The 53901-nt window shown below is 49.7% G+C and overlaps 3 protein-coding genes across 12 annotated transcripts; 1 reads left to right on the top strand and 2 right to left on the bottom strand.

Moving 5' to 3' along the window:
- Positions 1-1308: 1308 nt before the first annotated feature.
- On the bottom strand, positions 1309-10531 carry LOC105072551 (band 3 anion transport protein). 2 transcript variants are annotated; one of them, XM_045520014.2, is made up of 10 exons: positions 10343-10531; positions 6937-7019; positions 6733-6811; positions 5683-5744; positions 4651-4831; positions 4408-4543; positions 3839-3962; positions 3107-3191; positions 2759-2955; positions 1309-2313 (listed from the first exon to the last, which is right to left on the bottom strand). In XM_045520014.2, exons 2-10 carry the CDS (start codon positions 6949-6951, stop codon positions 2203-2205), a joined length of 990 nt encoding a protein of 329 aa, XP_045375970.2. In that variant the 5' UTR covers positions 6952-7019; positions 10343-10531; the 3' UTR covers positions 1309-2202. The 2 variants fall into 2 exon arrangements, with proteins under 2 accessions (XP_045375970.2, XP_010957834.2); XM_010959532.3 differs by lacking the exons at positions 6733-6811; positions 6937-7019; positions 10343-10531 and adding an exon at positions 6102-6194.
- Positions 10532-34121: 23590 nt separating this feature from the next.
- Positions 34122-43740, top strand: RUNDC3A (RUN domain containing 3A). Of its 6 annotated transcripts, none has more exons than XM_010959531.2 (11): positions 34122-34624; positions 38333-38448; positions 38720-38868; positions 39055-39140; positions 40110-40199; positions 40293-40373; positions 40552-40717; positions 40823-40980; positions 41765-41902; positions 42014-42120; positions 43156-43740. In XM_010959531.2, exons 1-11 carry the CDS (start codon positions 34518-34520, stop codon positions 43296-43298), a joined length of 1341 nt encoding a protein of 446 aa, XP_010957833.2. In that variant the 5' UTR covers positions 34122-34517; the 3' UTR covers positions 43299-43740. The 6 variants fall into 6 exon arrangements, with proteins under 6 accessions (XP_010957833.2, XP_045375966.2, XP_045375965.2 ...); XM_045520010.2 differs by having other exon boundaries at positions 34378-34624; positions 38735-38868; XM_045520009.2 differs by having other exon boundaries at positions 34378-34624; positions 38732-38868.
- A 632-nt stretch (positions 43741-44372) lies between these two features.
- On the bottom strand, positions 44373-49226 carry SLC25A39 (solute carrier family 25 member 39). Of its 4 annotated transcripts, XM_010959529.3 has the most exons (13): positions 48541-48680; positions 47835-47917; positions 47578-47677; positions 47386-47445; positions 47113-47157; positions 46804-46937; positions 46402-46469; positions 46133-46257; positions 45784-45957; positions 45418-45527; positions 45130-45211; positions 44970-45050; positions 44373-44882 (listed from the first exon to the last, which is right to left on the bottom strand). In XM_010959529.3, the coding sequence occupies exons 3-13, from the start codon at positions 47660-47662 to the stop codon at positions 44767-44769; spliced, it is 1080 nt and encodes a 359-aa protein (XP_010957831.1). In that variant the 5' UTR covers positions 47663-47677; positions 47835-47917; positions 48541-48680; the 3' UTR covers positions 44373-44766. The 4 variants fall into 4 exon arrangements, with proteins under 4 accessions (XP_010957831.1, XP_010957829.1, XP_010957828.1 ...); XM_010959527.3 differs by lacking the exons at positions 47835-47917; positions 48541-48680 and adding an exon at positions 49017-49226; XM_010959526.2 differs by lacking the exon at positions 47835-47917 and having other exon boundaries at positions 48541-48697.
- Positions 49227-53901: the final 4675 nt, after the last annotated feature.

Raw genomic sequence — 53901 nt, 5'->3', positions numbered from 1 at the left:
ACAGACAGATCCTATATGATTAGCACAGGGCATGGCACACAGTAGGTGCTCAATAAATGTTTGTTAACTGTGCATGCTCAGAGGTAAAGGTAAAAATATAGGAAAATAGATACTATGTAGTTCTCAGTGGCCAAACTGGTACAATTTGAACAACAAAATAAAGTAGTATTGGATGATAGTCCAAAGTAGAAAACAAATATCCATGAGTCCACATTGATATATTAGTGATTGAATAAATTAATAAATGAAGGTGAAGGGACAAATCTCCCATGCAGAAGAATTCTCAATAATGTATATCGATACTCCATCCTCAAGGAGGGGGAGCAAAACTTCTCCCTCTTTAAGTGTGGGCTGCACTTAGTGACTCCCTTCAAAAAAGGACAAGTTCCAGTGGAGTTGACATCATCAGCCATCACTTATGTTGACAGAAGCACACATGATACAATGGGATGGAAATGGACTCTGAAAATTGACTTCCTCCCCCAAACTCAGAACCTGAGTCTAATCATGAGAGAAGCGTCAGACAGACAGCGCAGGGATGGTCGGTTCTATGTGTCAACATGGCTGGTCTTCAGGACCCAGTTACTCACTCAAACACTAATCCAGGTGTCGCTGTGAAGGTATTTTGTACCTGTGATTGATATCTACAGTCTGTTGACTTGAAGTCAAGGGTATTTGAATGGTCCTTGTCCAATCAGTGGAAAGGCCTGAAGAGCAAAACTAAGGGTTCCCTGAGGAAGAAGAAATTCTACCTGCGAACCACAGTGTCAGCGCCTGCCCTGCAGATTTCAGACTTGTCTAACTGGCCCCCACAATTGGGTAAGCCAGTTCCTGGACAGTAAAGCAGTAAACCAATCAATCAGTCTCTCTATATACGTAAACACTTATCTATAAACCTATCTAGAAATATACAAATATCTATATATTTACTTATAAGTATCTATATGTATATATGTACGTCTACAAGTATACACGGAGAGAGACGCTTATACAACTATAACTATATGTCTACCTATTTGTCCTACTGGTTCTTATGAATAAAAAACAACATAATGGAAATCATAAAGTGTTTTGAATTGAATGAAAAAATATTTTGGGGATTTGGCTAAAGCTATAATAATAGAAAAATTTATAGCCTTAAATGTATATATTGGAAAACAAGTTTATAATGAACAATCTAAGTTACCCATTTCTATTATTTAGTAGAACAAAATGAGTCTCTTAAAAGTACAAAGAAGAAAATTAATAATAAAAATACATAAAATACAAACTAACACATCAATAAAGGCAATCAGTAAAGAAAAGATAGTCCTTTAAGAAGATTAATAAAATTTAATCATCTCTAACATGATTTGTCATGAAAAGAAAAGATCGCATACTGCAAATGTCGGAAATGAAAAGGTTAACTTCACTACTAAATTTCAGGACATTTACAAAATAAGAGGATATTATGGATAAATTTATTTTATGTGAAATAATTAAAAATTTTCAATAAAAAAGACAAAGTCCTAGAAAATTATGACGGAACAATCCAACCTAAGAAAAAATAAGAGATTTTCTCTTACCATGATGGAGTTTGCTATGTGATGTAAAGTGAAAAACGAGATAAAATATATGAAACAATTGTCTTAGACACTGACGGAGAGGCAGTGCAGGGCTGTGATCTCTAGGACAAGGGGAACAAACAAAGTGAGCCCTATGATGGTCTCAGCCCCTCCTGGAGGCCCTTTCTAGACCACAGTGCCAGGAAGGTATCCTGAAGCAGTGGGTTTGCTGGGTTGAGATGAGAGAGGAGGGGGGAGGCTGGAACACCTGAAATCTGCGAAGTGGAATGCTAAAGAAAAGGGGGCTTTGTAGAGAGAGCTGCAGAAATATGCACCAGAGTGTCCTTGAGAAGCGTCATTAAACACTAAGCCACTCCCATGAGGGTGAAACGCCACACGTCTATCTGAGAGAGTCAGCTGTGCGATAAGGCACAGAATTCCCAGAGCTGACAGAAGGCTAGGATGTAGCCCAGGTCTGACCACCCGGACTGGAGAATCCTTGTTAAACCCAGGACATTCAAGAGCGACTCCAGAAAAGTAACTATTTAGTAGTTAATGAGGACTATTTTAGCTTTGGCAAATTTAAACCTTCCCTAACACCTCAAAAATAAACTTCAAATGAATTAAGTTGATCATGAATAGGTTAGCAAATTGCTTGTTAGAGGGAGGCCTCCGAGGGAGGCAGCACCAGACTGCAGTTTAGGAAGCTTTCCAGAGAATGTACCAGCTTCTTCTTGCTCTGGGCCAGGTATGCTTCAGTGCGGAACACCTGAGGGCAGGAGAGAAGGTCAGGGCCACTCGGGTCTGTTCCACAAAAGGATCCAGGAGTCCCTAGCCAGGGCCTCTGGGAACCAAAACCCTCTCACCAGCTCCTTCCTTCTAGGAACTGCATTACCAGCCCCCCACCGGTCTACCCTCCCCTAGGAAGAGGCTTTGGGGAGGCAGACGGGGCCCTGAGTGGGGAAGCAGAAAGAACTGAAACAAACCAGGGGGCTTGTAGCAGGTCAGATGGGACTAGAGCAGACCAGGCCGGACTAGACCAGGCCAGGTCAGGCAGGGCTGGGCCAGACTACAGGGGCCTGGACTACCCTGGCCACACAGCATAGCAGCAGCTAGAGCAGACTGAACGCGCCAAACTAGCAAAGTTAAAGTGACCCAGGCCAGAGACAGGGCCCAGCGTCCGGGCTCCCCAGCCCTCACCCGCCCCTGCTCACCCTCTCCGACATGAGGGTGGCAGCGGCCCGACCCAGCTGGGTGTAGTCCATGTTGGGGGCCTCAGGTCCCAGCAACACGAAGAGGAAGCGCACGGGCACTGCCGGCTGGCCCAGCTTCTCCTGCTTTGGCTCCAGCTGCATAGGGTCCTTGAGCCTCACGAAGCCCAGCACAGGCCGCTCCAGGAAGTCTACGCGGCCTGTTGGGGGCAGACGAGGTGCGGTGGTCAGGCCAGGCTGAGGGGGGCGCTGCTGCTGGGGTCTGGGTTTAGGGAGAAGCAGGCAGGGCCAGGGTGTGAGGTAGAAGCAGGGGAGGAGCAGGGGTGAGGGATGGAGGCACTGGCCACTTACCCACTAGCACCAGGGTGGTCTCTGAATTCTGCAGAATCTTTTCCAGAATTCCAGGTGGCGGGTACCCTTCTGTGATCCCCTCTCCCTGTTGGAAGGAGGGTGGTAAGGGGAGTCCTCCAGCCACTCTGGACCTGAGCGGCCTGAGTATCCTGCTCCCTCCCCTTCCCACTCTCATTTCTTTTTTTTTTTAATTGAAATATAGTCAATTTACAATTTGTCAGTTTCTGTTACACAGCATAATGTTTCAGTCATACACATATGTACATATATTCCTTTCATATTCCTTTTCATTATAGGTTACTACAAGATACTGACTATAGTTCCCTGTGCTGTACAGCAGAAACCTGTTGTTTATCTATTCTATATATAGTAGTTAGTACCTGCAAATCTTATCCTTCCCCACCTTCTTTCTCCCTGGGTAGCCATAAGTTTGTTTTCTATGTCTATGAGTCTGATTCTGTTTTGTAAATAATTTCATTTGTGTCCTTTTCTTTCTTTCTTTCTTCCTTGCTTGCTTGCTTTTTTAGATTGCACATATAAGTGATATCCTATGGTATTTTTCTTTCTCTTTCTAGCTTATTTCACTTAGAATGATGATCTCCAGGTCCACCCATATTGCTGCAAATGGCATTATTTTATTCTTTTTTATGGGTCAGTACCCACTGTCATTTCTAACCACGTTCAATTTGAGGGCTTTCCCATTCTCCCCACACACCCCTGGTACAGCCTCACCTGTTCACAGAAGAGCTGTGCCTCTAGCGAGGGACGTTGCGGGAGCAGAGGCTGCGAAGGGTCTCCAGAGCTAGTCAGGATCGCGGGTTTCACGCCCCCCAGGGCCTCGATGTCTCTGGCGTGGCTGCAGGACACACAGCGGGCATGGGCTGAGCAGGCTGTTGAGGCCGGGCTCTCAGCAAAGTGGACATGGTGGTGGGAGGGATCAAACGGACTTCCCAGTGACCAGACTAGAGAGGCACGGGGTCAGAAGGAGGATCAGCCTCCTCTGAAGGATGTAGTGGATGAGAGCAGGTGGCCTCAGTCTGGAGTAACTAGTGGAGCCAGGAGAAAGGATGAAGAGAAGGGCCTGGAGTGTCTGCCCTCCTGGGGACCAGTGTCCCCCAAATCAGAGCCTGGAGACATGGCCACCGCTCAAGAGGTGTCAGAGGCAGGATCCATCATGGGAGAAAAGTGGGTCCCAGGCTGGTGGGGGAGGGGCCATCTGGACCTCAGGGAGAGCTTGGGGCAGGTGGGTGGGGAGCTGGGCCCTGTGGGTGTGAAGTCCAGGCCCTGGCAGGCAGGGGCACCTGTGTTTGAGGAGCAAGGTCCGCAGCAGCTTTTCTCGGTCCTGACGACGGATCTGCCCGTCAATGATAAACCTGTCCAGCAGCTGGTTGACCACCCCAGCCAGGGATTTCTCTGGCAGGTCCAGGAGGACAGTACCTGCAAGCAGTGGAAGGTGAGCTGGACGACTGGGCCTGGCCCTCCTCCTCCCCCCAGGCTTCACACATGGAGGTTGCACGCAGAGGGGCCCAGTGGGGCTCACTCACCCTTGGCGAAGGCTTTCTGCAGCTCAAAGAGGCTCCAGAAGGTGAGGTAAGACACGTGTGGGTGGCCCCAGGTTCCATCCTTCCCCCGGTTCTCCTCCATCTGCAGCCAGCGCGCTTCCTCCATCCACTGCAGCTCCTGGTTCTTTTCATCCATCACCAGTTCCCGCAGCTCCACATACACCTGCAGCCCCACAGGCCAGAATTAGTCCATCAGGCCCAGGGCAGGGCTGTGGGGAGACTGGGAGCCCACGGCAGTGGACCCTCAGTAGACTCTGAGAGATGTCTGTCAGAGGCCCAGGGTCCTGGAGCACTTGGGACAGACCCTGAGCTTCGAAGGGACTGTCAGGAGCTGCAGCCTGGGGGTGTGGAGTGAGGTGTGACATGCGGGAGATGCTTGAAGGTCTTGTCAGTATGGCCCCAACCTCTGGCTGTTCCCCAACTTCCTGACCAGGCCCTTCACCCCATTTTAGAAGCATTTGAAGAAACTCTGGACCAAAAGAGAGGCTAGAGTGGGCACAAAAGGGAAAGGAGAGGCAAGCCTTTGGGGTGACGGGTCAGTCTCTTCCCTCCAAGACTATTGCCTGGGCTCACATGCCCTTGGTCTCCTTGGGAACAGGGGACCAGTCCCATGGGCCTAGCTGAGGGCAGACCCAGTATCTACCCAGCTAGGCAGTCTGTTCCTCAGTGGGGACAGGGGGGGTCTGTGTGGCCTGGGCCCAGGAGAGCTTGTATTTAATTCTGTGCTCCCCAGGGAGCATCTCACAGCCCAGCCAGGGCCAGAGACCTCCAGCAGCCAGTTTCTCTCTGTCCATGGAGGTCCGCCATCAGTGGAAGGGGGGCCCAGGGCTCGCCCCTCAATGGGAGCTGTCCTCCTCTACCTACTTCCCAGGATGCCCGCTCCTTCTCTGCCTGTTTGAGGGGTCTCCCTGGTCCTGAAGCTGTCGGAACCCTCTGCTTCTCCCTTCCTCTGGTAGAATGCTGGGTCCCAAGGGCAGCACAGGAAAGGGAATCGGGGGAGCCTGGGGTGCTCACCTCATGAGTGTCTCCATTCCTTGCACTGTGGTAGTCTGTGGATGATCGCCTGGTGGGCAGAGCTGAAAACCCCGAGGCTGGTTAGTGCTGTGCCCAGACGATGTCCCTCCCTAAGACCCTCCTGCACCACCCACCAGGAGCCTGGGAGACTTAAGGGAATGACGCCTCTCTCCTGCCCACCACTCTGGCTGGGACCCTGGCGCCCCACCCCACCCCTGCCGGTCAGTGCGCTGTGTCTCCTGCCTGTTCTTGGCCCAGCCTGGCTCCGTGGAGGGCCCCTGGGGCTCATCCTCAGGAGTGACGAGGGGCGTCATCTCCAGGGTGACTGGGGAGTCCTGAATGGTAATTCTCAGGATTTTCCCAGGATCTCCTCCCTCTCCTGCTACCTTCTGGGACCAGATTCCCTTGCTTCTTCCCACCTGCCTCAACAGTCCACCCAGCCCAGTAGCGCTCACTGCCCCCAAGCTGAGCTCCGGGTACCAGGGTGGGATCTGGCCTTTTATGGCCCCCACTCCCCCAGCCCTCATTTCCCAGAGGGGCCTCTTATCTCCAATCCCACTTGCCAGCACTTAAGTCCTGTTGACAGTAAACAGGTGCCCTCCTGGGGTGCCATTTGAGACCTTGGGCAGGCCCAGGAAGGTTTCCTGATGCCTCTCTGCCCTGAGGGTCCCCATGGGCCCCCATTTCTCAGGACTCCAAACAGATCGAAGTTCCCAGAACAGCCCCAGTGCCTGGCCTAGAAACTGGCATTGGATGGGGGTGGGTGGCATGTGGACTCATGCCCTTGTCCCAGACAGGCCTGGCTGCCCTCTTGCAAATAAATCTAAGGGGCACAGAGAAGGGTGACTGATCGCCCCCCCGCCCCCGCCCTAGTCACCTCTTGTGATCATTTCAAACAAAACTGTTTATCCTTCAATCAGCCAGGATTGTGGGAGAACTGGCCCTGAGGCTGGGTGGGTGGGGAGTGCGGAGAAGGGGAGGACAAGTTCCCCGCTAGTATCTGTTGGGGGTTCAGGAGCTTATCCCTGGAGAGAGGGAGGTGGGGCTCACCTGGCTTCTTCACCTGAAGGATGGGAACACGTCGGTCTTCATAGTCCTTCAGCCCTAGAACCTCCTCCAGATCGGATTCCTGTGTGATGTGGCCATCATGGCTGGGGTGTCAGGGGCTTCCCAAGCCCTCATGGAGGTAGGGGTTCAGGGTTGGGTTCCCAGAGCCCCCAGGTAGGAGCCCTGCAGATGCCACCGAAGACTCACCCGCAAATCCCCCATGGCACTGTCCTGATTGCTCAGTTGTCTGCAGTGGTCTGAGCCCCCAGCATAACCCGCACTGCGGGTCCCTGCGGGGGAAGAGCACAGGCTGGGTGATGCACAGGGCACCCTGGGGTGTCCTGGTCCTCCCCCAGAGGGGGCTGCATTTGAGTAGGGGGATCCCAGATGCTGGGAGACAATAGGGTCATAGGAAGGCAGCATGGGTGGGGTTGGGCGAAGGAGCTGGATTTGTATGTAGGTGTGAGGGCAGGTGTGCAGGGGCCGGGAGAGATGGGGCAATGCAAGTAAGAGGACACTTGGCTATTCAGCCCATCTTGAACTCCATCTCTTGCTTTCTCACCACCTATTCCACTAGCCTCCTTCCAATCCCTTTCCTGCCCCAGGGCCTTTGCATGTGCAGTTGTCCACATCCTGGATGCCCCTCCCCACACTTTAGCCCTTCCACATCTCAGCTCATATGTCATCTTTTCCTGACCACCCTCGCAGTCACTGACCCAATGTGTCATTTTCTGATTTCTTGATTCATTTGTGTACATACGGTTTGACGATGCCTCTAGAAGAGAAGCCACAGGAGCAGTAAGAGCCTGCACATCTCAGTCCTCACTGGACCCCCCACCGCTAGTAGAATGGTTGCCACATAGTAGGTGCTCAATAGATATGTGTTGAAAGATGGTATGAATGGCCCCCCCATGCAGGCTTGGGGCTCTGGGCCTGGGAGCCAGGATGACTAGGACCCAGCCAGGAGACCTTGGCGCCCTGGGCCTCTGTTTTCTCAGCTGTGCCTCTACAGGAAGTTACGCCCACCCCAGGAACGTGAGGACCCGCCCAAGGGGAGCACAGACTGGTGTGGAGGGACTTTCTTCTCCCCCTCACCCAAGGCAGCACAGGGCATTGTAGCGACAGGGATTTGGGTCAGGCTGACCAACGTGCCCACTGCGAGCCTGGCGTGGTGCTGAGCCTGGGAGGCTGAGATGAACAAGACACTGTTCCTTCTCTCCAGAAGCTCGCAGCCCTGACTGGGGACACGAGCCGGGACCACGTGACAGGCTCAGAGGTTCACGAGGTCACACGTGCCCCAGACAAACACAGCAGTGAGCAGACTGCGCTGGGTGCCCAGGATGTGTCTGGCAGGAGGAAGAGCAGGACTCGGGGGTGGGGTTGGGGACGGAGTGTCTCTGGAGGACAAGATGCTGGGATTTGAAGGGCTGAGAGGTGGGGGAGGGTAGCTGGGATGTGAGAAATGACGGGCAAAGGTGCAGAAAAGACAGGGCTGGGCGTTGTGGGAGAAAAAGGGCAGGGAGTTTGTATGGAAGGAACTGCACAGAGAACTTTCTTTCTGAGGACTGGATGGCCCTGCAGTCTTTAGAGACAGAGAGAGGGGCATGAGCGAGCCCCACCAAACTGAGAAGGGCAGGAGTCCCTGCCTTAGGGTGGTTGTAAGGCAAGTGGTGGCCATGGGGGGTCCCCAGAGCCTGAGGATGGGGTGTACCTGAGGATGGGGACTTGCCCTGTGAGGACTTGGGTCATGCACCGTTTTTCTCCCGGTCTTCTGTCCCTCTCCCGGTCTTCTGTCCCTTCCTCCAGGTTCTTCTGCCTCCCTTTCTCCCATCTTTATTCCCCTTTCTCCTTCTCTGGGCCTCAGATCCCTAGCCGCCTTCCCAGTTTGGAGCCTGAGGTGGGAAACACGGCTCCCCATGGACTGGCACTGTAGTCTTAGTTTCCCATCTGAGAGGGGAGAGGGGCAGAGGGGCCCTCCAGAGCCAGAGAGCCAGAGAGCCAGAGATCCAGGCTGCCTCTCCGCCACTGAGTGGCCAAACGGCCGTGGGCAGCTGCCAGCCTCTCTCTAGGGCCTGGTCACCCTGTCTGTACAACGGGAGTTCTTCCCACTGGGGTTCCTAGACATCAGTGAGAGAGAAGAGGGGAGATCGGAGGTGCCTGGAGCTCCACTGGGGCCATAGAGGGTGCACGCATGACCCAGATTGCTGCCCCCACCAGGCCCATCCTCCCCTCAGCTTCAGGCCGTGCTCTGCTGGCACTGATAAGAGGCTGGACCCTGATGGCTGCCCTGCTTCTGGAAGCGCACCAAACACCTGGCTAGTCCGCCAAGCAGGGCCAGGCAGATAAGGGGGAGCAGGGCATCTGGAGCCCAGGAGGTGGAGCACAGCTGGAAGAGGCTGGGGGAGGGGTGACCAGATGATGGGGAGGGCTCCCTGGTGGCATAGCATCACCTTTGTGTAATCGCCCCCACACTGCTGGGAGCTGCACTGTCTTATCTCATAATCCCCAAACCACTCCGTGCAGTGAGTAATGTCATTAGCCTCGCTTACAGAGGAGACAGCTGAGGTTCAGAGAGTTTTACCTGCTTTGCTTCCCTAGCTGGTAGGTCTCAGAGGCAGGATTAAACCCTGATCTATCTGAATCCAGCCACACCTCTAACCATTGCACTGAGTTACCTCCAGGAAGAGAAAATCGCTAGGGGCTGGTTTAGTGTTCATGTCTAAGTGCATGAACTCTGCAGCCAGACTGCCTGGGCTCAAGTCCCAGCCCTGCCACTTCCTGTGTGACCTCGAGTAAGTGACTCAACCTCTCTGTGCCTCAGTTTTCTCATCTGTAAAGTGGAGTAATCATAATGACACCTTCCTCATAGACCTGCTGTTGTATTAGGTAAGGTCACATACATGAAGCACTTAGAAGAGTGGCCGGCGCATAAGGAAGTCTATGTACGTGTTTGCCAGCATTATTACCGCTACTGGGGATCAAGGTCACACTTATATCTTCATCCCCTCTGATTTTCCTTCAGTTCCCTTGGAATTAGCATAAGTGCTTTGAGATCCATGGGTGGTGGGAGACTCCCCTTTTTCCTCCAAACACGCCCTAGGACAGGGACAGTGCCAGGTTTCCCTGGTAGCCTCCCTGGAAGTGTCTCAAATGAGAAGCAGCGTCAGCTGAAAACTTCCCTCCAAGAGGAACATAGGGTGGCGTGGCTACTCCATACATGGAGGAAAGAGAGGGCTGGGTGGAGGGTGAAGACCTGAGCCTGTGGAATCCGAGGGTCTGGTAAGTAGGCGCCTGACAGGGACCCGCACTTGGAGAGGATCAGATTTAGCCCACATGTACACACACTCACACAGCAGCCACACACACCTTGCTGCCTCGTGCCAGCCTCCTTTCCCTAAGACCTGCCGCCCCACTCTCCCCAGCTGCAGGTGCTGCTGGGCCTGTGCCCTTAGGGATAACAACATCCATTGTAACAATCTCACCCCACCCACCCGCACCCCTCCTCAATGTCTGGCCCCCATGCCCACTTGGGCACAGATTCAGGTTGGGCACCTGCTGAAACTCTCCAGACAGGCACCTGAGGACCACCCCAGCCCCTCCCTGCCCTGCTTACCTGCTCACAAGCCTTGGAGTCCTCGGCAAACTCCTGCAGCCACCGGTGGCCTCTGTGACCAGCTGAGCGCACACCCGCTCTAACAGCACTAGGTCCTTGCTCCCACGCCCTGGGGGCAGCTCCCAAACCCCTGACTCATGCCCCCGCCTCCTAATCTGCCTGCCCCATGGGCCCTGGGAGCCCCTTCCCACCACCCCGCCCTGCTCCTGCTGGGTGCCCTATAAACAGTTATCTCTCACCCACATCTGGATAACTGTTAATCTGGCTCACCGCACCCAACCCCAGCTGGCCAGCCCCTAAGGCCCTCCTGGCCCCTACAATTCTCCTGGTTCTTTCTTCGGGACCTGACATTGATGTCTGGGCTTTTGGAGCTCCCAGCCTCCCGGCAAGTGTGCTCCAGCCCTGGATGCCTCTGTCCTGCTTCTGCCCATCCTCACTCTGGCCAGCCCCCTCTGCTCAGGCCCTAGATGCACAGGCATCTTCTCCTCCCTCCTGTCCTGGTGTCCTCCATGAGGACTCGCTCCCTCTTCCTCTGTAGCCTTGCCCACAGGGACCAGCTCAGCGCTCCCGGGCCCAGGCAGCCCCCTCTCCTTCTTGCCCCAGAGACTAGGGCGCCCTGAACCACCCTCTCCGCAAGACCCCAGCTGGCTCCATAGAACTGGCTCCTGAGCGCTGAGACACTGCCACTCAGTCAACCTGAAACAATCCCAGGTCAACCAAAACAACATCCCCACACGGAGCTACAAGCTCACAAAGCCCCAATGTCTGGGCACACTGGCTCCTCTGTTGGCAGCCAGGCCCAGGCCCCCGGGCCAGAGCAGCCAGCATTCTCGGCCTCGCTGTGCCCCTCCCCGCACCCCCAGCAGGGCAGTCTCTGTTGTTGGTGGGGTGCTGGGGCCGGTCACCTATTCCTGGGCTCTGGTTGCTAAAAGGACATGGACTGAAAGATGAGTGCAGATTGGTAAGAATAAAGAGAGGTTTGGAAGCAGTCAGAAGGGGCTTTTGTGAACACTGCTCCAGGCATGGAGGGAGGAAAGCATCCTAACCCAGCTCCGACACTGCCTGGCTGTGGGATGCAGGGCAAGTGGCTGCCCCTCTCTGGGCTTCTGTGACCTCATGCATAAAGGCAGAGTACCGGTTCTGTGGCTGCCAGCTTGGGGATTCCCTGCTTCAGACTCAAACATTAGAGGGGAGGTCTTGTCAAGAAGGAAAATTAGAAGGACCTTGAGCTCACCTCCTCTCATGAACTGAAGAAAACTCCAGACTGCTTGTCAGCCATCAATAAAAAACACTGGAACCTACCAACTGGAGACATAAAGAGGGAACCATAGAGGATGGTAGGTGTTTTGCACTTAGGATATAATCAGGTCCCATAACCCCGGCGTGTGCAACCCACAAGCTGGAGAATAGTAATTTTGCGGAGATTCTTCCCCAGGAGTGAGGGTTCTGAGACCCCATGTTGAGCACCCCAGCCCAGGGGTCCTGCATTGAGAGGAGGAGCTCCTAGAGCATTTGGCTTTGAGGGCCAGGGGGGCTTTATTGTAGGAGCTGAGGTAAACAGATTTCACTCTTAAGGAGTCCACACAAAATCTCATGGATACCGGGATTAAGGACAGAAGCGGTGATTTCATAGGAGCCTGGGCCAGACATGCCTGCTGGTCTTGGAGTGTCTCCTGGGAAGGTGGAGGCCAGCTGTGCCTCGCCCTGGGGACAAAAAAGCTTGTGGTGGACATATTGGGGAGCGTTCATCTGCATAAACTCTCCTGGAGGCTGATATCTTGCTTGGATCATTAGCCCCAAGACCCAACAGCCTGTAGGCTTAAATGCTGGGATGCCTCAGGCCAAAGAACTAACTGGGTGGGAACACAGCCCCACCTATCAACAGACAGGCTACCTAAAGACTTCCTGAGCCCACAGCTGCTTCTAGGCACACGCTAAACAGGGCCCTGCTCACCCAAGGGCCAGGCACCAGTGGGCAGGCACCAGCCCCTCCCACCAGAAACCCTTCAAAAGCCTCTAGACCAGCCTCACTCACCAGGGGGCAGACTCCAGAAGCAAGAAAACTATGACCCCACAGCCTGCAGAACCAAATCCACAAATGCAGGCCAGACCCCTACCCAGAGACCAGCCAGCTCCTGGCCCCTAGGTGAGGAGCAGAGAGTGTACTGCTGGGACACATAGGACGTTCCTTACAGAGGACCACTTCTCCAAGGTCTCGAAACATAATTAACCCACCATCTAATAAAAATACACATAGAGATTTAGATAATATAAGGCAACAGAAGAATATGTTCCAGATGAAAGAACAAGATACAACCCCAGAAGAACTAAGTGATGTAGAGATAGGCAACCTACCTGAGAAAGAGTTTAGAGTAATGATCATGAAGATGATCCTCCATTCAGGCGAAGAATGGGTGCACAGAACAAAAAGTTAGAAGTTTTTACCAAAGAGTTAGAAAATGTAAAGAAAAACCAAAAACAGTTTAAGACTACAATGACTGAAATGAGAAATACACTGGAAAGAATCAGTTGTAGCTCTGGATGTGCTGGAGCCAATCACCTTTCTTTTCTGTCCTTATATGGGCTTTTCCAGTTGTTGTCATGGCAATCATCAACTGTTATGGAGCTGGTGGGTGTGTTACTTACCATGCTAATGAATTACAATGGCGGTATAAGGAGGCTCAAGGTCCACTGGAAGTCAAGTCCTCTGCCACCTTGGGCTTCACAGCTTCTAACCAGTTTCTTCTCTTTGCAGCTGCCTCCTGAGACTTAGATAAGAGTAACCGGTTTCTATTTGAGGGAGGGACAAGGGTATGATCCTGGGGGCAACAGTCTTGGTAACAAAAAGGAAAGTTGCTTGTAATTAGTATGCTGTTGATCTGGTGGACCCAGTGTCCCCCAGAAAACTGTCTCTGATGATTCTAATCAACAATAAACAAGAAGCCGGGATTGGAGGGCCTTAGTTCCCGCAGAAGAACTTAAAGACATTGTTATGTATATTAACTGAGGAGGAACCAGGACCCCGCCCCAAAGCTACACTATTGTTTCCTGACCCTATCTCCCCGATTTCTGCATTTCCTCTCTTTTCAGATTAGCAACTATTTAAATCTGCCTTTTGGAACTCAGGGACATTCAAGGAGGCTGAATGAAGCCTACCTCCTACAAACGAGAAACAAGGGACATAGAAAAATTTGTAAGGGAGGACGCCAGAGTGTCCTGCTCTGGATCAGTTCCTCCCTTTTCATTTGATACTCCTCAATCTTGAGGAAAGCAGGTGTTGGAAAAGAAAAGGAATAATGTTTTGGATAGAGAATTTAATCATAAACTCAGCACAGAAAATCAGTTTTAGCGGGACTCAATTTGAAGTCTCCGCTTTTCTGTGATCCTTCCCCAAATCTTTTAGAGAACGAGGTGACAAGCACTCTGGCTAATTCCTGCTGAAATGGGCATGGTCCTGCCTCTATCTGGGGAATGGACACCAAGTTGGAAATATTCTGGAATTTCAAGTCCTGGATCTGAGTCTAGTCAGAATAAGATCTCAATCCCTTGGTCTGCCATTTTGGTGCAACAGAGCTAATTAGATGTAGGCGTGACAATCCAAACTTTACCAGACAAAAATAGATCTCCTCCCTGAGGAATTCAGAATAGTAAGCCTTAAACCCAGTCTGGACCTGGCATTTCAGGGAGACTTGTAGCCTGGGAGATAGTTGTCTAATTTTATCTAACTAAGTTTTAATAAAACCTTTAAGTTTTATTTAATAAAGCCTTTAAGTTTTAATAAAACTTACTTAGAGGTCGTGTTTAGCATGCAGGAGGTCCTGGGTTCAATCACCAGTACCTCCATTTAAAAATAAATAAATAAACCTAATTACACCCCCAAAGAAAGAAAAGTTAGCAAAAAGAAAAAAAAAAAAAGTCTTCTGAAAATTTAGTAATAACAAGACGAGGTCTTGAACCCACAAGGTTGCAGCTACCAGTTGCCAGCAGACACTGCTTTGAGAATGGCTGGTGGGGTCCCAAGTCTGAAAAACCTCAGAAAACTCAAGTTCTCAACTACACAAACGTGTCTGCAATCACGTCCACAATGGCTACCTAGTTTTACCTTGGATGTCTGAACTACAGTTACTCCATTCTGACTTTCAAAAGGATATTTCTCCTTAATGGCCAAAGCAGATGTCACTGTTAATTATTTTCGTGCTTTTCTAGATATGAGGAGATGGAAGAATTTAGGCTCCTAAAATCTTCTCCTGAAAATATCTAACTACCTGAAGGCCTGTTCCGCTGGGTTTCCCAGAGCACTGAGTGCCTCATTTCTGATCTCACCCTGGCTCATCTCAGGGTGAGTTGAAGATCAGCGACTGCAGTGGCTTGTGACTTAACCCTTGTAGAGGCAGATGGCAAGTGCCAATTTTAGTTGGCAGGGTCCCGTCATAGTCACAAATTTGACCATATTTTAGGAGACACTTTATGACCCTTTCATCCCATGGTGCTAGGAATGCTCATTCCTAGGCCAGGTGAGGATTTTGTTGACAGGCCACTCAGGTGCTATTACTGGACTAAGCCTTATTAACAGTGGCCAAAATCTCCGGACCTCCTGTCTTACTACTGGGTTATGGTGCAGAAAAATATTCCCTCTTATTGTTTCCTCTCATGTCTGGAGTTACACCATTATAATCACAAAATCTCCTATAAAGTGTGTATCTGGTAAACCGTATCAAATTGCCTAGTCATCATTTTATCAGAGGCTCAGCCACACATTGGGGAGTGGAAAAACAACATTTTTGAAAAACAGGCAATGTGCATATAATATCACTAGCAATACAGTAAGATAATAAGTTAGAAGTTAAGTCAAGAACTTCTGTTAGGTGCAGCAAGTATGTCCCCAGACCATCTGATTTAGTCTGTTCCATACCAATCCTTACATTTACGGAAAATTATACCTTGACATTGTCCATAAGGCACCGAGCCCAATTTCCTAGTGTTACTAGGCTGGTTATCCTTAGTATGGTTAAATAGTTCTAAACAAGGGAGCCTTAAACTTGGATGACCATAGCATGGTGTTAACCACGTAAATCCATCTCACAGGTGGGAGGTGATATTCTTGGCTGAAGTTTTGCTAATTTCTCTGATTGAGCTTCAGTAACTTTGGAAGAAAATTCATATTTATGAATTAATGAGGCCTCTGTCTACCCTCTTTTCCTGACGCTTTGAAACACCAGGGAGCAGCCCCCTTTTGCTGAGGGGTGGGGGGGGGGGTCAGCCTCAGGCAGTGTCCCTCTAGGCTCAAAGGGCCTATGAAGCCAGGAACAGGGCTAGTGGGTGCTGTGTCTAGAAGGGTGCATTCTGGCCACCCTGCAAATTGTGTGAGAGGAACCCCGGCATTATGGAGGGGTCACCCCCAGCCACTCTTTCCTCTGTACTGTATTTAAAAACAGCCAAGTGATAATAAGTTAAATATCACAGCATCAGTGATCCCACATTAAACCTCAACAGTAAAAACTGACCAGCGCACCACGCTCTCCCAGCTAGGCCTGGGCTGGGTAATTGAAGGGGGAAAAGGAAGGGGAGGAGGTGGAGGTAATGGGATGATTGCAGGTGCCTGTGCCTGACCCGTCTGAGTTCACTAGTGAGCGTCTGTGTAGCCAGGGCTCTTGGTGATCCCCTTCCATCTTCCCTCTGTTTTGCCACTGGTTTGTCTCTCACATGCATCCCCTGGGATCTCTCTCCGTGGCTAACCCACCCCTCCTCAGGGCAGGTAGGTCTCCGGGCAAGTCTGGGCCTCCCCTCTCTACTTATGAGGGCCCCTTCTCTCTCCATCCCTCCTGGAGGAGGGGTCAGATGGTCCCTCCTGACTGGGCCCAGCCCCTCCCTCAGGGAACAGCTCCACCCCTTCCTGGTCCCTCCTATCTGCTGAGCCAGATGTTTGGGGACTTGGCCTGACAGCTGATGGCAGAGTCTGGGCCTATGGGTGTGTCCCCCACTGTGTCTGTGTGTGTGTTTGAGGGGTACGTGTGGGGGGATGGGAGGGGTTGCAGTTAAGCCAATGGCTTTGGAGTCAAACCAACTAGGTCAGGCCTCTTACTAGCTGTGTGACCTTGAGTACATTTCCAGATGTCTTTAAAGTCTCAGATTCTTCATTCATAACGTCCGGTCTCCCGGAGAGGTTGTGCAGGTAGAATGAGATACTGTACAGGAAGCCCTTAGCCCAGCTCCAGGCACAAAGTGACGTTTGGTACATGGTAGGTATTGCCACACTTAGGGGAACACCTCAGTGAGCAGGAGGGTCTCTTGAGGGAGCCCTCCATATGCTGGACCCTGAAGTTTCCTGTTCCTAGCAGGTGGGGGTAGGTGCCCAAAGGCCTGTCTGACAGGGAAGGGGAGTAGCAAGTCCTCTGGGTCCCTAAACCCCTGACCCAGGCTTCTCTTCCTTTGTGGACCGTCCCCCATCAGGAGACCTTGAGCTGCTCACCCCCAGTCCCAGCAGGAAGGTTGTGCTCCAGGGAAACTTCCCTCACGAGGGAAACCTCAGAAACCGCCATTCCTCCCACGCACCTGTCTTTCCCCAGAAGCAGCCAGCCGGACTCCAGCAGACTCAGCTTAATAACCCCACTGTCCCTCCAAGAGCCTGGAGGGGGACAGGGAGCCCCAGAGTCCAAACTGCTCCTTGTTTCTTTTTGAATAGACCAGGAGCAGCCAGTCAGGACCCAGAGCCTCAGCCCTGCCCCTGCACTGCTTCATTTCAAATAGGGCCCCGCCAGTGGTGCTGAAGGGGCCTGGGTGGGGCAGGGTGGGGAGTAGACAGTGGTGTCTGCAGGGCCCAGGCCCCTATCTCAGGGCCCAGCACTCTCGGCTGGGACACGTGGGAGGGGTCTACATTAACCCATCTTGTCTGGGAGAAAACTACTGGGTCTGATATTCTTGGGGAGGGGTGGATGCGGGGAGGGTTTCCAGCCTGTGCCTCAGTTTATCTTTTGAATAACTGATGAAATGGGGTTTCCTAAGCTTCAATTTTGAGAAGATGGGGCATAGTTCCTTTATTCATCCAGGAAGTAGGTCCACACACTCATTTTGCATCATTAATGTGTCAGGCACCTTGCTAGGTGCTTGGGGGATACAGAAGCCTGAAACCCAGGCTGAGGGCCCTGGGAGCGTCCGAGTCTGGGGGTGAGTAAACACTGCAGTCCTGGGACTATGCAGAGAAAGGCAGCAGCCCAGGACCCATGAGAGCCTCCTCCGCCCCAAGTTACACATCACTTTGGCCATAAACCGCAGGAGGGAGCAGGGATTCCTCCTGTGATTTAGCAGACAGGTAAACAGAGGCACTCAAAGCAGTGTAGCAGGTGTGTCCATGAAGGAATGAGCCAGCAGCTTGGTGGAGCTCTTATCCCTTCACCAACTCGGATGGGAAGGCCTGGAGGGCGAACGCTGCTAAGAAGGGCTGCCAGTACCTGCAGTGAACAGGCACCCTCATCCTTCTGCCTCCTCTGCCCGGCAGACCTGAAACCTCCCATGACCGGGGGTGACCTCTCACAGCCTGGACTCTGCTGCTGGAGGACATCACTCACACCAAATGTGGCCCGACACTCGGATTTTGCTCTCAAATAAGTTCCTCAATCAAAAGGAATATGATTCCTAGGATGACAGTGTTCTGGGGTAGCAAGAAAACTCGAGGATGTTGGGGGGGCAGTGCTGAGGAGTATTTCTATCAAGCAGGTATAGTTTCAGCATCAGAAAGAGAAGGATAGGAGGGAGGATATAGCTCAGTGGTAGAGCACATGCTTAGCATGCAAGAGGTCCTGGGTTCAATTCCTAGTACCTCCATTAAATTTACTGAATGAATGAATGAATAAAAAATAAATAAATAAATAAATTAAAAACTAATTGCCTTTCCCCACCAAAAAAAGAAAGAAAGAGAAGGATAATTAGGCTATCCTGAACTAATCGGGTGTGAAATATACCAGGGCACCACAGACAGGAGATCCAGAGGGTCAAAACATGGACAGGCCAGTGCAGAAGTGGCATTCTTGTGCCCAGGGAACAGAAGATGAAGGCAAAAAACGAGCACATTCATGAGAGATGCCTCTCCATGGTGGCTTTAGTTTCCCTCTCCTCATTTTGTTTTAAAAACAGTGCTTATGAGACACGGATGAGAGAAATTGAAGATGACACAAACAGATGGAAATATGATATACTATGTTCTTGGATTGGAAGAGTCAATATTGTTAAAATTGCCGTACTACCCAAGGCAATATACAAATTCAATACAATCCCTATCAAATTGTCAATGACATTTTTCACAGAACTGGAAGAAAAAAGATTTTAATTTGTCTGGAAACACAAAAGACCCCTAGTAGCCAAAACAATCTTGAGAACGAAGAAGGGAGCTAGAGGAATCATGCTCCGTGACTTCAGACTATACTACAAATCTGCAGTAATCAAAACAGTATGGTACTGGCACAAAATCAGATAAGCAGATAAATAGAACAGGATAGAAAGTCCAGAAATAAATCCACGCACTTATGGTCATTAATCTATGACAAAGGAGGCAAGAATATACAATGGAGGAAAGACAGTCTCTTCAATAAGTGGTGCTGGGAAAACTGGACAGCTACCTGTGAAAAATGAAATTAGAGCATTCTCTAACACCACATACAAAAATAAACTTAAAACGTATTAAAGACCTAAATGTAAGAACAGATACTATAAAACTCCTAGAGGAAAACATAGACAGAACACTCTTTGACATAAATTTCAGCAATATTTTTTTCAAACCAGATCCTAGAGTAATGGAAATAAAAGCAAAAATAAACAAATAGGACCTAGTTAAACTTAAAATCTTTTGCATGGCAAAGGAAACCATAAACAGAATGAAAAGACAGCCTACAGAATGAGAGAAAATACTTGCAAATGACACAATGGACAAGGGACTGATTTCCAAAATATACAAATAGCTCATAGAACTTAATATAAAAAAAAAATCAAAAAATGGGCAGAAGACCTAAATAAACACTTCTCCAAAGAAGACATCCAGATGGCCAACAGGCACATGAAAAAATGCTCAATATTGCTAATTATTAGAGATATGCAAATCAAAACTGTAATGAGGTATCACATCACACCAGTCAGAATGGCCATCATTAAGAAGTCTGCAAATAATATACCTTGGAGAGGGTGTGGACAAAAAAGAACCCTCCTACACTGTTGGTGGGAATGTAAGTTGGTGCAGCCACTATGGAGGACAGTATGGAGGTTCCTCAAACAATTTAAAATAGACTTACCACATGATCCAGCAATCCCATTCCTGGGCATAGATCCAGAGAAAACTATAATTTGAAAAGTCACATCCAGCCCAGTGTTCATAGCAGCACTATTTACAACAGCCAAGACATGGAAACAACCTAAATGTCCATCAGCAGACAACGAGATAAGAAGATGTGGGATATATATATATATATATATATATATATATATATATATATATATATAAAATGGAATATTACTCATCCATTAAAAAAGAATGAAATAATGCCATTTGCAGCAACATGGATGGACCTAGAGATTATCATATTGAGTGAAGTAAGTCAGACAGAGAAAAACAAATATCATACTGTATCACTTATATGTGGAACCTAAAAGAAAAAAATGATAAAAATTCTATTTACAAACCAAAACCAGACTCACAGACTTGGTTACCAAAGGGGAGAGGGTGGGGAGAGATAAATTAAGGGTTGGGGATTAACAGACACACATTAATATATATATATATAATATAGAAAAACAATAAGAACCTACTGTATACCACACTATATTCAATTTCTTGTAATAACATATAATGGAAAAGAATCTGAAAAGAAAAAAAGTATGTATATGTATAACTGAATCACTGCTGTACACCTGAAACTAACATTGTAAATCAACTACACTTCAGTTAAAAAAAAAAAAAGAAATTAGAGTTTAGACCATTGAGAAATGACCATTGCAAACAGAAGCCTCAATTTTTCTGATCACCAGACATTATACTTTTGGAAAGAATCTTGTTTATATGTGTTTTACCAGTGGTTTCAGTGTTCAGAAAAATCAGCCATGTTTTCATTACAGGATGTAACTGTAGTAGCATCTCCAGGGCCCACATGACTGAGTACCAGTGCCAGCTCTGACAGCTCTGACACTTAGCAACTGTGTGACCTTGGGCAAGTTACTTTCTTCACCTCTCTGGGCTTCAGTTACCTCAGCTGCAAAATAGGAACCGGGTGATAATAATAGTACCTTCCTTGAAGGGTTTTTGTGAGGAGTGATGAAGTAACGCAGGTAAGGCACCGCAAGCAGTGCCCGGGGCGTAGTAAAAGCAATGTAAAGTGCTGCCTATTTTTATTGGCATTGTTTTGGTAATTCATGTGTAAAATGTTAGGAGAAATTTAATTTGTCAAATTCCTAAATGTTATGCTTGGGTGACTGTTAGAGAGATATTGATTGTTTAAAGTAATAGCAGTTATTCAGTAGACTCAGAGGGTTAATAAACTGGACAGGAAACTGAGTTTGGGTAGCAGCGAGGGTTTCTCCCCATCAGTAAAGATCCCTGAACATTGAAGAAATGAATAAATAGCCTCTCCTCCCCCCAACTCCTGTGAACTTGTCTGTAGTGACACCACCGGTCCTCCAGGGGGCTCAGGTTGTTCAGTGGGACTCCCTCCCTCTCTGGAGCACTCCAGCCCTACCCAGAGGCACAGGCCACCCTGGACTTCCTCCCTCAGTCCTCCCTGCTCCCCGCCCCCTACTCACTCCTTCCCCACAGCCCTAAAGAAGCTCAAGTCCATCCATTTAAATAACCCGACAAGCTTCTCCTGACCCTGGAGCGGTGGTCCTGTTGCTCTCCTCCCCTTCCGCAGAGCACCTCTCCTCTTCCTCTCTCATTCCCTCCTCTGCCCAAGACAGCCCAGCTTCTCCTCTGTCTCCCCTTTCCACTAATAACCTATTTGTTGCCAAATCTAATAAACACTGCCCAGCTCCCCAGCTGGGTTTCTCTGTAGTGTTTGACACGTGCAGCCTCTCCCATCTCGGAAATATCTGCTCCCCACCTCCCACCCCCACTATTTGATGGTTTCTTCTCTATCTTCTTGGCTGGCTCATCTTCCTCCTATCACCGCCCCCGATGTTGACGCTCCCCCATGTTCATCTTTCCTCAGCTATCTTCTCCCTCCCCTCTGCACGTTCTTGTGTCTTGTCCCTCATCCACGGTGCCCTATCTTAACCAGTGACACCCCAGTCCACCCATTGCTCAAGACAGAAACCTGGAAGTGACTGCAAAACTTCCATCTTATCTGGTCAGTCACCAAGGAGCCATCCATTGCCTTTCCGATAACTGATGACCTTGCTAAAGCCCAAATTGGAGCCATTTGCTCCTTGGTTATGTTCAAATGCTGCTGTTCAAATCTATAACTCTGCCTAACCTGGAGCTTCCTTCTTCCTCTCCATTCTCTCCACTTACATACTAAACTACAGACAGATCCTATATGATTAGCACAGGGCATGGCACACAGTAGGTGCTCAATAAATGTTTGTTAACTGTGCATGCTCAGAGGTAAAGGTAAGAATATAGGAAAATAGATACTATGTAGTTTTCAGTGGCCAAACTAGTACATTTGAACAACAAAATAAAGTAGTATTGGATGATAGTCCAAAGTAGAAAACAAATATCCATGAGTCCACATTGATATATTAGTGATTGAATAAATTAATAAATGAAGGTGAAGGGACAAATCTCCCATGCAGAAGAATTCTCAATAATGTATATCGATACTCCATCCTCAAGGAGGGGGAGCAAAACTTCTCCCTCTTTAAGTGTGGGCTGCACTTAGTGACTCCCTTCAAAAAAGGACAAGTTCCAGTGGAGTTGACATCATCAGCCATCACTTATGTTGACAGAAGCACACATGATACAATAGGATGGAAATGGACTCTGAAAATTGACTTCCTCCCCCAAACTCAGAACCTGAGTCTAATCATGAGAGAAGCGTCAGACAGACAGCGCAGGGATGGTCGGTTCTATGTGTCAACATGGCTGGTCTTCAGGACCCAGTTACTCACTCAAACACTAATCCAGGTGTCGCTGTGAAGGTATTTTGTACCTGCGATTGATATCTACAATCTGTTGACTTGAAGTCAAGGGTATTTGAATGGTCCTTGTCCAATCAGTGGAAAGGCCTGAAGAGCAAAACTAAGGGTTCCCTGAGGAAGAAGAAATTCTACCTGCGAACCACAGTGTCAGCGCCTGCCCTGCAGATTTCAGACTTGTCTAACTGGCCCCCACAATTGGGTAAGCCAGTTCCTGGACAGTAAAGCAGTAAACCAATCAATCAGTCTCTCTATATACGTAAACACTTATCTACAAATCTATCTAGAAATATACTAATATCTATATGTGTATATGTATGTCAACAAGTATACACAGAGAGAGATACTTACACATCTATATATACATGTCCCTACCTATTTGTCCTACTCGTTCTCATGAGTGGAAAAAGAAACCATAATGGAAATCATAAAGCCTTTTGAATTGAGTGAAAAATATTTGTGAATCTGGCTAAAGCTATATATACTAACAGAAAAATTTATAGCCTTAGATGTATATATTGGAAAACAAGTTTATAATGAACAATATAAGTTACCCATTTCTATTATTTACTAGAAGAACAAAATGAATCTCTTAAAAGTACAAAGAAGAAAATTAATAGTAAAAATACATAAAATACAAAATAAAATATTAATAAAGGGAATCAATAAAGCAAAGTTAGTTCTTTAAGAAGATTCATAATTTTTTTTCAATGGAGGTACTGGGGATTGAACCCAGGACCTCGTGCATGCCAAGCATATGCTCTACCACTGAGCTATGTCTGTCCCCCAAGAAGAGTGATAAAATTGTAAAATCTCTAGTGTCATTGATCATGAGAAAAAAATAAAAGGATCGTATACTGCAAATATCAGAAATGAAAAGGTGAACTTCTCTACCATATTTCAGGACATTTTAAAAATAAGAGGATAATATGGATAAATTTATTTTAATGCCAAATAATTTGAAATTTTCAATAAAAAGATAAAGTTCTAGAAAATTATGATGGAACAAACCAACTCAAGAAGAAACAAGGGAATTCTATTTCATCATGATGGGGTTATGGGGACTGGATTTGCTGTCTTGATGTAAACTAGAAAACTAGATAAAATATATGAAACAATTGTCTTAGACACTGACGGAGACGCAGTGCAGGGCTGTGATCTCTAGGACAAGGGGGACAAACAAAGTGCGCCCTATGATGGTCTCAGCCCCTCCTGGAGGCCCTTTCTAGACCACAGTGCCAGGAAGGTATCCTGAAGCAGTGGGTTTGCTGGGTTGAGATGAGAGATCAGGGGAGGCTGGAACACCTGAAATCTGCAAAGTGGAATGCTAAAGAAAAGGGGGCTTTGTAGAGAGAGCTGCAGAAATATGCACCAGGGTGTCCTTGAGAAGCGTCATTAAACACTAAGCCACTCCCATGAGGGTGAAACGCCACACGTCTATCTGAGAGAGTCAGCTGTGCGATAAGGCACAGAATTCCCAGAGCTGACAGAAGGCTAGGATGTAGCCCAGGTCTGATCACCTGGACTGGAGAATCCTTGTTAAACCCAGGACATTCAAGAGCGACTCCAGAAAAGTAACACTTAGTGGTTAATAAGGGCTACATTAGCCTTAGGCAAATTTAGACTTCCTAACACCTCAAGAGTAAATTTCAAATGAATTAAGTTGATCATGAATAGGTTAACAAATTGGCTGTTAGAACAAAGTCCACCATTTTGAGAAACAACAAAATCCAGAACCCTGATCCTTATAGCAAGTCACAGTCTGGGCGAAAATGTTTGCAACATATATATCTGACAGAAAATTTGTATCTAGAATATATAAAGAACTCCTGCAACTCAGTATGAAAAAAGACAAACAACTCAATAAAAATTTTCACAAAAGACTTGAAGACACATCACAAAAGAAAATATACAATGGACTTATAAGCTCATAAAAAGCTTAAATCATTTGTCACCAGAGAATTGCAAATTAAGTCCACAAGGAGATATGCACTAAATGGCTAAAATGCAAAAACATTGGCATCACCAGGTGTTGAAAAGGAAATGAAACATGGCTACTTACACATTTGTACTGGTAAAATCACTTTGGAAAACAATTTGGCAGTTTCTTAAAAGTTAATCATATACTTTTCCTATGATTCATTCATGCGCTTCTAGCTATTTATGTAAGAGAAATGAAATACATGTCTACAAAAACCTTCAACGAGAATGTTCATGGATGTTTTCTTCATAATAGCCCCAAACTGGCAACAGCTCAAATGTTTATCAACGGAAAAGTGAATAGCCAAACTGTGATATACTTTTCATCGATACAAATAAACAAATTACTTACATCTGCTAGAACATTAATGAATCTCAAAAACATTATGCTGAAGCAAAAAAGCCAATGTCAAAAGAGTGTTTATTATATAACTCCATTTATATAAAGTTCTAGAATAGGGAAAACTAATCTATGGTTCTAGTAATTAGATCAGTGATTGCTTCTGGTTGGGGGGTGGGGACTGATTGGGAAGGGGTAGAGAGGAACTTCCTGGGGGTGATAGAAATGTGTTCTAACTGTTGTGTGGCTACTGGAGTGCAGGTATCTATTCAATTACTGAATGGCAGTGCTTAAAATCGAAACATTTTGCTGTTTGTACATTATACCTCTGAAGAGAAGAACCACACTGAGGTACTGGAATGACTAACACTAAAAATAATAAAAATACTGAGTATTGGTGAGTATGTGAAGCAACTGGACCTCTCAGACATTGATGGTGAGGATGTAAAATGGTACAACCACTTTGCTAGTTTGGAAGCTTCTTATAAGTTTAAACACCTACTTCTCATATGATCCAGCAATTCCACTTCTAGGTACTTAACCAAGAGAAATGAAAACACTTCATTACACAAAAATTTGTATAATACCATTTATAGAAGTGTTATTCATACTAGTAAAAAGAATTTGAAAAATCCTAATGTCCATCAATAAGTGAATGGACAAATAAATTGCGATACATTTATGCAAGGGAATAGTACACAGCAGTGATAAGTAATGAATTAAGAGTACTTGCAAAAGCAGGAGTGAATTTCCAAAACATTATGCTGAGTGAAAGAAGCCAGACACAAAATAGTACATCCTGTATAATTCCATTTAGATGAAATTATAAAAAAGACTAGTCTACAGTGACAGCAAGTAGATAAATAGTTGCCTGGGATCAGAGTAGGGCAGAGGATTGGTTAGGAAGAGGCACAGAGGATCTTTTTCAGTGATGGAAATATTCTCTCTCTCTCTCTTTTTTTCTGCAAAACCTTTTATTGTTAACTCAAGTAGATACAAAAAATAATACAAAATAGCTGTGTAGTTTAATATGTTAGATGGCAACACCCTTCTAATCACCATTGAGGTCAAGATATAAAACTTTGTCAGGCACCCTAGAAGGCTATGTGCCCCATCTGATCTCACTTTCCCCCTTCCCTAAGAGTAACTACTATCCTGACTTTTATTGTAATTACTTACTTGTGTTCTTCATAGTTCACCATCCAAGTGAGTACCCCTAGACACTCTAGTTTAGTCTTGCCCATTAAATAAACTGATCTTTCTTTCAAGTCTCTTTTAAGTCTACAGATTTCCCATACATTTCTTTCTTTTTCTTCCAATTACCTTTTTTTAAAACATTTTTTTATTGAGTTATAGTCATTTTACAATGTTGTGTCAAATTCCAGGGCAGAGCACAATTTTTCAGTTATATATGAACATACATATATTCATTGTAACATTTTTTTTTTTTTTGCTGTGAGCTACCATAAGATCTTGTATATATTTCCCTGTACTATACAGTATAATCTTGTTTATCTATTCTACACATGCCTGTCAGTATCTACAAATTTTGAACTCCCAGTTTACCCTTTCCACCCCCCTTCCCTTTGGCAACCACAAGTTTGTATTCTATGTCTGTGAGTCTGTTTCTGTTTTGTATTTATGTTCTGTTTTTTTTTTTTTTTTGATTCCACATATGAGCAATCTCATATGGTATTTTTCTTTCTCTTTCTGGCTTACTTCACTTAGAATGACATTCTCCGGAAGCATCCATGTTGCTGCAAATGGCGTTATGTTGTCGTTTTTTATGGCTGAATAGTATTCCATTGTATAAATATACAAACATCTTCTTTATACAGTCATCTGTTGATGGACATTTAGTCTGTTTCCATGTCTTGGCTATTGTAAATAGTGCTGTTATGAACATTGGGATGCAGATGTCATTTTGGAGTAGGGTTCCTTCTGGATATATATGGTAAGTCTATTCCTAGTCTTTTGAGGAATCTCCATACTATTTTCCACAGTGGCTGCACCAAACTGCATTCCCACCAGCAGTGAAGGAGGGTTCCCTTTCCTCCACAGGAAATATTCTTTTCCTTGATTGGTGTATGTTTGTCAAAACTTATTGACCAGTACAATTAACATGGGTGCATTTACTGTGTGTAAATTATACTTCAAAAATGTTGATTTTTAAAATGGAGAAACGAATTGACAAAATCAAAGTAAAAACCTTCTAGGAATTAAAAAAAAAAAAAAGGAATAGACTACCTGAATAGTTTACAACCATAAAAGAAATGAAATCAGTGTCAAAAATACTTCCACAAAATTCCATGACCAGATAGCTTTATCATTAAATTCAAGAAGCAAATATTTCCAGGGAGGAGGGTATAGCTCAAGTGGTAGAACACATTCTTCTTATACACAAAGTCCTGAGTTCAATCCCCAATACCTCCTTTAAAAATAAATAAATAAGTACATCTAATTACCTCCCCCTCCAAAACAAATTAAAAAAAAAAAAAAGGAAGAAGCAAATACTTCCAAATAGCCACAAATTATTTCAGATTATTCAGCAAGAAGAGGGGACACTTCTGAACTCATTTAATGGCATAACCTGGTGTGAGCAGTACAAGGAAGAAAAATAAAAGGGCAGTCTTACTCATGAACATAAATTTAAGAATCCTAATAGAATAAAACATCAGCAAACTAAAGGCAGTAATACATAAAAAAATATAATACAGCATGACCAAATTGGGTTATCCCAGATATGGAGTTTGGTAACATTAGAAAAATCAATTAATATAATCCTCCACGTGAACATGAATAAAGAATAAAAACCCCAATATTCATCTCAGAAACAAGAAACGCGTTTGATGAAATTTGTCACCCATTAATGATTAACACCTGGAGCAAATTAAGACTAGAAGAGAACTTCTATAAACTGATGAGGGCCATCTATTTTTTAAAAAACCTATAGCAAACACATTTAACACTGAAATCTTTCCTTCTGAGGTTAGAAATAGGACAAGAATGCTTGTTATTTGGTGAGAGAGGGAAAAACCTGTTATCTGCAAATGATCTAACTGTGTAGCAAGAAAATCCAAAAGAAGCTATAAAGAAATTATTTCAATTTATAGAAATGTTTAATACATTAGAAGAATCTGCTTAAAAATTAACGGCACAGAGACAAATAACCCAATTAAGAAATAGTCAAAGGGCTTAAATAGACATTTCTCCAAAGAAGATATACAAATGACCAATAAACATATGAAAAAACACTCAAGGGAAATGGAAATCAGAACCACAATGAGATACCACTTCACACTTACAAGGAGGCCTAATATAAAAAATGAAATACAGTAAGTATGGGTGAGGCTGTGGAGAAATTAGAACCCTCGTGCGTTACTGATGGGAATGTAAGGTGGTTCAGCCACTGTGGAAACAGTTTGGCTGCTCTTCCAAAAGTTAAACATAGAATTACCATATGACACAGCAATTCAAAAGAATTGAAAACAGGGACTCAAACAGATACTTGAACCCAAATGTTCATGGCAGTATTATGAAGGGTGATGAAAATATTTTGGAAATAGATAGTGGTGATGATTGCACAACATTGTGATTGTAATTAATGCACTGAATTGTACACTTAATCATGGTTAAAATGGCAAGTTTTATGTTGCATATATTTTAACACAATACAAAAGTCAATTACTTATCTATACCAGCAACAATTAGAAAATGAAATTTTAACAAGGTACCTTTAAAAATAGCATAAAACTGAGGGGGAGGGTGTAATTCAGGGGTAGAGTACATGCCTAGCATGCATGAGGTCCTGGGTTCAATCCCTAGTACCTCCACTAAGTAAATAAATAAATAAACCTAATTACCTCCCCCTCCAATGGAAAAAAAATAGCATAAAACTTATGAATAACCCAAGATAAATCTAACAAAATATGTATAAGACTTCTCTGGAGAGAAGACAAGCTAAATAAAAAGAGAAATATATTGTATAAGCTATAGAGTCAATACAGTCACAATTCCAATATAAATCCTAATAAAGTTTGGTTTTGTTGCACTTGTCAAGCTAATTCTAAAATTATCTTGGAAATGCAAGGGACCAAGGGAAAACAAGACACTCTTTAGATACTATAAATTTTTTTTAATAGAGGTACTGAGGATTGAACCCAGGCCCCCCAGCATGCTGAACACACACACTACCACTGAGCTATACCTTCCCCTACAAGATACCCTTGAAGAAAAATAAGATGGTAGGACTTGCCCTAACAGTCATCAAGACTTATTATAAAAATTTAATCATTAAGACATTATGATTTGGTACAAGGATAGAAAAAGAGACCCTGAAACCAAACACAGAGCCAAGAAACAGATCGACACATGTATGGATATTTGGAGAGAGAGGACACTGTAAAGAAAATACTTTAAATAAAAATAATGAATTGTGCTGGATCAAATTGAAATTGAACCCCCACTTTACACTATACAAAAAAATCTACTCCAGGTAAATTACAGACTGTAAAGTAAAATGTTATTTTACTTTACTATAAAACTTATAGTAAAACTTCTTATAAGATAAGAAAATACATCATAACCTCAAGATTGGAAATATTTCTTGAGGGGTGGGTATAGCTCAGTGGTAGAGCACATGCTTAGCATGCATGAGGTCCTAGGTTCAATCTCCAGTACCTCCACTGAAAAAAAAAAAAAAAAGGAAATATTTCTTAAAGAAACAAAACCCATCTATCATAAAGAAAAAATAATACACTTGAAAAAATTAAGAATTTTTCTTCATGAAAAGACATTATAAAGAGGACTAAATGGCAAGCTACAGAATGTGAGAAGATACTTGTTGTACATATAAGTGACCAAAGATTCATATTTAGAATATATAAAGAACTACTATAAAGCAACAACAACAACAAAAAAACCCAAGGGAAAATGGGCAAAATATTTTGTACAGGTTCACAATAGAGAAAACCCAAATGACCAAGAAGCACATGAAAGAATGCTCAATCTCATTAACAAGCCAGGAAATGCCAGCTAAAATATAATGTATAAAAATATTCAAAGTCAGGGAGAGAGGCCATAGAAGGGTACTTTTTTAAAGTTCTGATCCTATTTCCTTCACCAAATTAATAGTCACATACTAAGTATTGGGGGCTACGTTGATCTGCTCTAGGAAAGCTCTCACATCATCTGGCACAGCAGCTAAATCGGGGCTACCACCTGGTTACGTTCATGACCATCAACAGTGAATCATCTGGTTTTTGCAAGAGCCAGATTGATGAGTTAAATGGAGATATAACAGGGACCATCACTCCTGCATCCTTTGTGGGTGACTATAATCACTGTCATTCCACCTGGAGTAAGGTATTGCTTCTGATTTAATATCTTGGCAGGGGTTGGGGAGAGTTCCCATTTGGTATTTCCTACTCTGATGGCTCTTAGTTCGGGAAGCCAGTATGAGAGTTCTGCTATCTGCCAAGTCCATCTATTCCAATTATGTATTTAGGGACCAGGGAAATAACCACCAGGTGAGTCTGTGGAACTGTTGGACCCACTGGGGGATGTGCTTAGCCAGGTCTCCTTTTATCATTTGGCCTCTGTATGTCCCACTCTCATACATGTTCATGATGGCATTTTGATCCCTAGATCTGTCAGCTTAGACCCTGTACCCAAAAACCTTGAAAGATCTGAGTATTCTCTTTCCCTAGTGTACAGTTACTCTGAGAAATGGCTGTAGATACCTTTGGAGAAGGAGTGAGATGATTACTTGACATTGCAGGATTCTTCCTGAAGGCCACTGGCCTTTGCTTCAATGGGCTCTGTAGCTGAAAAATGGTTTGGGTCTGGAAACTGGGTGAGGGATCATGATTTTCCTTTGCAGTGGCTGACATCACACTTCTGCTCACACATTCTTGCTTGTTTTTAGCTATATAAGTCAAGAAGTACTCTCATTGACTGTCCAACTACCTAGGAAGACCACTGGCCATCACAGAAGAACCAAGCTTGCCATTTTGGTCTTTCTGCCCATTGTGGTAATTATGCTTACCTTGATTCTGATGACTAAGCGCCATCATCTGGCCTCTGTTCTGAGTTCCTGTCATACTCATTGACTTTAGGAAGCCCAGTCCACTACCATCAACTTTAGTGGGCAAACAGCCCCTAGTGAGCTGCAGATGAACCAGTGCCTTTCCAACAACTAGCACGTTTCTTCCTGCTTTATTTAAGAGAATGTCTCCAGGTCTTCATGAGGAACACATTAAGCTGGAAGGTTCTTTGGTCTTATATGATAATAATTTCATTCTTTAGAGCCCACCTTTCTGAGGCTTTTGACCCTTCCCCACTACTCTGCCAAGGAAATTCTAGCATCTCACTTCACTTGCTATAATGCATAGTTTTCCCTAAACGTTAAAGATCTACCCCAGTAGCATATTGCAACTGGCTTCAGATGTCCTTGCTAAGCCTTTAAAATGCCAAATCCTTAGTCATTGTAACGTATTCCAGATCAATAAACTCTCCATTCCAGCCTTATATTCCACCCTGTCACCACAGTCTGGGATCTCAAGATCTGTTCTCACGCATGTTCTCCAAATTTCTGGTACTACATGTTAGCCAGATTCTGTGGCATTTTTGGTGAATAATCTCTTCCTTCCCATAGGTGGGATAGTACTTCGCCACTTGATCCATGATGAGACTTGACTATGGTTATTGGTTTAGAATCACCAAGGAGGTCAGGGTCAGGTTTTTTTTCTTTTTCAGTATTTAAAATTAAATTTAAAAAAATTGAAGTATAGTTGATTTACAATGTTGTGTTAGTTTTTTGTGTACAGCATAGTGATTTGGTTGTGAATATATATATCTTTTTCCTATTCTTTGTCATTATATGTCATCACAAGCTATTGAATATAGTTCCCTGTGCTTTACAGTAGGATCTTGTTTAGGGTGTCAGACCTTGAAGAGAGCATCCCCTTGTGAGGCATTTGCCTCAGGTGAGGACTTTGCATGTTATCCAGGCAAGAGGAGCTCACTCTCTTCCACCAAAGGGGAGAGGCTATTTCTGCTGGCCCAAAGGTTCAGGATGATTATCTGGGGGTTCCAGAACAGACGTTCCCAGATCCATACCAAGTCTCAGTGGCCTAATCCTTCCCTATCACTATCAGGGCCCCGACTTGCTGGAGCTTTGAATATAGAATCCTGCTACTCTCACAGTCATGTGTTTGATTTTCAGCACAGTATGCTCTATACAGGCTGCAGATGAGAGGTCCCTAAGTGCTGCCATAGAGGTCTTCTGGTTTTTACACTTTACCCTGAGTTCCCTCAGCCCTTTCTGCTTTCTTTAGTGACTAGTCCCACTACTTCCACATTATCTCAGTGTTTTTTCTTTTTCTGTTCTTTTAGTCTCCCAACTCCTGTGTAACCAAATCTCCTTCATTTGAAATATGTAATCGTTTTTTATTTATCTGTCTAGGTCAGATCTGGTGCACAAAAGTTATTCTGAATAGTATAATAGAGAGGGGAGGGTATAGCTCAGTGGTAGAGGAGTGCTTAGTATACACAAGGTCCTGAGTTCAATCCCCAGTACCTCCATTAAATAAATAAATAAATATAGTTACCCCCCCCAATAAAGTAGAATAGGTAAATTGTGGTACAGACATACACTGGAATAGTATACTGGGAAATGAATCTAATATAATATTGAAGGAAGCAAATCACAACTGAATTCATACAAGAAGACTCCGTTCTACAAAGTTCAAACACTGGCAACATTAAACTATATTTTTTTATTGGTGGATGCATAGGTGAAAAAACTAGAAAGAAAAGCAAAGAAATGATTATGGCAAAACCCTGGATAGTGGTTATCTCTTGTGAGGATGGATGAAGATGAGATCTGGATAAAGCATACTGGAGGTCTTGGAGTGTTGATGATGTTCTATTTCTTGATCTTTGAGGTTATGACACAGGTTTTTGCTTTGTAAATATTCTTTAAACTGCACATATGTGTTTTAGGTGCTCTTTTGTGCTTCTGATATATCTTGTAACTGAAAAACAAAAGAACACCATGATTGCCCTGGCTATGGGTCTGGAGGCCAGGTGGGAGGATGATAAGAAGGACTTACAGAGGTGAGGCAAGAGGGGTAAGAGAGAGGAGGAACTAAAAGAGTGAGTTTGAGGCCCCAGAAGCCAAGAATTGAGGCAGAGGCTGAGTAAGCATGAGATCTGTGCTGGGTGTCAGGGCTTTCTCCCCAGCCCCAAAGGAATCTGTCTACAGGTTTTTCATCTCCTCCTCTCTTTGTGCTAACACAGGGCCCCTGCCTGCTGGTCATATCCAGATGTGGGTGCACATATGAATCAATATAGACACAGTGACCATCCACTAGCAGAGAAGAGTAAATCCAGTGGGTAAGCAGAGTTGGTGAATGCATATGAGCTGAGCCCTGGGATGGACATACCTGAGACCAGATGGAAAAACTGGTTGGAGTCCTTGTAATCAACACAGAAAGGCTTTCTGTGGGAACTGGGGATTTCAGTGGGTGAAAGAGAACAGGCTGAATAGAGGAATGGAGCAGGTGGAAGCAGGGATGTAAGAGAGCAACTGGGAGGCAAGGGGTGGCAGGGAAGCCGACTGTGCCTCCATTTCCCTACCTTTCCCTAAAAGATGCAGTCAGCTTTGCAGGAACCTTCCTGGCCTTGCAGAGAGGGTTGATAGCATCATGCAGCAATTCCGGCAGCCAAGGGGTTAACCCTCAAGCCAGCTGCCTCAAGGGTAGTATGAAGAGGTAGGATCTGAGAAGAAGCAGTGCCTTGGCTCCATCCCCTCCAGTTGCCTTGATACCACTGTACACACCAGCTCTACTGCTGGGAACCTCCACAGAGCCCAGGCCGTGAGCTGCCAGTCTACTCTCCATTCATTGTCCTGAGTGGTTCCAGACCCCGGGCTCCTACGGCTTATTCTGGATTCCCATCCCCCACCCTAGGAGCAGTGGACTCCACTGACTGGTGCAGACAAGTCAAGTCCAGGCGCAGACAGACAGATCTGCAGTCTGACTGCTCCTTGGTCTCCTGGGTCGGCAGCGTGGGGCCACCTGCGCTCCCTGGACGCAGATTTGGCCTGGCCTCTCTGGGAATGCCATACTGAATGCATAGGGGCGTTGGGGCTGGGAAGAGGGTACCAGAGGTGAGGAGAAATCAGGGAGAGAAACCCAAGATCAACACCCTTGATCATAGGTCAGAAACAAGGGAGAAGAGGCGTCAGGGCTCAAGAGACGCAAGGCGTGGGGTCCCGGGCTCTGAATGTGGAAGTAGAGGACAGGCTACAAACCCCCTTTCTTCCTTCCAATCGCTGCCTCTTCGGGAGACCCCCTCCGCCCTCCCAGAGGCCCCGGCCCTCTACCCTCCCCCCTCCCAATTCTGCGCCCTCTGCGGATTGGTCCCCGGCCTGCCGGGGGGCGGGGCCCGAGGGCCCTGACGTCAACGGCCAAGGGGGGCGGTCGGCTAGGGGAGGGGGGGAGTGACGGGCCCCGGCTCAGCACCTCGGAGAGCTCCCTCCCAGGCCTTGTTTTGCTCCGGAATCGCCGCCGGGGGAGGGAGCCAGGGGGCCGGACAAAAGGCGCAGCGGCAGGAGGATGGCCGTGGAGGGGTCGAGGGGCCCCAGCGGGCAAAGGACCCAGCCGTGATCCGGCGGAGTGGGCCAGGGCGCCCGGTGGGGTGGGGGGCAGCTGGTGGCGGCGGCAGTGGCCACACATCTGGATGGAAGCGAGCTTTGTCCAGACCACCATGGCTCTGGGGTTGTCCTCCAAGAAAGCGTCTTCCCGCAATGTGGCCGTGGAGCGTAGGAACCTGATCACCGTGTGCAGGTGGGCGCCGCTGGCGGGCGGGGGTGGGGTGGTCAGGGAGAGACGTCGGAGCGGGCTGCGGAAACCTGGACTGAGCGCGCCCGCGGGAGGATGCAGCGCAGCCGAAGAGAAAAGGGAGGAAGAACAGGGTTAAGAGGAGCACGTCCACTATCCTCAGGCCCAGGCCTAGAGGGGGTTTGGAGGACTAGTCCCTACCTTTCTAGGCCAAGCCAGGCCTATCCCCAGCCTGGGGCCTGGGGGGTGAGGGGTGTTTAATTGGCACTGCAGTTTCCTGTGAGAACCAGGAAGTGACATTGTGTGTGAGGGGGAGGGGGGGGAAGGCTGGCTCTCTTGCTGGGGGCGGGAGATGGGTGGACAGAGAACTGATGGGATAGGGGGATGAACGCCCTCCAAGCAAACCCTCACTTCCACCTCTGTCAGCCTGGCCTCTCTGGGATGGGGCTTTCCTGGGAGATTTTCTGATGCTCAAATCCTGGAGCAGGGATGGTGCCCTCCTCCATCTCTGGGCAGCGGCAGCCTATGGCAGGGTCAACTGAGCGTGTGGGCAAAGCCCCTGAATCTGTCCAGTGAAGGGCGAGGAGCCCTGTTCCTGCCATGGAGAGGACTGAGGGCCTGACCGCAGAAGCCTGAGTCTCCTGGGCTCAAGGGGAGGAGATTGGGAGGGCAGAGCCATTGATCCGAGGGTGGGGCTGTCGCAGTGTTAGGAAGACTTGCCTGCTTTTTTGGGGTCCAGGAAATGAAAATTCCCACTTCCCAGCCCTGCAGTGACTCACCTTCCCTGCTCTGCCTTGAAGCCAGGAATGGCCCAGTTGCTCAGCCCCGTCCCTCAGCCCCCACCTGCACTCATCTCTCAGCCTAGGAGCCCCAGTACCAGCTGCCTTCTCCACCTGCAACCTCCCCTCCCCCCACACCACTGGGAGCAGGGTGCTCCCAGTGCAGGACTCAGCTGTCTTCCCTTGTCAGCCCCACCTGCCTGCACACTGGCCTTGGCCCTTCTCCTTCCCCCAGGAATCAGTGCCCACCTGATGCCCTGGCTCCTGTCTCCTACCTCTCCTTCCAGGTTCCTGGGCACACATGCAACCATACTGCGTCTGTCTCACATCATTATATCCCTAGAGCCTAGCACAGTGCTGTTTCCATCAGACCTCTATAAAAATGCCTGGAATGTTATAGAATGAGTGAGTGAAGCAATGGCCTAGTGTAACTGCCTCCACCTTCACCCCCCTAAACCTGCTAGTGTGGTATGAAACAAAGATGGTCCTAGGTTCAAACTCTGACTTCCTCAGTTATTGGCTGTGCAATCTTGGGGAAGTCTCCTAACCACTCTGGGCCTTGGGTGCCTCATCATCCCCACTGTAGATGTAACAGCCACACCAAAGAATAGTAATGACATAATCCATGTAGGACCCTAGCCCAGTGCCTGGCACACAAAGATAGCCCCATCCTGATGACATCCTTCGTGTCCCTCTCCTCTCTCTTGACCTAGGTTCCTCTTCTTTCTCTTGCCTCTCTGGACAGCTGGGCCTCTTGAGTGTGTGGGGAAGGGGGAACTCCCCTCAGCCTGGGCTGGAGAAGCAGAGGTTCTGATGGACTGGAAGTGGACTGAGAGCTGGGGTGTGAGGGATAGAATTTGGGATGGGGGCAGATCGGGAGTATGACAAAGGCTCAGAAACCCCTCAGGCCCCTGCCGTCTCATCACTGTCATGTGGTTCACCTCCAGCTCCCAGAACAGTTCCCTTTAGCAGGCTGAGGGCTCCCCTGGGCCCTGGCTGCCCTGTCTCCATGGTAACCTGCAGCAGTCACTGCACCTCCTACCAGGGAACACACCATGGGGCTCCCGGGGGCGATGACCAGCTCTGCAGCACCCGAGGACAGATGGCAAATGGCTGCCACGCTGAAACCAGCCCCAGGCCCCCACTGAGGTCTGACCCAGATGACCAGAAGAAACCACAGGGGCGGGTTTTCTTCATAATGAAGCCCAAATAATGCCCGAAACACAGGCTCCTTCTGGTCATCCCATTAATGGCCGAGCTCCTCACCACACCTGCCCCATGGTCTGTACACGCACCTTCTCCCGGTCTTTCTTGGGATCTGAACCAAAATTTCCAGGTACTATTATTCCTGTTTGCAGCTGGGAAAATGGGCCTTGGAGAGATTAAATAACTTAGCCAAGGCCACACACAGGTACCACAAGGACACAGAATTTGAGTCTGCCTGGCTGCCTCCCCCAAGTGCAACCCTAGCACTGACCTGGCTCTGATCTCAGGCCAGACCAACTCTAAGTCCAAAGGGAAGGGAAGGGAGGTCCCTGGGCTCAGTTGTACCATTGGCCCAGGAGCCTCAGAGGCCAGTGCTTGAGGGCTGGAGCCTACAGAGTAGAGGACAGAGGGCAGAGGAGGCAGGGGCTGTTCGGGGACATGGGTAATCTTGACAGCCACCAGGAGGCCACAGATGTAGCAGAAAGAACAAGGGCTTGGAATTGGACAGACCTGTTTGACTCCTCACAAGCTCTGTGACTGAACAGACCAGTCAAGCTCTTGGACGCTCAGTTACCTTATCTGTAAAATGGGGATGACAATGATAAGAGGACTGCCTCCCAGGCTTCCATAAGGATGGACGAGGTAACACATGCAGAGTACAGTGCTTGCTATGTTACAGGGCTTGATGAGCTTAAGGGAGAAAGGACAGTTCCAAGCAGCCCCCATATCCCTGGATACTTCACCCCTGCTGTGCCACCTGCAATGGAGCAATAATGGGATGTTGGGAGCAACATCCTCATCCCTGCCCCACCCCACTGCAGCGATGGCAAGTGGAGATTGCAGGGTAGGAACTGCAGAGGGAGTCGAGGCTCCTAGCAAGATAGGAGAGAGGGACAGGGGCTGCTGGGCTCCAGTCCCTCAGCCTGACTGGCTTCCTTTGGCTTCCCTCTTTAAGAAGCCAGGTATCTGGGCCCCAAATCCCCCTTCTGAGATCTGCTGCCAATGCCCGCTCCCACCCAGTGTGTGTGTCAGACCCACCCCCTGCACCTCCCCCGGCCCAGCTCTGCACCGCCTGGTTTTGGGCAGCTGGTGTGTGGGTGGCCAAACTAGGAAGGAAAAGGGGGATGGGGGGCATCCGTGTGCTGGGAGCCCACCTGGCTGCCCAGGCAAGCCCACGCTCCATGTGCTTGGTGCCAACTCACATGCCCTGGCACAGGTGAGCCCCCACCCCAACCCCAGAAGGGACTGGAGGTTGTTCCAGCATTAGCAGAAGACAGCTGGGGGCAGGGGCACAAAACAGCTCCTAACTCCTGGCTGACTGACACTTCTCTGACACATAGACAATGCAACCCCGAAGGGTGGGCAGGGAGCAAGGGGCTCAGGGCCAGCCCCCAGGCTCTAGGTACCTCATCTTTCTACCTGTTGTTTCATCCCCTCTCATACCTTGTTCCTGAAGCTTCCTTTTTCTGCCTGTCACCTCTCCTGTCACCCACTTTGTCAATCCATCTCCCATCTGTTAACCTATCACTCCCATGTCACAGTCCCTCTATGGTCACTATTTTCTCTCCTCACCCTGTCCTCTTCTCCTCTTCCTCCCCAGCACATCTGTGTTCTCCGCAACGTCTCCTCAGCCCCTCGCTCCCTCTCTGCCTGAAGCCCTTCCTTTACCACCATTGCTCTGTCTTCTCGCCTGACACTCCACTGCCCCTTCTCCCTGCCCCTCATCCAGGTTCTCTGTGAAAACGCTGCTGGAGAAGTACACGGCAGAGCCCATCGATGACTCATCCGAGGAGTTTGTGAATTTTGCGGCCATCTTAGAGCAGATCCTCAGCCACCGTTTCAAAGGTGGGCCCAGGTTCCTGTTTCCCGTTGCTCAGCCCTCCCAACTCCTAGCATTTAGCTTCCAGCCACCCTTCTCTGATCTACTCCTTGGCTTTCTGAACTCTATCATTGCCCACAAGCCCCATCAATGGGCATGCAGTTTCGTGCCAGCATGCCCCACGTGTACATGCATGTGTGTGCATGGCCACTTATACTTATGCATGTGTGTGCCCCATTACATGGGCCCTCTCCAAACTCCCTGGTCTTGTTGAGCCCCTTCCCTGCCCTGGCTCAGCCTGTGCCCCAGCAGGTCCTGTGAGCTGGTTCAGCTCAGACGGGCAGCGGGGCTTCTGGGACTATATCCGGCTGGCCTGCAGCAAAGTGCCCAACAACTGTGTGAGCAGCATCGAGAACATGGAGAACATCAGCACAGCCCGAGCCAAGGTGAGAGGCCTGCAGCAGGCAGGGCCAGGGCAGCTGCCCCCTGCTCTGGATACAGGGGGACTGCCTGCTCCTTGGTCCTCACCCCTGCCCACGGACACTGGGGAGAAGGGCCACAGGAGGTCCAGACCGAGTGGCGCACACATGAGTCCCTCTGGGGCAGCAAGTAAAGGGGAGTGTGCTTTCCAGGGCCGGGCATGGATTCGGGTGGCTCTGATGGAGAAACGCATGTCGGAATACATCACCACAGCCCTGCGGGACACCCGGACCACCAGGTCAGACCCCCTTAGTTAGCACAGACCTCAAATCCCAGTGTGCACGTTCACTGCCTAAACACACTTGATCCTTAAGTTCTTGCTGCAACCTTCAGAACCTGGACTACAATTCCCAGCATGCTCTGCTAGTTTCCCTCCCCTAGACTGTCCAGGGGGCAGCCGGGCCTGCAGTCCCAGAACATAACTTTAGCACCACCACCGCCTCTTCCAAGTCAAATTCACTATCCCCCATGACTCCCCAGCGCCAGTCTCATGCACAGTTGAACCCTAAGACACACACCTCTGGACAAACCTCAGTGGATCATTTTTCCTGTTGGCCTTGTTCCATGACCTACAACACACAGCCCCACCTGTTCCCCAAACAACAGCAGCAGTGTGTACCTGCTACCCATGGACTACAGAGTCCTATGGTGCAGAGCTTCAATCCCTGCACTGGGGTTTTGCAAAGAGGTTGGGTCTGGAAGACAGGGTCACAGGCAAGATGTGCCAGTGGGGAAGGTGTGTTTGAAATTGTCTGAGTACGGGGCGGGGTGGGGGAGGGGGAGGCATGTACCTGTCTCCTCCCTTCAAGTGGCCACACCAAGCTTGTGTTTTCACTGCATCTCTCTCCACTCTGTCCTCACATTTCAGAGTTCACATAGACATATTTTTGAGAATCTACTATATGCGAAGTGCTAATGATTAGGACATTGTTTTCTGATTTTGAGAATCTTGGTGACCCACTACTTGGTGGGAAAGGGGTAGTTCAGAGGGTGGAGGTCTGTTCTCAGGGGACCCACGTTCTAATAGGTGGGAGACACAAGTGCTATCCCCAGTGAGCCCCAGTCTGGGGTGGGGACAAGAGCCACAACTGCGGGCTGAGCAAGAGGCACCTTCCTCTAGGGAAGGTTTGTAAGCCAAAAGGGAAGCCCTGAGGGATGGTGCTCCCTTGACGAAGCCATATGAGAGTCCCTTCCCCCCTCTCCACAGACGTTTCTATGACTCAGGAGCCATCATGCTGCGGGAGGAAGCCACGGTCCTCACTGGGATGCTGATCGGACTGAGCGCCATTGACTTCAGGTGAGATCTGGGTGACGGTTGCTGCTTCTCTGTGAAAGTCCACACTCTTAACCCCTCATACCCGCCCCCAACCTGTGGTTGCTCTGCCCCCAGCTTCTGCCTAAAGGGCGAAGTGCTGGACGGGAAGACCCCCGTAGTCATCGATTATACGCCCTACCTGAAGTTCACCCAGAGGTGAGCAGCCAATTGTTGCGGTGGTTGCAGACAGACGACCGCCCTAAGGTGCGGGGATGGAGGGAGGCGGGCGGGCGGGCCGGGCGGCATCCTGGTCTCCCTGCCCAAGCGGGCTGGGGTTGGCATGGGCCGCGCGGGCGAGAAGCGCCGAAAGGTGCCCACTGCTCCTTCCCTCAAGCTACGACTACCTGACGGACGAGGAGGAGCGGCACAGCGCCGAGAGCAGCACGAGCGAGGACAACTCGCCCGAGCACCCATACCTGCCGCTCGTTACCGACGAGGACAGCTGGTACAGCAAATGGCACAAGATGGAACAGAAGTTCCGCATCGTCTACGCGCAGAAGGTGTGCGGTGCGCGGCGGGGGTGGCTGGAGCCCGGCGGAGGGCGGGGCGGGGCGGTCGCTGGGACCCCCTCGTCCCGCCGCCCGGGCTGAGCCGGCGCCCCACAGGGCTACCTGGAGGAGCTGGTGCGTCTGCGCGAGTCGCAGCTGAAGGACCTGGAGGCGGAGAACCGGCGGCTGCAGCTGCAGCTGGAGGAGGCAACGGCGCAGAATCAGCGCGAGAAGCGGGAGCTGGAAGGCGTGATCCTGGAGCTGCAGGAGCAGCTGTGAGCGCAGCCGCCACCCTGAGCCCCGGCCCCAGCCACCCCGACCACATCACCCCAAAGAACCCCCATCATCGCCCCCATTGACTCTAACATCACCTTATCCGATACCAACCGCCAGCATCAAACCACTTAACCTGTCACCTCCACCTGAGATCCCCTCAGTGACCTAACATTATCCTCCGCATAAGACCCCCAAACTGGCTCCGCACTTGACCTTCAATTACCCAGCATCAGCTAGAATGGCCATTGAATATTACTCCTGAGACTCCAACACTACCAAGGACCACAACATTACTCATAAGGACCTCTAATGTTACTCAACGACTTTCAACATGATTGCATTACTTCCGTTCAACACCCCTCTGATCAGCAATGTAGGCCCACTGACCATTCTCACTCACCGTGACCCCTGACCTCATTCCTACCCACCCCTCTAACAGTTCCCCTCTAAACCTTTTCATCACTCTTACGACCTACCAGCATGATCCCCCAAGACATCCCATTACTTTTCACGATTGCCACCCTACTCTCCACCCACCCGCCTCTCACCCTGACTCCCACAACATCCCATATCCCCCCAATCCCCAGCCTGAGTGCACTAATTCTTGTCACCTCTGACCCCCAGTACCCTCCACTGACTCCAGGATATGCCCCACTGGTCCTCAACATTCAGACTGCTACCCAGGTTTCAATCTTCCCCCCTCCCTCCACCTGTTGCTGAGCCCCTCTTCCCCACTTCTGCTCCCCCTCCCAGCCAGGCCTGACCCCCACCTCCCCATCCCAGGACAGGTCTGATCCCCGGTGACCACGGCCCCCTGGCCCAGGGTTCCAAGGATCTCACCACACGCCTGGTCAACCAATGGCCGTCACTGGGAACACTGAATGGGGCCGAGGGTGCCAACAACCCCAAGCTCTACCGGAGGTAAGCCTCAGCCATGCTTGGCTTGGGCCTGACTGCCAGTCCCTTCTGGGGAAGAGGGACTCTGGGGGCTGCAGGCCTCTGCCTGCACACCAGCTCTCTGCTTTGCCACAGACACAGTTTCATGAGTACGGAGCCGCTGTCAGCTGAAGCCAGTCTGAGTTCGGACTCCCAGCGCCTGGGAGAGGGCAAGCGGGACGAGGAGCCCTGGGGCCCCCTCGGTGAGCCCCCCCATCCAGCACGTAGCACCTGTCCAGGAAGGGCTGAGGCCAGGCCTTGGGGCTTGTAGTCAGGCCCTGGCCACTTCCCTCATTCATTCAGCCCTTCCATAGAGCTTAGCACAGCAATTAGGAGCTTGGTCTGGTGGGTGTCAGGCAGACCCTGATGCAAATCCCAGCCGCGCCTCCTCTGGTTGTGTGAGCTTGGTCAATGACTTCAACTTGCTGAGCCCTTCTCATCTGTAAAATGGGGGTGTTGATTAAAATAATCACCAGTGTTGGCCTACAGTGAGGGCTCAATGGCTTTTTGGTATTGTGACATCCTCAAGGGGCTCACAAGTTCTCGGGAGTTCTTCGCCTAACTAATTTGCTCTTATCTCCTGCACTCTGTGAACCTGTCACCTGACCATTGTTTCCCCCTTTTCTTTGGCTGCCAGGAAGCTCAGAGCCAAATTAGTGGCTCTCTTCAAGCGAATGTCCAGGACTTCAACGCATGCATTTTGTGTTGCCCTCCCCCTGGCTTCACCTTGGTTTCCCACCCTAGTTTTCCCGGTGCCTGGACTTCCTGTCTTTTCTTTCTAAAAACCACACTGCAATGGATGACCCTAGATCTTCTTTGAGACAAGGCAGGCTATGGACATGGAACCCCGCCACACTGTTTGTGATTGTCTGTTTGTCTGTCTCCCCGCCAGACTGTGAGCTCCGTGAGGGCAGGGACCGTGTCTCGTCCGTTCTCTGTATCCCCTGTGCTTGGAACGGAACAAGTGCTCACTGTGTGTTTAATAAATGGACAAAGAGAGAGGATGAACCTCAGGGGGAGACAGAGACATAAACTGACGATTACAATACAGTGTCCCCAGCACTGTGCATGGCATAGTGCTTATTAAGGTTTAATTGAAAAAGGCAAACGCTCCAGAAATGAGGAAGGGCTCCTGGCGGGTGACCTGGGGGCTGGCTGTTCTTTCACTTCCTGCACCTGTGCACACCCCACCCACACGCAGACTGGTTGGCCCAGCCTCACCTGCCCTCTCTCCCCAGGGAAGGACCCCACGCCCTCCATGCTGGGCCTCTGCGGCTCCCTGGCCTCCATCCCCAGCTGCAAGTCCCTGGCGAGCTTCAAATCCAACGAGTGCCTGGTGAGCGACAGTCCTGAGGGCAGCCCGGCACTGAGCCCCAGCTGAGGAGCGGCGTGGGCAGTGCCAGCGCCACCTGCCAGGGGCACAAACACAGAGGCCCCCAACCCAGGCCAGCCTCCCAGAGAGTGCTGCCCACTCAGCCAGGGGTCTTGCGGGAAAGACACCCTTTGCTTCTAGCCCAGTTTAGCTTCCTGCCCAAGGAGGCAGGAGCTGTAGAGGGAGGCTGGTCAGGCCAGGAGACAGGGGCACTGAGGCCACAGGAAGCCCTTGGGGAAGCTTCTGGCAACCCTGATGTCTGGCTAGCTCCCTACCAGACTCTCCCCTGCTCATGTCCCCCACCCTCCTCAGGACCTGGTGGCCCAGCCTCAGCATCCTCACCTCCCATGCCTCTCCTGTCTGTCCCTGTGTACCCCCTGGAGTCCCTCCCTCCTCAGCTCCCAGGACGGGGGCTTCAAGGGGATCAGGCAAATAAAAACCAGAGGACTGAGGGCAGCCTTGTCTGTGGGGGGCTGGGACAGGGCTCTGTCCTGAGGTCGGCGGAATGTGGTGAGGCCAGTGCTGGGCCCACAACAAAAATGATGCTGGACCAGATAGAATCAGTGTGCACCCCTTGTCAGACCTGTCAGAGTAACTCAGAATTGGGTGGATTTTGAATGAAGTGTCTTAAATAATAGTCAGCCTAGGGCAAGACCAAAACATGCAAGGACCCCATAAACCCAACACCTTTCAGTAACTCGTTTACCCCAGGCAGAGAAGACTGAAGGTCCTGGGAGGCAGGATGGTGAAGGCGATCCCTGGCAGGACCCCATTTCCCTTCCATCCTCCTGAGCAATTCAGGTTTACCTAAAGGTCCAGATCCTTCCATCAGGCCAAAGCCTGGCAGTGAAGCCACCCTCCCTCCTGGGTTGCCAGTTCAAGTGTGCCCTCAGGGAGAGGTCTCACCTCCCTCAACTCCTGGTCCCGACCCCAACCCGACTCTCACTAAGTTGGGTCTTCTACATGGGTGTCACCTGGGCAGCCACAGCCGGCCTCAAGGTCCCTTCCGGGCCTCTTTGGTGCAAATCACTCACCAGGTCCTGCTTTCCCCACCCACCCCAGACATCTCCCCGCAGTCACAGGCACTGGAGAACAGTTTATCATCTCTAGACTCAAGGAATTAACAGGAGTGGGTGCAGACTATGCCAGGCACAGGGTCTTGTGGCTCCTGGGGGCAAGGCCCAGCTACAGCAACATACAGGTAAATTGTGTGTGTGGGGGGCAGTAGTTAGCAGATTTGGTCTTGAACTTGGGGGGAAGGAATGATGATTCTTGGGGCTGGGGAGCAGCAGGAAAAAAGTGGTCTGAGGAGGGTGGGTAGGGCCCAGAGGGGCAGCCCCCTCCCCCGGGGCTCAGAGTTGAAAGGAAAGAGAAAGGAGGCCCCTCCCCGCAGTGCTGAGGAAAAGGCACTTGGCTCAGTCTCCTCCAGCCCCACCACCATCCACGGAAGACAAGGGGTCCTTGTTTCCTTCTCCTTTCAGGGGCCCAGAGGCTGTTCCTGGTTGAGCCTCTGGAAGAAGCTTTTGCCGAACTCATAGGTGCTGATCATGATGGCACAGGAGGGGGCAGCCTTGATGATCCTCGGGAGGAAGCCTGGGGAGTGGGGAGGAGGCTGAGGTCAGGGGGTGGTCCTGTCCCCCAACCCCACCATGCTGCCAGGGCATGAACACAGACACTCACCTGCAAAGAGTCCCCTGGTGCCTGACTCGGCTTGGATCCTCCGCAGCAGCAGCCAGGTGGAGTCAGTGTGCGGGGGCATCACTACAAATCGAGGCCCCGCCCAGTAAGACCCCTGCTCGGATCTGCTTGCCCGGGGCCCACACCAGCCAGGGCCCCTCACCTCTCACTGTCTCCATGGCTCCCAGTGCAACCTGGCGTTGAGTCTTCACCACATCGAAGGGTAGAGTTAGGGTGGCCGCCACCTGGTGGGGTGAGGAGAGGGCTTTGCCTCCACTCCCAGGACCCCCATCCCTTGCATCCAGCCATGGTCAGCCAGCCGTAGCTGGGGCGGGGGTGATCATACTCCCTGACTGCAGGTAAAAACTCTTCTCCAGAGGGTCTCCAACAACCCCTCAGGTCCCCCCCAGGGACATCTCCACTGGTCTCACTCCCAGCCCGGTCAACTCACCATCCCTGAGATGCCGCCAGCCACAAAGCTGATGCCCACGGAGGTCTGGTCCTTTGGCCTGAGCCCACTCAGCCAGCTCTTCACCAGCTCATAATTGAACCAGTACAGGGCTTGGGGGCACAGGGGTCCACTTGTTAGAGATGGGGAGGGCCATGGGGTGGGCCCGAGACTGCTCATCTTCCATGGGCCAACATCACAAACACTCCCTCCCAGTTATGAGATCTGCCTGCTACGTGCCAGTTTCTGTAATGGGCCCTCTGCAGGAATTATCTCGTGAAAACCTGGGTGAACGTGCTGCCTGCCGGGGTCCATTTCACAGATGAAATATTCCACGTTCAGAGAAGTTATGTGACTACTGGTGCTTACCTGAGAAGGGCACATCCCGAAGGGCAGTGGGACCCCAGCCCAGCCACAGCGAGCGCCAGCCGCCCTGAGCCACAGCAGCTCGGAAACAGGTGCCCAGCTCCCGGTACGACAGATGCCGAGCCTGCAGCTTTGTCCGCACCAGCTCCAGGGGACTGATCACAGTCACCGTGCCCACTGGGGGAAGCAGTTGGGAGGGGTCAGCTCACAGGTCCCAGTGGCAGCCTGCCCAGTGTCTGGGGACCTAGGACATCCCCCCACCCCAGGCTGGCAGAGATTGGGACTAGGAGTCAGGACCGCGCTCTGGCATAGGTGGGATCAGAGGGAGATCACGGCCTAGGACTGTGCTCACGGCGGGCCAATGCACCGGCCACCATAGGTGCATAGAGGTCAGAGGTCAGAGCTTGACCACACAGGAAGGCCTTGAGTTGGTCATAGGCGGTGAAGTAGATGGCAGTTGCTGGTACAGTCATCACCCTGGGGGTGTGAACAGGTTAGCCAAGACTCCCCCGAATTCCCCAACCTCCCAAGCTTCCCCTTCCCCACCCAGCCAACCAACAAGGGAGCAAGGGATCAGTGGGGTAACCAGGGAAAAGCAATACAAAGAACTAGGGTCCTCACAGGGTGGCTGGGAGGCCACTCCACAGGGTCCTGGTGCCCTCATGTCTCACAATCTTCACAAAGGCATCCTGGCCAAGCAGACACCAGCCGAGGAGGAGGAAGGATGAACATGAACAAGGCCTGTGACGGGGCTGGTCCAAGCTGGGCCCTAGCTTGGTACCCTCACTTTTACCCAGTAGCCCCTCAGGCCTCCACACGTGTAATTCCCTATTCAGCTCCAAATGGACTCCTATTTACCCTTCAAAACCCTCATGGAGGCCCACCTCCTGAGTAGCCCTTCCCAAACTAAACTGGCCATCTCTACAGGCTTTACACTGCCTGTTCCTTCCTGGTCTGCTGTCCCACCAATCTGAATCTCTAGGAATGTCTACAGACCCAGCTAAGGGCACAGCTGCTCCTCACCATGGTGCCAGTGAAGCGAGTCGGGTCCTGAAACCAGGTGGCACAGCGGGCACCATTTGGGCACAGATACAGGGGCTCTAGGACACCACTGCAGTACAGGAGGCACTTCCCTGTGGATTGGAGAGAGGAGGGCACTGGGGAAGGGAAGGGGGCATTAGGATGGAAGGGCTCCAGCAGAGGCTGGAGTCCCTGGGTGGACATTCTTATGCAAGACAGAGGACTGGCTGAAATGATCTAGAAGCTTACCCTGGGGAGAGTAGGACACTCCCTCCCCTGACTCTCAGGTTCCCCATGGCTTGGGGCACTCACATTTGGTGTAGGAGAGGCTCCAGAGTCTGGCGGGAGGCGTTAGATCTAAAACACAAGGCAGAGGGAGAGTAATAGCTCAGTAGCAGAGTGCATGCTTAGCACACACAAATTCCTGGGTTCTCTCCCCGGTACCGCCATTTAAATTAAAAACAAAAACAAAAACAAAAACACAAAGCAGCACCTCAAGTTAGGAAGACCCCCAACTGCCCAGGAGCCCCATCTCTAGGAGACCCCTGGCACCACCCTCTATTGGTTCCAGGGTCAGGCACTTACCACGGGCTACCGAGGGGCGCTGAGACTGCAAGCGGACCTTCACCACGTCCAGAGGGGTCACTGGGGGAGGAGGGCAGTCTGAAGGTGCCTTTCAGGACCCCACCCCTGACCCCTCCTCTGGGGCCAAGTCACCTCCAATCTCTGGCCTGCCCCAGTCTCTGGCTGCCCTCACCCCACCTCCCCAGGTCTTACTGAAGAGGGAGGTGACCACAGCCCCAGCGCCCGAGGCCACCATTTGTTGGAGGGGGCTAATGCCCTCAGGGTCCTGGTCAGCCATCTTGTAGCTTCAGTTCTGAAAAACAAGGTCATTCAATTGGCAATTCAACCCACAAAACAGGAGTCAGGGCCAGGGCGAGGGGAAGATATGAGGCGGGGCACGGGGAGTAGGGGGGAACACCACCCACACCCTCATCCCATTCACTCGTTGAGTACGAGTTTCACTCAACCACCTTTTAAAGTAATTACTGTCAGCTCCACTTTGCCATTGGGACACCGATGCTCACAGAGGTGAGGTGACCTGCCAGAGGTCACTCTGGGAATAGGAAGGAAACTGGGATAGTTATCCATCGGTTAGTGGGTAATGATGGCCCAACGCCATTCCTCACCCTCACCAGAGGGGATTACTGTGGACCTCTTCAGTGCAGGTTTGGCCCCGGGGACCCAAAGATCAAACGTATGAGCCGCCCTCCTTCGCCCCCCACTCCAGCACTCAGCCTCGAGGCGTGCGCATGGGAGCCTCGAGTCCCGAGCGTGGAGAGATGGGGCTGGGCAGTGAGGGAAAGGTAAAAAATCTAAGAGCGGGGAAGGGTTCGTCCGTTTTTTGGGGCCTGCTGGAGGGTGTGCTCGGCCCTTCCCCGCACCCGTCCTCCCGAGGCCGGAAGAGCCAGGCCCCGGGCCTGGATGGGAAGGACAATCTCTCTGCTTTCTCTACCCCAAAATACAGTCCCTGGGTCGGCTGAAAGGGTAGGAAGTAGGAATGGAGAGAGAAGATCGCTCCTCGCCCATCGGCGACACTCTGTCCCGACCCCACGCTCGGGGAGCGCCCGGTGGGAACTAGGTCGGTCCGCGACAACCGGCCCCTAGCTCAGCCCCGGCTCAGGCTCCCCGGGATCCCCAGAGACAGCCACTCCCGGTCCCTGGCTCAGCCCCGCCCACCTGGCTCTAGGCCGGTGCTCGCGCGGCGCGGTGCCCGGGGCCGGGCGGGCCCATGGCGGCTACGCGGCCGGTGCGGGGTCCGCGCGCGCTCACAGGGCACCAGGGCCGACTCGGAAAGCAGAGAGCCCGCCCCGCCCCCGGACTGCACAGCGAGGCCCCGCCCCCTGCGGGCCGACCGGCCACAAGCCCGGAGTTACGCCCGCCCTCCCGCTCGCGGCCGCCGGTGCCCCGCCTGGCCCGCCCGCCAAGGTCGCAGGTCTCCACGCTGCGCGTGACCTGGCGGCAACACCGCACTTGGTGACGTATTGTCACCAATGCCACCCCGCCAGTACCCTGGCCAAGCGCTGCTCCCGCGAACTTTGCAGAAGAGCGTGGGTAACGCACTCTCCCCATCTTCCTCATTTGTGCAGCTGTGGGAATTTGAATCAATTCTTTCAAGGCTGCGGGGTAATCAGATTGTGATGACATTTACCCACCGGGCTCTTTGCTGAGGTTTTACAACTTCACGGCGACAAGATCTTCCCCATTTAACAGACAGTCCACCAAGCCTGCAGCTCCCAAACCACTTGGGAAACTGCCGGGCACCCTGCGGGTTTGGGCAATGGAGTTCCACAAACTGTAACCGGAGCCACGCAAGCTGGACAGAGAGGAAAGACTGGCCTGGGATCCCGGAGACTCGGGTTCAATCTGGGCTTCGTCCCACTTCCGTGTGACTCTGGGCAAGTTACAACACCGCTCTGGACCTTGGATTTCTCTGCACTGAGGATCGAGTAGGGGAGAAGGAGACCGACATTTCTGTGTTGGTTACTCTTACAGAACCTATTTCTTCTAAGTCTCAAAACATTTTAGAAGTAGTTTATTATTAACCCCAATTTCCAGAAGACAAAACTGAGGGTAGGAGTTAAGAACTCGAAATTCGAACCAGGCAGGTACCTTTTCCCCTGCACCAGGTTGCCTCTCCGAGCGACAGGTGGGCTTAAATCCTGCAATGACGTCTCTGATCCCTCTTCACAGAGGGATGCATTTGTTTCCTCGGCCAGTCCTGCACCCGAGACCCCCACCACCTGCCTCGCCTTTAAAACTATCGTGCGGTCAATAATAATTTGTCCAAAAAAAAAAAAAAAAAAACCCCACTGTGTATGAGTCTGCGCCTTTAAGAAGAGTAGGCCGTGGCTTTGACGTCACTAATTTCCCCGCCCCTCACGCCCAGAATGGTCGCGCCGGGGCCCGGAGTCTCCCAGCCAGCCGGTGCACGCCGGATTAGCACGTGGATTCCAAGGGGCCAACCATGCGCTTTCCCTGAGAAAAGGCTTTGCAGCTCGCCACTGCTCAGAAGCCCGAAATGAGGAGTGGGCAGAGAGTGTAACTTGTGATCAGTGAAGTGCGGCCGGTCCAAAGGGCCCGAGAGAAGGCGTCCTTTACATTCCCCTCCCATACCAACTAAATTCTGAAATGACACTAAATCTTTTTACAAACTATCAGTTAAGGCGAGAACCCGGCCCCTGTTAAGGTCCTTTTCAGCCTCAGTTATACGAACAGGTTCACGGAAGTTATACGAACAGCGATCAGCCAAGAGATTACTCTCCCCATTTTAGAGAGGAGAAAACAGAGGTCTTTATGTGTGGAGTAGAACTCAGACTTTTTCCACACACACGCTCCCATTTTACAAATGAGAAACGGGCCCCCAGAGATCGAGTTGTACCAAGATCACTCGAGACAGACAGAATTCAACCCCCCACCCCACCCCATCCCATTGCTTCCTGCAAAGGGTAAACCTCAGGCCCCAAGAACTACAAGAGATACAGCACGTGCAGGGCTGCATCACCCACCTGCCTCAATATCGGAGCACTGGGAGGCAGGGACCTGGCTTCAGTCTGGGCTGCTTCCTGCAGCAGCTGTGGGACCTCTGGCAAGTATCGTGAGACCTCTAGCTTCCCCCGTTTATAAAATGAGCTGATGGGGATAAAAATACTCCTGCCTTGCAGGAATTTTGTGAGGATTTAATGACTTAATAGCTGTAAAGTGTTTACAGCTCTGTCTGGCATGTGGCAAGTACTGTGACTATTACTGTTATTATTACTATTGATTGTCCCCACTGCACCTGTGGCACAGAAAGTTTTGGAAAGGGTCTTTAGAGCAACTAGGTTCTGGTCCTACCTCTGCCTCTAAACGCAGGCACAGATAGTGATAACTCCTTACCCCACCCCCGCTTCCGCCCCAGAGCCAAACTCACACAGCTGCAAAGTAGCACTGCCAGGAATCAAACCTAGTGACCTCTGAGCTTCAGTTTCCCCTATAGTAGCATGAGAGGCTGGCACTCCATTTCTGATTTTCTTCTTGCAATAGGATGCCTTTGAGATTTATCACTACACCTCAGTTTCCTCAACTGAAAATAAGGATGAGGTCACCCATCCTGCTAACTTACAGACTCTTAGCTAAAGTCGTGTCTGTGAAAAGCTATGTGGAGGGTAGACAAACAGTTCTGGAGCCCCTGCCAGGGACCCAAGGCTGAGTAGATCACAGCCCCTGCCACCCCCAACATGTAATTGTTTTGAGTCAGAGAAAACCTTGGGGGTATCGTTGGTGTGACCAAACCCCAGTGCGGTGGTGGCAGTCTGGGCAGGCAGGGGAAGTTATCCAGCACTGGAGCTGGTAGAGGTGCTTCCTAAGGACAATCATGGTGGCTGCAGGGTGGAGCCGGAGCCTTAAGACGCCCATGAACCTGTGGAGCCCTGGCTAGACTCAGCTGCCCTGAGAAGAAAGCCTAGAGGCTGGAGGAGGAGGCGGCTGCTGTCCTGGCTGACTCAGACGTGGTTCACACTGACCATGCACCCAGTGGTCCTTCTGGAGGCAGCGTGTGGCCCTATGTGGCCATCACTGGCCTCCTTGCCAGATGGAAAACAGAAACTTTTTCAACTGTAAAAGGGGAGAAAATAGTACCAGCCCCAGGAGTTATTTCAGGGCCTGACAGGCAAGTCCTTGCCTGGCAATGGGGGAGCGACTTCAACAGAAGACAGTTTATTGTGAGGCTGAATTCTTTCAGGGCAAGCCCCAGCTTGCATCCCCAGGGCCTAGGAAGACATTTATGAGGTTGAAGTAGGCTCAGGTCCCACTCGTGGACTCCACCAGCACCTCTGAGTTCAGGGCCAGCCTTGTCCCCACCTAGAGGTGACTTCCTGGAGGCAGGGCCCCAGGCTGCAGGACCGCTGAGCCCAAGAGGAGAAATCCAACCTCTGGGCCCACAGTTAAATGCCAGGTCAGATCTTTTACTGGGCCCTGGGGGCAGGAAGGGATGGCGGAGTTACAGAGGACTTTTCTGGGACAACCGCAGAAAACTGAGTGTGGTCAATGTTACTTTATCAAACGTTAGACTTCTTGAGTGGGATCACCGTACAGTGGTTTTGTAGGGGAATATCCTTGTTCTTAGGAAATGCACACTGAGTGTTTGGGGGTCAACGTCTGCAACTTAGTCTCAAACGGTTCAGCAAAAACAGAGAGGTAAAGCCAGTGTAGCAAAATGAACAACTGTGGATCAAGGCGAAGGGTCTATGGTGTTCATTGTACCATTCCTGCAATTTTTCTGAAGTTTTTCTTTTTTAAGTTTTCAGAATAAAAAGTTGGTGGGGAAAGGGATTTCTCTCTCTGAAAAAAATATATATGTATCTTATAGAATCAGAAAACAACAAAGCTGTCTTTTTTGTTTTAAAACTGTCTTTTGGAAGATTAAAAAACTGAATAAAGTTAATAGCTAGTATCAGCCTACCTGGAGAAAGCCCTCTCTATCTCCCCCCAGCCCCCATTGCCTGAGAAGGTAGGCTCGGGAATTTCTGGACACCCAAGGCTTCACTGGAGGGAACCCTGGTGTGGTCTGAGGAGGTGGCCCCCAGAGGGGAAGGGTCCTGGTTGAGACTTTCCAGAATTGTCTCCGCCTACCTAGCCTGACTGCCAGAACTTGGGGGACAGGCTGTCTCCGTCTACTCTGCTGGGGAAGTGTGGATTAATCCACCTCCGTGGAAGGCAGTTTTTGGCCATAACTAACATTCCAAATGCCCAAACCCTGTGACTCAGCCAGGCCACTTGTAAGAATTCCTCCACTGATTAGCTTGTACGTGTGCGAAATGACTCGCTTTTATCGTAGTCCTGCTTGTAACAGCATAATGCCGCCGAAAGGGAACTGCCTGACAACATCTCCAAATAATGAATACTACCTTGAAAGGAATGTGTAAAACAATCTCAAAAATAACTGTTAAATTAAAAGGCAAGGCGCTGGAGAATATGCTGGGCATGAGTTGTTCTCGCCCGGAGCTCTACTGCCCTCTAGGGGAAATTTGGGGGAATTTATGAGTCCGTTTGTGTTTGTCAAAAGATTGGAGCCCCTGGCATTTGATAGATGGCAGGGCAAGGATGCTAATTGTCCAGCCTGACACAAGAAGGATTGATCCCCGTACACCTCTCAACTTTCCTTTGTCTTTCTGGACAGTCGTCCCACGGTATCAGTGGGAGATTTTTTCCAGGAGTCCCTGCAGATACCAAAATCCGCCGGTGCTCAAGTCTCTTAGAAGATGGCCTAGTACAACAAATACAGTTAGCCTCCGTGTCCGCCGGTTTCGCATCTGCGGATTCAAGAAATCTGTTCCTAATTATCCGACCTGGAATCCGCTAGCTCTCTTTCACCCACATCTTCTTTAATGGTTTTATAATATGTCGCCTTCCCCAGGAATAAAACTACCATGTAATCTTAGGAAAGATTTGGCTTTGCCTCCATTAGAACTTTACCGAGGACCATTCACCATTTCAGTACATCTCATCCGGTTGGCCACCTAGTCAGTGTGAGCTGAGTTGCTAACGTACCGCCCTAGCATCGAGTCTGCGTTTATGGTTCTCCAACGCCAGCGATTCGTGTGCATGTTCGAGTGCGAGCTTCTGTTCTCTCGTGGGGTCAAGTCTGAGCTTTCACATACAGAAATACATATTATGTAATTCTCGCTTTCTTTTATTTTCCCTCTGTATTACAGTTTGAATTTTATAAGGATTTTTTTTAAACGTGCCTAGGAAATTACACTATGAATTTCATTTCTGAAAATTTACTGAAGGAGAGTTACAAAATACATATTAGCAAAAGGACACTTTGGACCTGATTCTGTTGAGAATCTCAGGAAGGACCATGAACTCAGCAGGCACCGAGCAGTCCTCTGTAGTGTCATTGCCTCCTGGGGGCTGCTGTGTGACGGAGGCTGCCTGGAGCACGTCAGCCACCAGAACAGCGTGGCTGTGCTAGGGCTGAGCGCGTGTCTCTGACCCAAGCGGAGGAGGCGCTGTCCCAGCTGGGCTTGGACCAAAGCCCTCACGTGTGTGCATCTC

The sequence above is a fragment of the Camelus bactrianus genome, chromosome 16 (assembly GCF_048773025.1).
Source record: "Camelus bactrianus isolate YW-2024 breed Bactrian camel chromosome 16, ASM4877302v1, whole genome shotgun sequence".
Taxonomy (NCBI): Eukaryota; Metazoa; Chordata; class Mammalia; order Artiodactyla; family Camelidae; genus Camelus; species Camelus bactrianus.
Note: the sequence above shows the minus strand (reverse complement) of the source record. Positions and strands in the feature narration are given on the sequence as shown.

What these genes read in the sequence shown, in the direction of transcription:
- LOC105072551 (XM_045520014.2), bottom strand. An exon ending in GACCACCCTGGTGCTAGTGG is followed by an intron (nt 2,956 to 3,106) that starts GTAAGTGGCCAG and finishes TGCCCCCAACAG; the next exon opens with GCCGCGTAGACTTCCTGGAG. An exon ending in CCACCCTCATGTCGGAGAGG is followed by an intron (nt 2,314 to 2,758) that starts GTGAGCAGGGGC and finishes TCCTGCCCTCAG; the next exon opens with GTGTTCCGCACTGAAGCATA.
- RUNDC3A (XM_010959531.2), top strand. Translation starts at nt 34,518, where the DNA reads ATGGAAGCGAGCTTTGTCCAGACCACCATGGCTCTGGGGTTGTCCTCC. An exon ending in AACCTGATCACCGTGTGCAG is followed by an intron (nt 34,625 to 38,332) that starts GTGGGCGCCGCT and finishes CCCCTCATCCAG; the next exon opens with GTTCTCTGTGAAAACGCTGC. An exon ending in TACCTGAAGTTCACCCAGAG is followed by an intron (nt 40,374 to 40,551) that starts GTGAGCAGCCAA and finishes CCTTCCCTCAAG; the next exon opens with CTACGACTACCTGACGGACG.
- SLC25A39 (XM_010959527.3), bottom strand. Translation starts at nt 47,662, where the DNA reads ATGGCTGACCAGGACCCTGAGGGCATTAGCCCCCTCCAACAAATGGTG. An exon ending in GGCCGGTGCATTGGCCCGCC is followed by an intron (nt 45,958 to 46,132) that starts GTGAGCACAGTC and finishes TGCTTCCCCCAG; the next exon opens with TGGGCACGGTGACTGTGATC. An exon ending in CTGGCGGCATCTCAGGGATG is followed by an intron (nt 45,212 to 45,417) that starts GTGAGTTGACCG and finishes TCACCCCACCAG; the next exon opens with GTGGCGGCCACCCTAACTCT.